At 33.2% G+C, this 72,089-nt stretch overlaps 4 protein-coding genes across 10 annotated transcripts in view; 2 read left to right on the forward strand and 2 right to left on the reverse strand.

Moving 5' to 3' along the window:
- Positions 1–8,479: 8,479 nt before the first annotated feature.
- tn (tripartite motif containing protein thin) lies at positions 8,480–41,369 on the forward strand. Of its 4 annotated transcripts, XM_013325136.1 has the most exons (13): positions 8,480–8,553; positions 10,983–11,055; positions 22,366–22,447; positions 35,368–35,528; positions 35,661–37,091; positions 37,310–37,517; positions 37,605–38,537; positions 38,639–38,811; positions 39,245–39,385; positions 39,494–39,634; positions 39,886–40,103; positions 40,601–40,815; positions 41,150–41,369. In XM_013325136.1, the coding sequence occupies exons 4-12, from the start codon at positions 35,394–35,396 to the stop codon at positions 40,812–40,814; spliced, it is 3,594 nt and encodes a 1,197-aa protein (XP_013180590.1). In that variant the 5' UTR covers positions 8,480–8,553; positions 10,983–11,055; positions 22,366–22,447; positions 35,368–35,393; the 3' UTR covers position 40,815; positions 41,150–41,369. The 4 variants fall into 4 exon arrangements, with proteins under 4 accessions (XP_013180590.1, XP_013180587.1, XP_013180589.1 ...); XM_013325133.1 differs by having other exon boundaries at positions 37,310–38,537; XM_013325135.1 differs by lacking the exons at positions 8,480–8,553; positions 10,983–11,055; positions 22,366–22,447 and adding an exon at positions 31,687–31,792 and having other exon boundaries at positions 37,310–38,537.
- A 20,900-nt stretch (positions 41,370–62,269) lies between these two features.
- LOC106127196 (probable RNA methyltransferase bin3) lies at positions 62,270–66,885 on the reverse strand. The gene is made up of 5 exons (XM_013325257.1): positions 65,533–66,885; positions 64,680–64,870; positions 64,018–64,376; positions 63,111–63,332; positions 62,270–62,934 (listed from the first exon to the last, which is right to left on the reverse strand). The coding sequence occupies exons 1-5, from the start codon at positions 66,564–66,566 to the stop codon at positions 62,344–62,346; spliced, it is 2,397 nt and encodes a 798-aa protein (XP_013180711.1). The 5' UTR covers positions 66,567–66,885; the 3' UTR covers positions 62,270–62,343.
- Positions 66,886–67,272: 387 nt separating this feature from the next.
- Positions 67,273–70,181, forward strand: Ncd (kinesin-like protein Ncd). The gene is made up of 2 exons (XM_013325297.1): positions 67,273–67,436; positions 68,083–70,181. Exon 2 carries the CDS (start codon positions 68,083–68,085, stop codon positions 69,853–69,855), a length of 1,773 nt encoding a protein of 590 aa, XP_013180751.1. The 5' UTR covers positions 67,273–67,436; the 3' UTR covers positions 69,856–70,181.
- Positions 70,182–71,775: 1,594 nt separating this feature from the next.
- IP3K1 (inositol-trisphosphate 3-kinase-like protein) overlaps positions 71,776–72,089 on the reverse strand; it is a 56,760-nt gene continuing 56,446 nt past the window's right edge. For 3 of the 4 annotated variants that reach the window (XM_013324931.1, XM_013324934.1, XM_013324932.1), the window contains one exon: positions 71,776–72,089. This exon is cut by the window's right edge and continues 811 nt beyond it. In XM_013324931.1, coding sequence (XP_013180385.1) covers positions 71,980–72,089 — 110 coding nt within the window. In that variant the 3' untranslated portion in view covers positions 71,776–71,979. 4 annotated transcript variants of the gene reach the window in all.

Raw genomic sequence — 72,089 nt, forward strand, 5'->3', positions numbered from 1 at the left:
TTCTGTATGTAACATCGAAAAGTAGTCTTCTTTATTTCTGCCATAACGAAATCGCGAGCGACCGCTAGTATTATATATATATATATATATATATATATATATATATATATATATATATATATATATGTATATATAAAATATGTATATATATATATGTATATATTAAATATTAGCAGAATTTTGTAAATTTACTAATATTTCTTGTACAATTCCAACTAAGCTCTAGGCTTGTGCTAGGATATGGTTTACGACAATAGTCGAATGGTAGGATTCGAACCCCCAACCTCGTGATCGGGAATCTAACCATTAGGCTATTGGCGCTTTTCAGTTTTTAATTCTTATTCTATACATTATTTAATGTAAAAACTGAAACATGACATCGTTTTGGCGGCTCAAGATGTTCTATGCTTCACCTGCATCTCTTCGTGTCGCTACATCTAATATTGTGTCCTGCGACTAGTACAATGTTCGCCAAGGTATTTGAAAACATCAATACTTTAATATACACACAGTATGGCAAAAATATAGTATTTATAACACGTCAATATCTAAAAATGTATCCGATCCACATATAGTATGAAGCCGTCATGTTCTCTTATAAATACTGGAACATATCTCACGTCTCAACTTTATACACGATTCCATCGACGTGATTCGATTGCGCGCTCCAACAAGCTACCAGGATTCAATTTCGCGACTGACAATGTAGATTTTATCGAAAGTTCGAGAGGAAAATATACTTTCCGTCGCCAACGTGAAGATGCATAATGCTGTCTTTGATGACACTCAAAAATATTTTAAAATTTATTAGTTTGAAATATAAACTACGGAAATTGAGTAACAAGAGCGTCGTAATATTTAATTTTATAAGGCCCTTCCTTTTTAGGCGATTTTAATTAAGTGACTTACGTAATGCACAACAGTGGTAGAGCCCGCTTTATATCTTCGCATGAATCGGCCCGGCTCGCCCGGTGAAATACCACGACCACACAGAAGACAGGCGTGACGTGGAAGCAATTCCGCATTTCGTCTGATAAGCGTGCGTCCCGGAGGCCTAACTTAGTCCTCTTTCCCTTCCCACCCTTTTTCTTCTAAGGAAAGGATGGGAAGTGGAAGTGGACTTTCCGGATGACAGGATATATGGAAGGGGAAAATATTTTCTTTCCGTGCATCCTCTCCTTCGTCGATTAAAGGAAGGCAACGCATATGCACTTGCGTATGTCTATGGGTAACGGTCAAGGTTTGGTCTCAGCGCGCGTCGCCGACACCTCTATATGTTATTGCCAGACATTCTAATGTCTTTTAAAAATCATGTCCAGTATTCTAAGCTTGCGAGGTTTTAAAAATTGTCAGCTGAAACGAAACAATTTCATATTTAATATTATACATTTTCATCATCAGCTCACTATACGTCCCCACTGACGGGCTCGGAGCTTACCCTAAGTTAGGGGTGACTAGGCCATAGTCAACCACGCTGACCCAGTGCGGGTTAATCGACTTCACACATATCTTTGAATTTCTCAGACATGTGCAGGTTACATGACGATGTTTACCTTCACCGTTAGAACTTCGGATAGTACATATGTAAATCGGAAATCGAAAAACACCAATGTGTACCAACGTACATGGCAGGATTCGACCCCAGGACCTGCAATTTGCAAGTCAAGTGCTTGATCCCAGAGCCATCGACACTCCAACATATATATTATATATAAAAATATTTGGTGTAAAAATTTTATATCAATAACGCTCAACAAGTATAACAAATTACTTTGATAATAAACGATATTATCACTTTTTCAAAGTAATCTATGAAAGCGTTATTAATAAGACGTCAAGAATCGACGTGATAGCGACCGCCGATTTATCATTTCTATAGCCCTGTCCCCTGATACTAGTTTCACACGAGGTAAGTAAGGTAAAGCTGTTTACAGAACAGTATTAAACTCAAAACGACACGACATATTAGCTTAGACAAAGTAACATTTGATTCACAATATCGTAAACTTTAATATCGCGTGATTCTGCTATTGTGTGGTATTTATACCGATACTATAGTTGTCAGAATTAAAAAATAGATAGTAGCCGATTCTCAGACCTATTAAATATGTGTATAAAAATTGATCAAGCCGTTTCGGAGTAGTATGGTAACTAACATTATTACAAGAGAGTTTTATATATTATATTATATATATACACTGGCAACATCGTAAATTGAATGTCAATTGTTTTACATGGGCACTTTTTAGCAGCAAATTTAACAAGCAGTACTGCTTTGTTTACTGCTCTGTGTCACTGTTCTACCCTCGTGGGACACTAGCATGACGAATTCAAAATACAAAGTCTCCGTAAAAGAATGAAACTTTGAACGCTTTTACTTCTTTTTTATGTAACGGTAACAAATGAACTAAGCTTTTGTCATCGGTTTGTTTCTTTTAGGACTGCTTTGTTTTACTTTTAAATATCCTTGCTTAATAATTTACGATTACTATAATTAGGTACAATTGATTCCTCAATCGGCTTAGTGGGAAAAAATCTAATTGGGCCGATTGATAGGTAGCCCAGCCCGATTAGCCTAATGGAAATCACACCTAAAGATTGATATTCCAGTTATGACCGATGTATTTGAAATGAAAAAAACATATTGTAAATTGTTTTTGGAAACCTTGCTTTTCCTCTAACCTCCTTACTCTCTTACCGACATATTTTCTTTAGAAATATAAAACACACATATCTTAAAATAGAAGAAAGTCAAAAAGTTTTTCTTCAACCCATATTACACTTATCTAACATAAAGCTATCACAATTTGAAATTAGGTAGAGACATCCATCATATGTGTGCCATCGAAAATTTCATCTAAGGGTAATGTAGCATCACTAACGCGCTTCACACACCAATGTTGTGCCGAGAAAAGTTAATTTACTGCATACATAATTAATGTTACTTATAAATATATTTAACTAAGTAAAAAGTACTATGAATTCTAAATCTGAATCTGAATCTGTTAGGAAGTATATCCTGTTGGGCCGTTCGGACTACCGATCAATCGGATAAATGGGAATATTTCTCCCATATGGGCCGATTGACCTTAAGGCCAATCGACCTATTGGTAAACAAAATTCTCATTGGCTCGCATGTTGGGGCCGATTGGCCCATCAGGAAACAACTAAGGAATCTAAATTTACGTCATAATATCCGCATCCTCAACTCATACTAATATCAAACACAAAGATATTCAACGCATTTATCAAGAAACAGGACAACTTGATAAAGAGTTATTACCACTAAATAACAAATCTATAATAGTTTCACAATTCTGTTATAAAGTGGTTTTTTGTTTGACATTTATGATTACAGTGTTTATTTTATTAAAATGTTGCGAACATACTAAAATTGAGTTAACTTTAATGTAAATAGCGAAAGGTTTAGTAAATAGAAAATAACTTGCAATAACTACATGTACATATCATTTAATATTGCGCAATTAACTGCGCTGATTTCCCTCGAGTTCACTCGGCAGGTCAAGTATATAGGCGAAATTAATTAAACGGTATTCAGTATAACTTTGTTAATTTGTCTATTATTTGTTTATTAAAACTTATTTTCTATACCAAGTTGTATTAAACGACTCACGAATTAGGAAAATCCCTACTAAAAGAATATCCAGGTTACGATTTTGCAAAGAAAATTATGTTTATTTTGATTATTATAATACTTACCTAACAATATATCGCTTATACACACTAAAACATAAGTACATAGTCCGCATTTAGTAGTTTATGTATATAGCAAACAAAGCGTATTTGCTATTGCAGACTTTGGCTCAGTCCACTCGTATATTTGTTATGTAATTCATTTAGCAGTTTCCGAGTCTAGTAACGTACAGAAACACTTGCATGCCAAATGTTTGTATATATTTGAGGTTGCTTGTGCATTGCATAAATAATGCATGATTATTCACAAGAGCTAACTAAGGCTAAGAGGTAATTAAGAGTCAGAGTAAGAGACTAAGGAGTTAATTTCACAAGCGATTTCTTTTCCTCATTTTTTCTTGTTCAGGTCAATTTACAAGCAATTAAAAAAGTCACCCCTTCATCTCGTTACTTCTTTCTTGTTATTTTATTTATTTACTAGATGTAACCCGCGACTTCGTTCGCGCGGAATTAATAAAAACTTAATAATCTATGTTTCCTTCAAAGCTATGTTCTACATCTATGTCAAATTTAATCGAGATTCATACAGCCGTTCTGCAGCCACCATCTAAAAACATCCATCCATCCATACAATATTAGTAAGATTCAACTCTAATTACTCTTATAAGAAGTATGTATGTGTAGTACCTGTAATATGTTCTTGTCGTTTTTGTCATAGTCCTTTTTTACAGATTTACTAATCCAATTTAATAGTTCACGTTCACAATAAACTTACGATCAGAAACATTTCAGTGGTTCCCAGTTTTTTTTTTAATTTCTGGTTAAAACCTAAAAGCATTTACTAGATAAATCGTATTGGATCATAGCTCTGAAATCTGAAAGATTTTCTCTTAGAAATGGTGACATATATAACCGCCATCTTTGGTTACGTCTAAAAGTAATGTAGGGTTAATGTAGCGCGACTAATTCACAAGGGTCGCTGCAGTATGTGTAATGTGACGTCGTAAAAAGTTAAATTGCTGTATACATAATTAATGCGAACCTCATACTACTTATATTTCAAAACTCTACCTCCCTTCGTTGTAATATTTTTCTATATTAAAAGTTATAATAGAAGTTGATGGAAGGGAAAAATACGCAACTCTCTGAAATAATAATAAACACTTTTCCCGTTGGACCTATCAGACTACCGAACTTTTTTTTAATTCTATTTTGAGTACATCGGCCTAATGGAAAATATATTCTGTTTGACTCAGCTGACTGACTTTAATTATCGCTAGGACCGCCCAATGGGAACATTTAATTGATAGTATGAGCCCAATCGGCCCAAAAATCTTACTTGGCCGATTGATCGGTTGGCCGATTGATCGGTAGGCCGATTGGCGATGGCGTACAAAAAATAAAACTATTAAGAATTATAAATTTAAAGGTCGTTTGGTGAAAACTCTTTATTTATCAATAAAATATTTGTAAACCAACCTACAAATTTTTATAGTGCATTAAACTACTTAGAAAAACTAATTCGCCGCTGAACTAATTTCTATTCCGAACAATTTGCTTGTACATATGTTAAGTTTTCACGCATAAAACATAAAAAACCCTCTTATAAAGTATGCAAGATACACAAATATATGGTACGAATTATTAAAATTCTGCGTCTCGTCTGTTATACGGAGTCAATTCTCTAGGTACTTCCATTGTTCCCTCAAACTGTAGGTAGTCCTTTTATTTCAAGTCTCCTAACGTAGAAGCAATTGTTCTTCAAATGTTTATTGTACCCGAGTGTATTGAGGACGGTTTCGGAGTTCCATTATCATGGAGTTCTCAAATTTCCATAGGAGCAAAGACGAAGACGTGTTAACAGTGTCAAGTGAGGTCATGTAGACACTACGCTCCAGCAAATTGGCCATCGAAAAGGTTTTAGTACTCAAACAGGACATCGTATTTATATTGCCAATGGTATGACAGTTTGACTTTTGCTGCACTTTATATAATGTGTGAGCAAACGATTTTAGCTTTTATTTTAAACAATTTTTACGATAAAATGTTGTTTCAGTACACATTGGTGTTAGTTGGCGCGTGGAAAAGAACCATGACAGTCGGAATATCATAAAAGATGAAGAAGATTTTTCACCCAAATACCTATGCAATAGTATCTTTATTTTTTTATACTTGTACTAGCTGTCGCCCGCGACTCCGTCCGTGCGGAAGTAAAAAGAAACCTAATAATGAGCCTATGTTTACTTCCAGACTATGTTCTACATCTATGCCAAATTTCAGTAAAATCTATGCAGCTGTTCTGGAGATACCTTCAAACAAACATCCATCCAACCAAATATTCGCATTTATAATATTATTAAGAAGTAAGATAACTTAAGATTTCTAAGAGTTTCTTATATTCGTAGGACAGTAAATAAATAAAAGTCAAATGCAAATTGATTCCGGCAAGTGCATAAACTCGAATTTATTAGTCTTCCCGTTTGCGTACATCCATAACCAATAATAGCCAATAAATTCATATTTCTGACAAACTCTATTGTCTATGGAACAATTCCAAATACCACAGATTATATCTGCGTGGACACGCAATGCACTTGTCGTTTCCTTACCCAAATATTTAGCATATAGTTAACTCTTTGGCAGAGCTATAAAAATGGTTAATTAACGTTTTAAAAGGCTATGTAGATCTTCTTTTGTTTTCAATATTAATAAAGTTGGTATAAACACAACAATTGCTATAATAATTTGATTTTTGATAAAAGTTTGTTGATTTTAGATTCGCTTTTCGTAAAGGAAATTTTAGCTTCGGTTATTGTCTGTCTTTATATTACTAACTGGCTGTTCTCCAAAATTCCAAATCGATGAAAACAAAGGTGAATTAAGGTGACTTTGTTGTGACTTAATGATTTGCATTTTATGCAGAAATTAATAATTTAAAGACTATTTTCACTTTCAATTACACAAAAGAGTTTTACACGTCGGGTATACAATTGTAAAGTTTAAATGTGTAGTACCTGTATGACCGTATTTTTTTTTAATTGCGTTTTTTGGAAATTATATTTAAGTACGAATTACTAATAAAATGATAAAATATGAATAATATTTTTCGATCTTACCAATAGAAAAAGTTAAATTTATGTTTAAGTTGATTATCGATAAAACACGAATAAAATGACATTTTCTAAAAATGATTCCTAGCTAGATCGATTTATCGCCCCCGAAACCCCCTATATACTAAATTTTATGAAAATCGTTGGAGCCGATTCCGAGATTCCAATTATATATATACATATATACAAGAATTGCTCATTTAAAGATATAAGATGTAAAATTTTACACATATATAGAACATAATCTGGAAGAAAACATTGGCTATTTATTGAGTTCTTTTTTAATTCCGCGCGGACGGAGTCACGGGCGAGAGCTAGTAATTAAATAACTTTGATAAGGTATAGGTTGTTTTAACCTATTAGATTTTGCAAAAATATTTTTTTGGCATACGTTTTATCTCTTGAATATATGAACATATGTGAGTAAATTTTCGTTTAACGACATTTTGTGTACAACATTGTAACACAATAAATATAATTCGTTTATTTTGAAGCAATAATCTGTTTTGAACGTCTGCCCTTAACCTGTCGTCGCCGAAAATAATATCTGGAATTAGCCGCGTGCCAAGAACTTGCGAAAGCGATGAATATTCTTTTATATTTCTCCTAATATAATTAAATTGACAAAGTTTCGAATATCACGAGGCTACCGTATTTTAGTATAAATTGAGTTTTTACATTAATAAGTCACAGAACATTTGTTAATTGGGTCGTTCTTTAAAAGTTACCAGGGTTGGCCACTTTCTAAACACACTAGCACGTATTTAATACAACAGAGGTAATATCAATATGTGATTTGACTGTTATATCCAACTAGCTGTCGCTTGAGGCTCTGTCCGCGGGATGTTAATTAGTAGACTATATATTATTCCAGATTATGTTCTATATGTATGCCAAAATTCATCGAGATCCGTTCAGCCGTTCCGGAGATCAAACATCCATCCATCCATCGAAACATTCTCATTTATGATATTAGTACGATTTTAATTTTATATTTATTTTTTACGAATAATTACAACATTCATGGAACTTCTATTTTTACCATGTATTAAATGTATTTACTAAAATACAAAAGTCTAGTTTCAATAAAATTTTGAATAGAAAATTTTTGTTAAAAGTAAAAAAATATTTAATCACGAACAATCTCGCTTTTCATTAAAATGTCACGCCTCTTGACCTTAGTACTGAAGAATTTATTCATTATTTTCTTAAAGAAAAACAAAATTATACTGTAACTTTTGTTAATTGTTGCTTACCGTAGGCTCTCACATACAAATATATTTTTATATAAAAGTGAAAATCCGCTTTTTTATAACTGAAAGGGGGCAAACGAGCAGCGGGAACACCGAGGTGTTCAACGACGCCCGTGAACATCAGCAATACCAGAGGACCCTAAGTCGTAGCGGTTTGGAAATACGAGGCAGGAAGTTTCGCGCACGCATTTAACGTATATGACAAAAAAGTGAACTTTAAGTATAAATACAACAATCTGTTCTGTTCTGATTTTGTGATTATTCGTCACCTAACATTATAATATTATAGTACAAGAGCTAAACAGCTCCTGTGCTATAATAGTTAAGTTAAATTGGCTTTTTGAATATGATATTTAAAAAGCTAGGTAAACAGATAAAAATGATACAACGGTAATAGATTTTAAATTAAATATAAAACGTCTTTAAGTACACCCACTCGCGCACCTCTAGTCTGAGTGTCTTCTTTTTTTAGACTTCAGCTAGCGAATAGTGTGAAGTGACAGAACAGTGTAGTTTTGTTTCTTGCGCGTACCACAGTAAGTTTTTTTTACCTAGTTTTTAATTCGTGTAATAATAAAATTAATCTAATTTATTAAAAATAATCTTATAGAGTTTGATGCAAATCAAATATTTTAATTTGTGAAAATAAACACGGTTTTTAAATTGTTTTTCGCTGCGATTTTTTAGGTGAAGGTCAAATTGTGTGTGTGGTTGTGGTTTGAGTAAATACGATAATTATAGTTTTTGCAAAGTGTTCGTGTTTTACATATTACGTTATAATTCATAGTAGAAAAAAATATAGTGTTAAACATCCAAACATTAGCATTTGTAACATTAGAAAGATGTAAGTGTGGGATTCGTATGGTAATCTCAAATTAAGATTTAAATTTGGAACACATAATATTATAAATGCGAATGTTTGGATGGATGGATGCATGAATCTTGCTGTAATTTGGTACAAATGTAGAACAAAGTCTAAAACAGTGGTTCCCAAACTTATTTTGTCTACTGCCCACTTTGAGAATAAATATTTTTTTGCGCCCCCATATCACATATTTAAAAACCACTATAACTTCAAATTAAATTAATTAATTATTGTGACCTATGTATGTATATTAACGGAGAATTCTAAACGAAGCTTTTACTATAACCCGCAACTTGAGACCTGCAGCGCCCACAAGGGGCGTTATCGCCCACTTTGGGAAACACTGGTCTAGAAGTAAACATAGACTACTAATTTTGTTTGGCTTTAATTCTGCGTGGACAGAGTCGGGAGTTCAGAGGTCAAGCACCTGACTTGCAATCTGTAGGTCCTGGATTCGAATCCCGCCATGTACCAATGTGTTTTTCGATTTCCGATTTACATATGTACATTTATCCGACGTTCTTACGGTGAAGGAAAACATCGTGATGCAACCTGCACATATCTGAGAAGAAATTCAAAGATATGTGTGAAGTCAACCAGGGCCAGCGTGGTTGACTATGGCCTAGTCACCCTTGACTTAGGGTTGGCTCCGAGACCCTCGGTGGGGACGTAGTGAGCTGATGAGTGAGAGTCGGGGGCAACCACAAGTAACGAATACTTGATAAGTCTTCTTCGTTGACTAAATTAACAAATTAAAGCTTACAATATAGCTATAAATAATAATCAAGAAATATCCTCAGAGACAACGAAGAGATAAGTAATTTGTTGATAGAATAACGAATTTAGTTAAGGATCAACAAGATTACAAAGAACCTTCTGAGGTAATTTGACCGGCGTTATTAAATTTATTAATTCTAGCCTTGATACAGGATGATACTTTGATGAAAAGATTCAATTACAACGGATAATAATAACTACAACCTTGAAGGAAATATCCCTATAAGTATAGAAAAACAAAGGAAACACTTATACAAAAACATACTTTTATATTAATTTTTAGGGTTCCGTACCTCATAGGAAAGATGCAGAACCCTTATAGGATCACTTTGTGGTCCGTCTATCTGTCTGTCAAGACCCTTTTTTTAAGAAAAACAAAGGGAACTGGTAATAAAAAGTGAACTTCGGGTTGGAACTTTCCACAACAAACAGTGTGAGCTCACTTAACTGATTAAGCATTTTCGGCGTTACAGAAAGGTGTCGTTAAATAGGAATAAATTTTACTTCTTACTAATATAAATGCGAAACTTTAGATGTATGGATATTAGAAATTATCTCCAGAACGGATGCATGAACGACATTTATCATATAGATGTTGGACGTAGTCTGGATGAACACATACACTACTTCTAACGGCGTCGCGTGCAAAATCTAGTAAGGGATATATTTATACTCTACTAATCAATTTCGACGTTTTAAGGAGTTTCGTGTTATATCGAGTGACGTTATATAGAGTTTCCACTGTATAGTAGTGCTACTAAATTCATTTATTATTATGTGTCTTTTGTTTATCGTCATAAAAGTACATAAAATCTTAAAACTTTAGCACAGCTATTGTTATAGCATGGTCGTTAACAGTTGAGTGAGAAAGTTTCATTACCTTGTATTCCCACAGGATGAGTCAACAACAATAGTTGTAGAATTTCTGAACATACTATATGTTGTGTAATTATAAAGTCATTTGGTTTAACTCAAAATCTAAAGCTTGAAATAAACGTTAGGTCATCTATTAAGCTATTAATCTATCGAATAAATAAAGAAATAAAAAATGTTTCGAAGACTGAAATTTCCGGGAATATTTATCGTATTTTAGCTACCTTATTTGAAACTCTCTAAGCTTACTTATATATATTTTTAATTAAAAAAAATCAAAATAGTGCCATGTTTTTAAAATTGTACATATCGAGTAATTTTGAAAATTTATTTTAAGTTTTTTTTCAATTTCGTAATATCTTCTAATATTCTAATCTTTATTAATATTAAAGTGTAAACAAATATAGTAGATCTTAAGTCATTTTAGCTATATTCTTTATTTATTTCCAGGTACGTCGCCATAGTTCACAACACTCGGCGCCCCGTGGGAACAGAAAGATGTTACGTTTTTTCATTTAGGCAGGTAAGATTATGGGTTTTACTGTTGTGTTTTCCTCTTACAAAAACAAACTTTAGTAACAAAAAATCCTTCAGCATTTGTTTATGTTTTGTTCACCCATTATAATTAATTATGTTCCTAATTACCTGTTCAAATGTTTTTTTTGTGCTTACAATGTTACCTGAAAGAAATTAATAGTTAATTTTTTTTATATTAAAATTGCTATAAAAATTGATATTTTCTTGGTACCACGATGCAATCAGTACATTAAAAATATATCTACTAAGTTAAATTTTTATCTATTAACAGATTTATCTTGTGAATACGAAGCGTATTAATTCAAATATACGTTGATTGTTTATATCGTTGGGCAAGTTTTTTAATACTTATAGATCATTTGGAGGTTAATTTGTTAGATTTTTATCAACCATAAATTATGTAAAAGATTGCGTCAAAACGTCCTTCTAAATTCAAGACCGAACAGACATCGTAAAGTGCATTGATCACGGATCGCAAATCTTTTCTATCGACGAAAATATCAATCTAATTATAAAAACTTACATCTCGTGACCTGATCGACTGACTCACGATGAATTTGGCACGACGTAGTTCCGCCTCTCACCTATGCATCTGTACAGTCAACTGCATAAATATGTAAACACGTATATAACTTTAACAACTTGTACAGTTCGTCGGTATCAATTAAACTTATTCACAAACCCATCAACAACATGTTAACATTGTCGGAAGAATACGGGCGGATGCGTGTAGACATATTTCTGAAATCGAAAGCGCTTTACTAGTTTTTGAAGCTTCATAAATGTTTACATATTTATGCAGCTGACTGTACATACGATGTATTACCTTGTTCGTATCAGCTGTTACTTGTCAGTGTACATATAGTGAAATAGATATTATCAAATCATGTTTTTATTGTGTGCAGTACAGCTGTATAAGTCAGATGTTAAATTGATTATTTAAGTTTTAAACTTTTAATACTTTGATGGCTCCTATGTAGCATCGTATGCCATAGTTTTGTGATATACACTTTGTTTTATGTTTCTTTTTAAATCAACTTCATAATTACTACATTCAAGAAGAACTTTACATTTTGATTGCCTATCATATGACCATGTTTGATGCATTGTAATTATTCGTACTGTTTTGTTTTTTTACATAACATAAGGGGGCAAACGGAATAATTCACGTTGGAGCAAGAGCTATCGATTTTACGTTTTTGCGTAATAACGAAATGTACTATGATGTCACACATAAAGACGTTGTCTGAACAAATGCCAAATGTTTACAAATTAGTTATCATGACTAATTTGTAAACATTTGGCATTTGTAAAAATATAAAAAGTTGACACAATGTTAAGGTATGTCTAGAATTTATATTAAAGTATATATTTATATATCTTATCTATTGGAATATCATACAACACTAGCTGTCACCCGCGACTCTGTCTGTGCTGGAATAAAAAATATATGGTAGTCGAATATCTGTCGTATTGAATATGCTTATAAAATTACATAAATCTCAGTCAAGTCGTTTCAGAAGAGAGTATGGTAACTAGCATTGTGACACCAATCTATATATATAAAAGAAAGTCGTGTTAGTTAAACTATTTATAACTTAAGAACGGCTTTACCGATATGCCTGAAAATTGGTGAGGAGGTAGCTTAGAGCCAGGAGACGGACATAGGATACTTTTTTTTCTAATTTATGCCTTGAAGAGCTGCTTTTTATTTAACTTATATAGATAAGTTTTTTATATATCCACGCGGACGGAGTCGGGGGCGACAGCTAGTATTTTATATATAAGATTTCCATTTTCTTTCTTTGTATGTAATATTAAATGTGGTGAAGAAATCTTTTATTGAAAGAAAAAATGCATTAAAGAGTTTGTTCTGCGGTTTTATAATTAAACAATTAATCTTTACTGGAATACTGGAATACCGGAATGAAATCGATTTGTTCTATTCTATTGCATTCAGTCGCCAATGTAACCAACATAACGTATTTATGAAACTAAGCCAACACGTATCGAGCTGGTACAAAATGAAACGGATGTTAGGAAACCTTAATTTGTTACCACTGAAGCACGTTCCTCGGACGTCAAACTTTCTCGCGTTGTGTTAATTCTGTTACTGTACATAGTACAATATTAATTTACAGATAAATTGTTTAATTTAACATTAATAAATAACGGTTTAATGTTTTATTTATTATATATAAATTTTAAATTTAAAAATCTTAACAAAACTGTGTTACGTTTTTTTCAATATTACTAATATTATAAATGCGAATGTTTAGATGGATGGATGTTTGTTTAAAGGTATCACCGGAACAGCGGATCAGATCTCGATGAAATTTTGCATGGATATAGAACATAGACTGAAAGAACACATAGGCTACTAATTAAGTTATTTTTATTTCGGCGAGGACGGAGTCGCGGGCAGCTAGTAGTTTTAACTATCGATTATAAAAGAAAACCACCATCAACTCACCATCGGTATGTGTCATTAGTAAATGCGTATAATTCATTTTAAAACAATTGTAACTCTTTTTCGTTGATTTAATATCTGAATAATTCAATTGCAATAGATATTTGAAATTAAAGTCCAAGTTTTATGAAATAAATTGTTAAAATTAACATTTTATAACAGTTACAATTCGTATTCAAAGTAAGAAACAATTCCAAGATTTATTTTGCACCAAATTGTTGATTTCTTTTTGTTCTATGTTAAACCAAACACTATCGAATGGCTCGCAAGGTTTCAATGAAGGAAATGAACTTATAAATTCATCGCACGCCGCATCCAATTGTCTTCCTTTTAGAGATCTTAGGCAACGACTTGTATTGTTGCAGCTGTAGTTGCACTGTCCTAAAATTGTACTAAACATGTTGTCTTTTGTTTCCCAAAGGGAGTGAAAGAGATGACAATATTTTCCACAAAAAAACACAGATAAGTAAAGCTAAAATAAAACTGGCCACGAATTAATTCATTCCTTTCAGACCTGAGAAATGTAAACACAAAATTAATTATAAAAAAGATTTTGTTGTAAAGAAAATTATTTAATTCATATGTTTGTCACATCTTTTGAAACTGGTAGAAAGCTTTCTTTTTTAATACGAAAAAATGATTTACGCATATCAAAAATATATATTTGATTAACTTTGACCTGCGACTCCGTTCGCGCAATAAAAAAAAGTAAGTAGTCTATGCAACTTTCAGACTATATTCTACATGTATCATCGAGATTGTCCTCGAGATATCTTTTAAGAAACATCCATCTAAACATTCCTGTTTAAAAGACAGACATAAAATACGATTCAAATTATATATTAGTACAGTGTAATCCGTGTATAAAGCTATTAAGTTGAATAATGTTAAGCTATAACAAGTCAAAGTAAGCTATAAAAGAAACTTAAGTTATAACTCTGGTCACTGCATTCGTACTGATAACTTCATTTTATTGCATTCGCTCTTTAAACTTCATAATTCAATAAAAATTGATACCTTCTTAAATGTCGCTTAATTTAACGATAGTCTGGAGTTTCGTATTTATATAATTTTGAATATTATCTCATTAAATATTTTGTACAAAACATAATAATATGCGAGAATTTGTATGTTTTTTTTATATCATAATGTGGCAAACGAGCGAGCGGCCACCTGAAATCGCTGAAATAGCGAAGTAACCGTTGCCTATACACATACGCAATTGCATATGCGTTACCTACTTTTAATCGACGGAGGAGAGGATGCACAGAAAGAAAACATTTTCCCTTTCCATGCATCCTCTCATCCAGAATGTCCACTTTCACTTCCCATCCTTTCCTTATTAGAGAAAAAGGGTAGGAAAGGAAAGAGGATGTTAATGGATGGTATGTTAGACCTAATTTGACATTTAAATTATTAGAAGACATATAATTTGATCAGTCTAGTATATCTTACTAATATTATAAATGCGAATGTTTAGATGAATGATGTATGGATGTTTGTTCGAAGGTATCTCCGAAACGGCTGCAACGATCTCGCTGTAATTTGGCATACATATAGAACATAGTCTGGCGAAACACATAGGTTACTACTATGTTTTTTTTATTTCGTACGGATGAAGTCGCGGGTGACAGCTAGTAATAAATGCGAATTTTGGCACAGATGTAGAATATTGTCTGGAAGAACACATAGGCTACTAATTATGTTAATTCCGCGTGAACGGAGTCGCAGTCGACCGCTATAGAGCATGTAATAAACAACGGTTTTGTATGAAAAGATTTCCCTACTTTTTGTCGGCAGGCGGTGAATTATACTCCTAAATATAATAAAATAATCCTTTTCTCGGCTCCAAGCGGTGGCTTTATCTCATTTATGAAGCGATATAACCGAAAATATCAAAGGCGACCCCCAAGTATTATTTGCAAGCGTTTACGTGTTGCGAACTCAACAATTTCGATCTACCATTTTTTTCTTTGAACATTACATATCCATTTTTATTTAAATCTGTGTTAAGGAAGAGTTTTTTCGTTAAATATTTTACACAATATCATCATCAGCTCACTATACGTCCCCACCGAGGGGCTCTGAGCCTACCGTAAGTTAAGGGTGATTAGGCCATAGTCAACCACGCTGGCCCAGTGCGGGTTGGTTGACTTCACACATATCTTTGAATTACTTCTCACATATGTGCAGGTTGCATCACGATGTTTTCCTTCACCGTAAGAACGTCGAATAAATGTACATATGTAAATCGGAAATGGAAAAACACATTGGTACATGGCGGGATTCGAACCCAGGACCTGCAGATTGCAAGTCAAGTGCTTGAACACTGAGCCACCGACGCTCAATATATTTAACGGTAATTTTATAGTATGATTAAAAAGTTATACGGTTGAAATATATCCGTATATACATCACTTATGTACTTATGTGTTGTTTTCTGTGAGTCTTTTTTACCTTTTATTGTAAATTAAGTAATTTGTAAGCAATTTGCAAAAGAAACGTTAACGGCTGGATGGAATTCGGCATAAATATTATGAAAATACCATTGCGTTAGGAGCTATGTTCGTGATTATAATCCATTTATTATTAACAAGCTGCGATAAGACTCTACAACAGTAAAAATATACTTTTAATAATATAACTGCTTTATGTTATAACTAGCTGTCGACCGTGACTCTGACCGCGCAGAAAAAAAAATTAGTAGTCTATCTGTTCTACTAGATTATTTTCTATATTTATGCCAAATTTCAGAGAGATCCGTTGAGCTGTTCTGGAGATAGTTTCTAACATACATCCATACATCCATCTAAACATTCGTATTTATAATATTAGAAAGATTGCAAAGATAGCTGTGATATGACTACACAAAGGTCAAAAATATGCATTTATCAACATCATTTTATTTTATTATTAGCGTCAGCTATGTCCCACCGAGGGACTGCGAGTTAAACTAGGATAGAATAGAAGATAGATATATAGGATAGAAGGATTCTATTTATTACTAGTGACTAGAAATACAAAAGTTATTACTAACAAAAATACAGTAAGACACTGTTTAGTTATATACGCGTTTTAACCCTTTGACCGCCTGTGATATTATCCATGAGTACAATGTCACCAGTACCAAAAATATATCTTTTTTTTTCAAAGTTAATAAGTAAACTGATATATAAACACGGCTAAACACTCACGTATATATACGTCCGGTGGCGGCACCGACTAGTTTCGAGCCCATCGTGGGCCCTTCATCAGGATGAGTGGCACTGGTATTATTTCGCGGACGCGGCCCGTCGCTCACACGTGAGTGTTTAGCCGTGTTTATATATCAGTTTAGTATAATGTCTCACGAAAGTTTGAATAAGTTAATAAGTAATGTAATAAGTTTTGCACAAGTGTTACGTCAGAGGAAACTTAGGTTACGAGTAACATATTTCATATTCCATTTTTAAATGTCCGTCTTCATTTAACAGTTACGAATATATTTTTGTTTTTAATTATTTATTCATTTTGGAAACATGAGAACTTGTATTCGGAGAGTCGTCTGAAAATAAATTTTAGTTTGTGTTCCTGAACTTGACAACTTTTGCTGTTAAGTTCATTGAAAAAATAATTAATTTCACATTTTCACAGGAAATAATTTAGAAATCGAATAAAAGTACAAAAACGTTTTAATTAAAGAAATGTAAAGATCTTTAAAAGTCAAAGGTTAATTAAAGTCAAGGGGAAAATTATTTTTTTTGTTCTAACGCAGCCCTACAGTGAAGTAAATTTATTTATAATTTTCCTTTTGAAATACTCGTAACTACTGTTTGGAAATATATTAGAAGACTTTCTTATTATATACACTTTATATGTATTATTTCGTAAAATTACGCTTCAGTAAAATCATTATCAAATTTTAGTATCTTTAAGCCACATTACAATTTCTTTTCTAACTAGCTGTCGCCCGAGACTCCGTATGCGCGGAATTAAAAAAAACTTATTATATTTTATATCTATGTGAAATTACAGTGAGATCTGTTGCATGCAGATGCAGCCTTTCTGGAAATACCTTTTCACAAACCTCCGTACAAACATTTTCATTTATATTATTAGTAGAGGAAAGGTACTAAGATGTTTATTTTTTTAATTAATCATTACAACTTAGCTCTAGTCTTATGCTTGGGTATGGTATATAATAAATAAAATAAAATAAAATAGCCTTTATTGCTTTACAATTTTTACAATTTATGATAGTTATACATGCCTATTAACTAAAAAAAACTAAATTAATTTAAACAATTCTACTAGTATTTAAATGATCGGCAACTTGTTTGTATTGAAAAGCTTGTCAATTGACAAAGGCCTCCTCTAAAGATTTCCAACTATTCCTATCTCTTGCTAAGCGGATCCATAACGGTCCAGCTATTTTCTTAAAATCATCTTCCCATCTTTTGTTGGTATAGTATATAACAATTCGTATATTGGGAATCGAATCCACGACTACTTTGGTCACTAGTTCTTAACTTTAACAACTAAGCTTGGAGTATTTGATCTTAAAAACATATTTGATACTGGAACATTCAGAACTAATTCAAATTAAGCAGATTTGTTTAACCTCAAAGATTTTTTTTTAAAATGTTTATTAAAAACGGCCAAACGCTCACGTATATTCCGGCGCCGCCACTGTGAGTGTTTAGCCGTTTTTATATCAGTTTATTATAATTTCTCACGAAAGTTTGAATAATTTAATTATTATTAAAATTTAGAATCCAAGTGTAATAATCGACTAGTCATAAAGTTTCTATATTTTTGTATATGAAGTTGTTAAAGCGGAATAAGTAGACCGGTTATCTTTTACTGCCTAGCTACAGTAACTTTCAAATTTTACGAGCACTCTTTAGTAAGGTCTGACAATAAAACAAAATCGGATACTGTCTTGCAATATTACATTGCGCTGGGAATCCTTATGAACTTTATATATCTTTTTACATATTTTCTTTTATCAAAAATCTTATATATATATATTTATTTAAAGCACACGTTTAGATGATATTTTTTTGTTTATTGCTTATTAATTAACATTCAACATTTGGTAAATTGACGAAGAAACATAATTAAATTTTGCCCAGTGTTTCTGAAACCAAAATATCTGCTTATAACATACTAGCTGTCGCCCGCGACTCCGCCCGCGCAGTATTAAAAAATCTATTGGTCGCAGCGTAATGTTATATAGCCTAAAGCCTTCCTCTACAAATGGATTATCCAACAAAAAATGATTTTTTCAAATCGTACCAGTAGTTCCTGAGATTAGCGCGTTTAAACAAACAAACTCTTCCGCTTTATAATATTAGTATATATTGTTATCTCTATTTTGTCAAAGATAATGACAGGGATGACAATATGTTTTATACAAATATTTTGGTCTCAGAAACCAACCGTAAAATTTTTAATTCTCTATGGAAGACACTGTCAGAAAGCAAAAGAAAATTCCATTTATCATAATTACAATAATAGCAAAACGATTTCACTAAAAATAATAAAACTATTTCTCAGATAACTCCGGGAGTTACAAGCTAAGAGACTGCAGGTTTCAAAGATCGTTGCTATTAAGCTTATCTGAGGATGGATAAAAATTTACTTGCAAAAAGGGACCTTACGTTCCCTAGGGAAATATGAAAGAAAGACAAATCGTTTCGGAGACTTACGGTCAGATTTATTTAAGAATGAAGAATCTTGGAAACATTTATTGAAATTATTATAATTTGCCTGTAGTTTTGAGCTTTGCATTTATTCTGCGAGTCTCTGATAAAATAGAGGAAAAGTTAAATTGACCAGAGTTAGCTCTAAAATTATTTTCAAGGTCATTCAGCACAAACTGTCGCCTGAAAGTTTACATTTAAGATAAATAATTTAGGGAGCTTCCTCGGACAAATTAGTTTAGCTATCCAAAGGGGGAACGCTGCTAGTATCTTCGGGACCTTGCCTAAAGGGACTCCTTTTAATAATATATTTTAGTAAATTATTCGTTTTTAACATTTTATTTAATATCATATATTTAAGACATTTCATGTAAAGTATTCTAATACTCTATATTTTATCTACGGCAATAAATGGCATTTAAATTTAGGGATCACGTAAGTACATGAACTTTTTTTTTAATAAATTATTAGCAGATTTTTTTGGAAATTTACTAATATTTCTTTTACCACGCCAACTAAGATCTAGGCCTGTGCTATATGGTTTACGACAATAATCGAATGGCGGGATTCGAACCCCCGACCTCATTTTCGGAAATCCGTACCCTTAACCATTAGGCTATTGACGCTTATATCATAAATCGTTTCTCTAGTTACGATTTCATATAGATTTAATAATATGACGTCACAATATGTCCTTCAGACACATTCTTATTTAAACGGTATTCACATTTTAAGTGCTATTTGGTAGGAATAATACAATTTTAATATGTAATTGAGTGCCGACAGACGCGGCGTATCCATCACTCGCGAGTGGCGACATCTGAGCGGCGGTGAGGGCACTCCTGCTCTGATTTTGTCAGTCTCGTAAATTTCTCGTTATTGCGACCGTTTCGTGTAGTCAAGCTAAAATTTGTTTTGAAATGCTTTTAAAAAAAGATATTAGAATCTACCATGGTAGTACGATTTAGGTTATGCTTATTTGTAAATTGTTATTAACATAATAATTGATTGATGAAAAAAAACTGGATTAGACTTTTATAGTTATTATTAAAAAAAAATCTGTAGTACTAGTTATTTCCATAATGAAGCAAAAGCTTATAATCTTACTAATATAAATGCGAATGTTTGTATGGATGGATGTTTGTTTGACGGTATCTCCAGAACGGCTGCATGAATCTCGCTGAAATTTAGAATAGATATAGAACATAGTCTGGAGGAACACAGACTTCGAATTAACGTTTTTTTTCTATTCTGCGCGGACGGAGTCGCAAGCGACAACTAGTATAGCTATAGTTTGTTATAATAAGTGACGATTAAGTACTAGTGTAACTAAGTTGCAAATTTAGAATCAATAGATGGCGCTGCTCTTAAATAAGTATTAGCAAAACGTGTTAATCGGCACTAATCGAATAAATGCTACCGGGAAGTTAGTGGATCCGCGGTTGGCGTAGTGCGGGCTGTGGGCGACTGCCAAACCGCAGGAACGTGTTTAGAATAGGATTAATCTGGTTTCTGGGCTATTTGATTTCGTAATCTCCTTTTCAGTTAACTTTCAAACTTCAATAGTATTTAACAATTGCAAACTTGTGTGGCAAAACTAAATACTAAGCTTTGTTACACAGCTTTGTATAATATACCTATAGAATAACATTTTGTGATTCCATTTAAATAATTAAAATGAACAATCCGCAGTGAAAATGTTTCACCAAGAAAATTATTCAAGATAAAGTGACATTTTAAATTTTGCAAGCGCCTTTTAAAATTTAATAGCTGATTCCAGTAAAAGACTTATCTTCGTCTGATCTCGCAACTGAACCCTTTGAAGTACAATATCTGTTGCCCGAGGCTCTACTTTATTATTTTTCACCTCGCCCCATTTAATGCCACGTCCTGTGTTAACAATATAACAGAAAAAGTAAAAAAAAAATAAGAATAAAAAAGGTCACCATCTTGAAAGCGTTTGTTGGTCGAACGGAGATTAAATGTAGCGAAAACTGAGAAAATATTAAATCGTCTAGCCTTTTTTTTATAAGTAAAATATTTCGTTATATTTATCACTTCATTATTTTTTATCACTACGTTGTGTATTATTATTTTCGAAACTATATTTTTAAGAACGTTGAACAAAATATATTTTACTATGCAATCTATACATATAAATAATATTGAAGTGTCTGTTTGTAATATTGAAATAACCGATTTAATATTATATAATACATGCATATATTAAATATATATGTTTTATATTATCTTTATATAAATAATTCTTCTGTGAGTGTGTATGTCACTGAACTTCTCTCAAACGACTGGACCGATTTTGATGAAATTTTTTGTGTGTGTTCAAGGGGATCTGGGAATGGTTTAGATTCACAATTTTCATCAAATATTAACTTCATATCAATTTATTCAAATTAAAGACGTGTAGACAGGACAACGTCTGTCGGGTCCGCTATTGTTTTATACTATTTTTGTCTGTCTGTATGTTTGTTCCGGCTAATCTCTGAAATGGCTGGACTGATTTGGACGGGACTTTTATTGGCAGATAGATGATGTTATAAGGAGTAACTTAGGCTACGTTTACTTAAGAAAAATTCTAGAACAACTTCAACTTAAGAAAAATATTCTAGAAAAATAAGATACAGTCGCAGGCACAGCTAGTCAAAATTAGTTTTCACTGGACAAGTTGAAAGAGATGTGTCAAGACCAGTAGATCAAGAGTGTAGTCTTTTGTTATGGTTCCTTTACTGCAGTTTCAGGCATTAGTTATTTAACAAAGGAAAAATCCATTAGTATTGAAAATATAAAAACACAAGTCACGACTAAAAATGCGACTTTTAACTCGTCTCTTGATTCCCTCATGAGCATACTTTAGAGAATGTTGGCGACTGGCCAACAGTCAAACGACACACTGCCCTGTTACGAACAAAGTCTTGTCTTTAAATAATCCCTTGTCTTTTATTTAGAATTATCATACACATGGTTACTTTGACTTACCTGAAGAGAAAACTGAATAGTACTATTACCAATTAGGTACATGAAATGACTCTGTATTTGACACAATTGATTTAAAATTGTGACCTCAACCGTTTTCATTGTTTCTTTTAGAATAAATATTTAAATAAACATTATTCGTACATTCCAGGTGCGGCCCTTCCGAAACAAAGGAGAAGGAAAGCAGATCAGGCGAGCGGGCCCGTCTGCCCGGCGGGCCCGCCTTTGTTGAGGTAAGAAAGCCTAAACTTAGAACAGATGCACCCGTGTGTTCCGAAACACAAATCGTTTGACATATTTTTTTGCTATTGTATTCAAATAAAATGAAAGAAATGAATTTGTTTTCGTAAAAGTGTTTCATCTGTTTAAAATTAGCATCGTAACATTGTCCCATTCTATTAGCGATATTCAAAACATTGAAGTGACTTTAGGGTAAATTTAGTAGAAAATTTACACTAAAGGGCTTACTTAGTGTACGTACCTTTGTGCAGCAGTAAGATAACTAAAGTATGAGTTTCACAGTCGCGAAGCACGAGTTTATCTAAGCTAGGTGTGACTAGGCCTTAGTCAACTACAATCCTAGTGTGTATTGGTTGACTTCATGGACATCTTTTTTTCACATAATATGTTCTTTATAACTGATATTTTGCACAATGGCTTTATGACGTTAAAATGTTTCTGAGTAAACAAAGATAGAACATAAGGTTAATAGAGTCATTTGTTGACTCCGCCGTCTCTCTGCTCGCTTCTCATATTGTTACAATTGATGAGATGAGCGCAAACTCGTGTACGAGATATTATCACAGAGTATTGTATGTACAGAGATTATTTTATTTCATTTTGCTATTTAATTTATTTAAATTTAACAAGTTATTAATTCGCTAGTACACTTTTTAGAAACTTGATTCAGAGATTGATTAAACTTTACAACGTAAAAAATATATTAGATTTACATATTGTTTTAATACAATTTTGATAATTTAAATGTAGTTTAAAAATACAGACATAACATCTCACCTAATTGTTATTAAAAAAAAAACTAAAAGCTCAAAACAGTTTGTGAATAAAATTTTATACTCTGTACAATAGTAGTGTCGTAAAGAAAATGGCGACCGTAAAAAAGCGCACATGATACTGCTAAGTAACTCGGTATCTCAGTGCTGCCTACAGGTGTGAGAACACTTGAATATCGTACAAGTCAGGTCGAGCTTTTACGACCAACTTATCTGGCAAAGATTTTAACAGATTTCATTCACAAATACAAACTTTAAGTTTAGAAAATTGTTTCAAACATTGACTTTTAGTTTTAAATTGTGAAACTAATATTGTTAAGTTTGTTTATATAAAAATGTTGAACTTTATTATTCTTAAGTATTTTTTCAAGTTTCTCTTTTCGTTGAACAATCACACAACACATTACAATTTAAACCAATAGTTGCCAGCGACTCCGTCCGCGTGGAACTAAAGAAAAACTAATTAGTGACCTGTGTGTTCTTCCAGACTATGTTCTTTATGTATGCCAAATTTCATCGAGATCCGTTGAGCCGTTCTGGAGATACCTTGAAATAAACAACCATCCATCCATCTAAACCTTCGCATTTATAATATTAGTAAGATGTATAAATAATGTAAGTTTGCAATTAAAGTCTATTAGATTAAAATCGGTATAGCTATTAAACTGACGAATAAGAAAATTAAAATTAATCTTAATTCTTACTTATATTATAAATGCGATAAGTTTGGACGGATTGACGGATGGATGTTTGAAGGTATATATCTGGATCGGTTAAACGAATCTTACTGAATTTTATCATAGAAGTAACCCATAGCCTGGAAAGGTATGTAGGCTACTTACAAAGTTGGTTTTTAATAACTCGCGGACGGAGTCGCGGCTGGTTGCGAGAAGTTATAAAAACAATTAACTTTAAATAAATCATGACGTCACAAGTTACTATTCATAATGTAATAGTGTTTAAAGGAAACGAGAAATGCGCGCGGTAACTCGTAAAGTTCTGAAAGCTGAAGCTTTTATATAAAGTGCTGCAAAACAACTATATTTATACACTTAAACAACAAAACTCCATTTTCATTAGTAATCTGTTTATTTTCTGCTACAAATAATTTCTAAAAATCGTAAAAAAAATCAACTGAAACCATGAACATGTATTACGAAAATGTGGAAATAAATGTGCGAGAGCCTGGCTTAATGTTATGCCAGTTCGTTTTTTAAACCAAGAGAAAAGCATTATAAAATTGCCAAATTACATACAGACAAGAATTTGAAAAAATGAGTGCCTGCCGCCAAATATAATTCGGTAGCATGTGTCTGCCCCTCTGGAAACAGGCGTGAGAGTTATTAGTAACATCATCATCTCCCTGGCCTTATCCCTCTGACGTAGGGTCCACGCGTGAGGTTTTATAAACACTTATGTTTTCACTCTATTCATACGGTATATCGCCGAACATACTTGGAAGAAAAAAAATAGGAATTTTATTTTTGACAAATTAATAAATTAAACAAATCGCTGCACTGCAGTTATCAAGTATGATTTTATACTACACGTTATTGATTCTATACGTAAATTTCTCATACTAAGTCTTAACTAAGGGTCTCCTTTAGTAACCAAATCCGAATGCGTCATGTACTAATGACTTACATTATCAACGCATAATATTTAATTAGATTACTAATTTTAGAGAAAGCTCATTACGAGTAAAGAGTCTTGACAATACTTCGTGTTACATAAACGTTGTAGAGTAGTACTTAACGTAAATTTATATCAACGATTACGGAACATCAACGTGGAATTCCATTGTCGTGACTCTCGTGTTAATGTATATTGCAGTCCCTAATTTCTCAATGAGAATGAAAGGAATGCATCTATGTATCAATAAAAGAGTTACAGCAGTGAAATTCTATCCTTACATTCTAGTGGCAATTTTCAACTGAATTAAATAATTTGATACTTTCTATTGTTTGTTATTTGGAATCGTGGAATTGAATACAGAGAATTTATTTTTCTTTGAATGAAGTTTATCAAGAAAAAAAACTTAATAATTGTGTAATTTAATTTTGGCTCGTGCAAAAAATCAGACATAAAAAAAAGAAAATACGAAATAAGGGCAACATTTTCAATTTGAAATTTAATCCAATTCGTTTACGGACCGTTGACGTTGTTGCCAAAATAGAAATTGCTTAGAACATTAGGATCTTCAGGACACATAATCGTGATCTTTTACTGTTATTAGTCGTATCCATTGTACTGTACACCTTGAGTAGAACATTGCGTTACTCCCTTACAAAATAGAATTACAAGAAAATTATGGGATTGTTTAAATGAGCATTCTATTAGAGACTTGGTAATGTTATAGACCTACTTAGTAAATTGCCTCAATACTACCTACACTTACAATGACTCAATTTATTATTAGAAAGAGATGTTTGAAATAAAACCTTTTTTATATTATATTAGCTGTCGCCCGCGACTCCGTCCGCGTTGATATATAAAACTTAATTAGTGTAGTCCACATCACATCCGTCTAAACATTCGCATTTATAATATTAGTAAGTTAAAAAGCAGCTCTTCAAGGCATAAATTGAAAAAAAATAATTAAAAAGTGAATAAATAGTATCCTATGTTCGTCTCCTGGCTCTAAGCTACTTCCTAACCAATTTTTAGCCATATCGGTAAAGCCGTTCTTGAGTTATAAATAGTGTAACTAACACGACTTGCTTTTATGTACACACACACACATATATATATATATAAGAATCTTGTATATAATGTTATGGTTTAACTCTTTACACAAAATATTTGTAATATGAGTTAGACAAATTTAATCCACGGTTCAGAAATCGGATCTCAAGTTAATATAACATGAAAAATAATTATGTTCTTGACAGTTAATTAGAACTCGGTTCAAGTTACGTTAACTTATTAGACGGTGCGAGTAAGGGCACTTTGGCGCACCGTGTTACATTAATATACTTGATTGAAATAATAAACAAGCATGGCTTTTTATTAAAGCTTATAAGCATTAAAATTTGAAAACTTGTAATTTTATTTTGGTCCGGTCTAACAATACTATATAAGTATAACGTCCATTTTCCTTGAAGGTTATCGTTATGCCAAATTAAGCTTTCACATAATATGTTCAATATAAAATGACTTTATACATTTCCGTTTTAAGTTTGAAAAAAAATTGCATATGTTTCAAAATCAAATAATGAACAATTAATGTATATAAAGATTTATAACATGTAAATGACATGAAAATAAAATAAAATTTATATGAAATTCTTGCTATCTCAAATATAAAATACAACTAAGTAAACTCACTTGCGGAATAGGCTACGCAAGTCTACGGATTTCCAGCGTAGCACTGTCGTAGCACTCGCATAACTTCAATATAGTTAAGTTTGAAACTTTAATATTTAAGTTTTTAAAAAGTAATACAAATTATAGACATTAACGATATACTTTGATTTAATTTCTTAATACAGTAATCTTACTAATATTATAAATGCGACAGTTTAAATGGATGGATGGATGTTTGTTTGAAGGTATCTCCGGAATGGCTAAATAGTTTATGCTGAAATTTGACATAGATGTAGAACATAGTCTGGAAGGTCACATAATTTACTTATTAAGTTTATTTTTGAATTCCACGTGGACGGAGTCGCGAGCGACAGCTAGTATTATGTAATGTGTAGAGTGTATATCTTTCAAACGATATAATTTCATGTCACACGTTTAATAATGATGAAATTATGTCACTAAAGCTATTAATTTATTCGAGAAGTGTGAACCAACCCTTAGCATCCTGAAAACGGAACATTCCTGCGGTATTTGCTATGTAATTAAGTGCGAAGTAGCGAGCGAGAAATGACGCAGCGACAAACAATTAATTACAGCCGAGTGGTTCCGCAAAGGGCGTTTTAATCCGCTTGGAACCTCTAATGTCTAGACGCACTCAAGTATTTCCAACACATAGAGGTGAATGTGTTAAGTAACTTTGCCACAATCGGAGCTTTATATCAATTGTTTAATTTTTTAATACGAAAAGTAAAGTAATTGAAAGATATGTGAAGTCAAGCAACAGGGACTGGGCCAGCGTGGTTGACTATGGCTTAATCCCCCGTGACCTACGGTAGGCTCCGAGATAATGTTGATGGAAACGTATAGTGAGTTGACGATGATGATGACGAAAAGTATAATTTTATATAAGTTATCTGAGATGATGAAAATCACTTCGTACGAATGAAGCTTATGTAACAAAAAATACATGTATAATGTGTTGTATGTTATATTATTTGATCGTGGTAGAACAGAGGACCTATAACGAATATTTGCGACCCGCAGCTCTATAACCTAATGTATGAAATATGTCATTTGTATTAAGTACGTTAGTGTATTTCGCGCCCGGTTGCGTCGCTGCACAAATTTTTAAAACAAAATTTGTTGAATACATTACGAAGTCGTGCTCACTAATACTCGTGTTTTTTTATTTCATATGGTGGTAAACGAGCGAGCGGCCACCTGAAATCGCTGTAATAGCGTAGTGACCATTGCCCATAGACATACGCAATTGCATATGCGTTGCCTATCTTTAATCGAGGGAGGAGAGGATGCACAGAAAGAAAACATTTCCATGCATCCTCTCATCTGAAAAGTCCACTTCCCATCCTTTCCTTATAAGAAGAAGGGTAGGAAGGGAAAGAGGAGTAAATTAGGCTCGCCCGCTAAGTTTCGTGTTAGGTCTTTAGACTTTTCCTTTATTAACTTAAAATCAAGTCAACTATCGTCAAATAAATTGAATACGGCAGTGTAACGTATACTATTCTACCCTTATTATACTTTTTATGGAATCTGTGTACGGTCTGGAAATAATAAAATGTACTTTATGATTGTACAAGTCGCAACGGAATCGTAAACTGCAGGAGCTCTGCAGTTTTATGTCTTGGCGAATGCGGTCCTAGGATTTACGTCTCGGATAGATTCAGCCTTCGAGAAAATAAATGTTATGTTTGTCGTTCATGACCAAATGCTAACTTTATTCTGCATACGGATTCAAACGAGACGTATTTTATATTTTTAATTTTATTATTCTGACATTTGAAATGTAATATAATCCTTCCCCATCTTACTAATATTATAATTGCGAATGTTAAGATGGATGAATGGATGTTTGTTTAAAGGAAGGTATCTCTGGAAAGACTCAAAGTAACCTGATGAAATTTGGCTCAGATGTGGAACATAGTCTAGAAAAACACATAGGCTACTCTTTATGTTGTTTTTTTAATTCCACGCGGTCTTGGTCGCGGCTAACAGCAACAGCTAGTCTTTGAATAATGTCAAATTATGGCTTAAGAACAGGGTTTCATGAGTCAGTTCTTTTTAAAGCTTACAGATAAAGTAAATCAAAAGAAAACATATTAATTGTGAAAAAACCGTTCAATAAGAGTGAGAATTTGAACAATGAAGTTTTAACGTAGGCTTTTACTGCTGAAACGCTTCTATAATAACATGATTAGCCTTCTCATTCATTTTAAAGAAAAGAAAAGCTGTTTAAAAACATTTGTACAAGTGATTTGGTGAATCTGCGGTTCCTCAGGTCTTGCAGCAGTCCTTGGGTCTTGATGAACACCTTGGTGTTCCCGCTGCTCGTTTGCCCCCTTCTTTTATAAAAAAAACGCTTAGTTCAAATCTGCCGCTTTGATAACAAAGACGTAATAAATCCAATTTATTATCTATATCTAGGTCTAAATAGTTAATTAAAACGTGGAATATTGTTGTTTATGTTTTTTCAATTTTTTATCAGAACATAAAACTGACCACATTTTCGTGTTCCGGTATAATAAAGGAAGTTAAATGCGAAACGAAAACGGATAAATACGGATAAAACGTTCGTAAGGTAAATGTGTTTTATTTTGGTCGTTAATCTTACGCCTGTTTACTTTACTCGAGGGCACATTCAATATATTCCTTTAATAAAATACACCCAAGGTACGTGAATTCAGGAGACTTCGCACAAAAAGGTGCCCTTTTTATTATTATTATATCAAGTAAATTATATATATATATATACCGTCGGTGGCTCAGTCAAGCACTTGACTTGTAATCTTCAAGTCCTGGGCTCGAATCCCGCCATGTACAAAGTGTTTTTCGATTTCTAATTTACATATGTACATTAGCCCGATGTTCTTATGGTGAAGGAAAACATCGTAATGCAACCTGCACTTATCTAAGGAATTCAAAGATATGTGTGAAGTCAACCAACCCGCACTTGGCCAGCGTTTGACTATGGCCTAATCACCCTTAACTTAAGGTAGGCTCCGAGCCCTTCGGTGGGGACGTATAGTGAGCTGATGATGATGTAAATCAAGTATATCGTAAATGGTCAAAAAAAAGTTAAAGAATTCGCTTCGCATTTACAATCAAACGTTGAAAAACAAATTATCACCATAATAGATATAAACTGTCAATCTACCGAAATGGGTAGGAAATAAACTTTCACTGCAGGTGGTGATGGGAAACTGAACATGTTATAAATGTATACTGCAGTACATATTAGAAATAAAACTTTTTAAAATTGATAACTACATTTATTTTTAATTTACTATGATAAAATCCTTTATCCGGTAGTGTGCCACTGCTATGAACTTTTTTTCACGTAATGTTGTTGTTGTCGATTGTTTGGATGTATGAATGGATGGATGGATATTTCTTAAAAGGTAACTCCAAAACGGCTGCATGGATCTTGCTGAAAGGCATCTGTAACATAGTCTGGAAGAACACATAAGCTACAAATTAAGTGTTTTATTATTTCCGTACGGACGGAGTCGCGGACGACAGCTAGTATGTGTCACGTAGTGGCACAAAGAGACGAGTCAGAGATTTCTTTGTTACGTTGAAATGAACAGTTGAGGGATCAAATGCAATCGTAACAAGGCCCAATGGCCTATCCGTGTTGACCTTGACAGCGAATCCCCTTTGTGTGATCTCGTGAATGTGAATACTTTGTTCCTTACTTATGCTAATATTTTGAATAATATTCGAGTCGCAAATTGAATAAATGACACTGTTTCAGTCTGTCCGTGTTCAGATGAGGCTAGGATAGTGTTCATCTTGGTCAATATTTGTCTATAGAAAGACAGCTTTTTATTTTATAAATGGAAAGTTCTGAACAAATGTACTATAGTTATTTTAAAACGTATATACATAGCTCTTGGAATAAAATCATCAGCCTTTATATGACCATTGATAGATATATATAGAGAGATTTTCTCTAATAGCGTCGACAATTTTACGTCTCATAATCCTCGGCCAGTGCGACTTTCTAGAAAAGTGTTGAAATTTAAAATAAAAAGATAATCATAAAGATGTAATTCCTAACGCTGTTACACTTCGGTTAGAGTTGATTTTTCATGGAAACGAGAATACGAAATTCTAATTTTAACAAATGCGTTTATTATAAAGAAATACATGTAATGTAAATTAGTATTAATCAAGTTTTCTGTTAATTCACACAATGTATATTGAATTGTACATAATATTTTCTTTGTGATTTGACATTTGGATTTCTTTGTATCAGATCAAAGAACTACAAAGAACAATTCGTTTATTTATACATTTGGCTTATGCCGAGATTTATATAGAGTCATTGGCATTTTGAATTGAAAGGGAGCGTACATTTGAGTTTTATTTTTAAGCGTTACAGTTTATCTTATAAATTAATTGTTCAAACTCAATAAATAAGATTAAAAAAACAATTGAAAAACTAAACATTTTCTGAACTATTCAGTATCAAAGTTATTTCAAATCTTGTGACCCACCTGATAAGATCACAAGACATGAAGATTAATTTATTTATTCGTAGTTAAATGATCTTCATGTCCTTGTACTGGATACACAATTGGAATCAGTGGCCCAGTATTCGCATCTCTGGCAATGAATATTTTTTAAGAAGACACCATTTCGTTTGAGATACTGACATACTCTTATATTGTGGGAGTTTTTCTTTTTACGATCAATCGTAAAGTTTCCAATAAACTGTGGTGTGTCTTGAATTATATAAACTTGTGTTTTATAGTTGTACATTTATTAATTTAATAAATAAATTTGCCTTCAAGGTACTTTGCTTATAAAGCCAAAAGATAAGAGAATAGCTGGCGCAAACTCCTGATGATATTAATAAGGATTGGGTCCACAATTATCTTGTTAGCTGCGTATTTTTATGGCATCCTAGTACTTCTTGATCCTAGAAGCTTGATCGTTTAATTTAGATTGAAAATCTGACACTAGAATAATAACAAAGCGTGTTGCATTGTAACATTCAACATCGATTTTAACGTGAAACAATGCGAAATGAAGAGAAACAATCGCATCTCGGATAGTGTCCAATGACCTTTCGGCATCCAAAAGTAAGTCTGACGGTAGGGAAATATCGAGCGAACGAGTGCGTCCAAAAATAAGCGCGCGCGCGGTGTCGTGTTGCTAGTATAGATCCGTGCGCGACAGAGAGCGCACACCAACCTGTGATATCCATCTAGTCGAAACCCGTCTGCAATATGTCAAGTAATGTTGTGAACCCATAACCCTTTTAAGGATACGCTTATATCTCGCTTGTGTGGATTGGATTTTTCCCCAGTGTTTTTTTCTCACATGACTCATACGTCGCTGTAAGTACCGCTTTTGTTCTGTATTTTATGCTATTTTTAACTTGATCGTTTGATTTTTTTATAATTTTTTTTAAATAATACATTAAATTTTTTTTTAGCTTCTGTGAATCTTATATTTTTGGATATTTTTTTTTGTGTGTGTACATTAAAAAAAAACCCTTTGATGTAACTATAAATAGAACTGTTAAACTTTAATTTTGACTATTATATGCATTGTGTTTATATTTTTAATTTCTTTTACTAACTATTGTGTGTATGAGAGAGTTATTTTTAATAATTTTATTTTCATAATAGAATTATAATTGATTTTACTCAACATAATAATCTATATATTTTCAAAATAATTATCAATCAAGTATAAAATGAGATGTTTTTTTCAAATAAATTCATTCTAAAGACGTGTGATTATGTGCAATTAAATGACATTCCTAAAAACGAAAACAAGTAATTGATGTAAACTAAAACTCTACAAAATGTTTTTTTTTACACTCTTAGTGCGCGCTTAAGTGTAGTTTCATCTTAATTTATATTTAATTAAACGATCTATTAAAAATCAAAGTGATGTTACATTTCGTTACACTTTACATCTGTGTAAAAGTTGCAAAGTTGACAATTGAATATCAACAGTCACTGTTGTTCAGTGGTTACTGAAATTCAGTGTAGTTCAGTATTCCCAGCTGATCAGTCACTTGAAAAACAAAGTAACATGTGAAAGATCTGACTGAACGATAGAATTACGTATGAAAAAGAATGTTGTGACTGGAGATGTTAAATACTTCGGTGGATCGGAAATATTTAAAGGAATGAATGAGGATTGAAAAGACGAATTATTGATGTGTCCATAGTCAATGAGTGGTGAACACAGGTCATGAGAGAGTATGTTCGACAAACATCGGCAGCCAATATTATATGTTTAAATCCTTTTGTAATTTATTAAATTAGTTGCTAACCGTAGTTCTCGAAACAATAACGCCGAATTTTCTCGAGTACTAAAAATACCGACAATACGTGTATTAATTGTACAAGCGATATTTATTGTTGAATTAAAATGAGCCTTAATAAAATCAATAGGATACATTAAATTGAATAATAATATCAAATATATATTTGATTTCGGACAATTATTTTAGCATAATCATTCCAACTCAAAAATGTTTACTTATATTTTAAAATCTCAATTAAAATTTACAATTGCAATATTCTCTCATTGTATTTTCAAGACTATTTTGAAAATTATTATGTTAATGCGTTATTCTACGGAAATCATTATGTTACGTTTATCTGTTAAATTCGTCTAAAATGTTTTCAATGAAATCCCACTACGCATTGTGTCTAAAGATATTTCCCGCCAAATACGTAGTAGGTATGGGATAAAATAAGTGTGCGGACATTGTTCAAAATAACCCTGACGTTTCCCGTACACGTTCGGGGAAAGATAAACAGTGTACGTCATCAAATTAAATTTACTCATGCAGACAGATATATTTCCTTGAAAATTCTTGTGAAATACACGACCACAAGTTTGGAGAAATATTTTTTACGTAGGAAATAGAAAAATTTATTTAAGTTAGAGATATTTGGAGCAGTACAACACTATATGTCGACTTTCCATTCATAAATTCGGTGTTCCCGCTGCTCATTTGCCCCCTTCTATTATAAAAAAAAATGTACTCAAAGTTTAAATTATGTATACTTTAGTTTGCTGGTTTATTAAAAATATTCTTTTAAGGAAAATGTAAAGTTTGAATCCTTTTATAAAATTGAGGTGAATTTAATCGACCTAAATTTAAGTTAAAGTTATCGACATAGGTTTGTTTCAGCATATTTAATCGCTTTTCCGTAAAATATGTTCTACTAAAGTCATCCAAAAGCGAATTGAAGTGTTGAAGTGCGAGTTGAAGTAATTCACAAATCTAATATTATATGTATTATCGCTTTTATCAACATGTCCTTACAAATCCTACAAAAGAAAGAGGGTATTAAATGCCATTAATCAACACATTTTCCGTGTATTACTGACAATTGTTTGAAAGTAAATATTTTCTCGATATATCAGAGACATCTGTCGCGATGTAAATAGAAATAAATAGTCGTCAATCATTTAGCCTGCGGATTGTGTTTTTGTTTACTATAGTAAATGAAATATTCGTATTTGTAGCTTTTGATAGCCAAAATAAACTGCAAAATTATGTACTAAATGTAGTCATGGTCCTTCGAGTCGGATTAAACGGTAAATTGGTAATTGATGGACTTGCGAGAGGCGATTCAATATATCATTTAATAGACGTAAAATAAACTTATAATGTCTAACTACGTTGAAACATAATTGAGGCTCATCATTAAAGATATGCAAAAAATACATGACCTAATGTTTTCATTGCGTAAATTATCAATATATTATAGCTTGAGTCAACAGTACACCAAGAATATAAAAAAATAAACAGATATGATAAATCATACGTCAATTACTCAAGTTACACCAGTATTTATAAAATAACGTATGCAGTCATAGGATATGACGCTAATGAATACATCTATTGGATAAATTTATTAAACGGATCTAGAGTTATTGGTTATTTAATATTCAATCTTAATTAAATAATGAACAAACATAAAACACATATAGAAGTGTAGGAACGCTGGCACTCAACAACCGCGCGGTATGCGCGAAACTTCTTGCCTCGCACAGCAGCGTTGTGGAATGTTCTGTCCTCGGCGGTATTTCCAAACAGCTAAGACTTAGGGTTCTTCAGGAAGCGAGCTTATCACTATCTCAAAGGCCGGCAACGCATCTGCGGTTCCTCGGTGTTCCCGTTGCTCGATTGCCTCCTTCTGTTATAAAAAAGGAGTTACAGGTGTTGAGAATAATTGGCATTGATCCCTATCTGGCAACCGACACACCAAACGTCATAAAAATTAGAAAAGAATCTGATCCCCATTCAAATTTCTGAAGACGTTATTAGCGAGAAGATTTGAGCAATTATCATATCCCCCCACTGTCTTAAATATTCCTAAAATATCACTGAGTAAGAAACAACGTAATTTGTTTGTTATTCTCAACTGATACGGTTGAATTTTCATCGCTACTCGTTCAACATTTGAAATGTTTCAGGAGTCGTGTGAAACAGCAGGCGTAGTTCTATTTTTAAAAATAGCCACATCTCTGCTAAAATACATCGCACGAATACCGAATTAAGCATCCCATAAACATGCAAAATCCGCTAGGGGGCGTAAGCGAGGTCACATTTATGAATTAGAACTTACTCGTGTAATGGTTCAAAACTTGAGCATAGTAATTACGATCGTTGTAAAGCAAAAGTTTAACATACAAAAATATTTTAAAAAAAGCAAGCTTCTAAAAATTTTAATAGTCAGACGTCACCCTTATTCTATATAGAAAACTAATGTAAGACGCAAGACAAAATATGTGATAGAATTACTTCATGCTTATTCCTATATTTTTTGTTACAGATACATAGGCGGAAAGCAAAGCTAAGATGGAGCAGTTTGAGTCGCTGCTGACATGCTGCGTCTGTCTGGACCGGTTCAGAAACCCAAAGCTGCTGCCATGTCAACACAGTTACTGTATGGAACCATGTATGGACGGTCTGGTTGATTATGTCAGGCGGCAGGTATGTAGATTACATTAAATATGTTACATAATTTTAAAAATATCATCATCGAATTTATGTGTGTATCTGGATTTAAATATTCAAAGATATAGCATCATGAAACATCACATTTGACTTCGCAACTTTTTGCAGGTAAAATGTCCGGAATGTCGCGCAGAGCATCGTATCCCCTATCAAGGGGTGCAGGGGTTCCCAACAAATGTTACCCTTCAGAGGTTTTTAGAACTCCATGCTCAAATCGCTGGAGAACTACCAGATCCTACTGCTGGGCAAGTTATGGAGAGATGTAATGTCTGTTCAGAAAAAGCATATTGTGCTTTATGTGCACATTGCGACAAAAAAGTTTGCGATGATTGTAAGTCGGCGCATATGGAAGTACTTCGCAGAGAAATTGCAAGAATCAATAATCAAATTCGTCGTGGGGTGAATAGACTTCAAGATATACTAAGTGTAGTTGAAAGAAACACCACGAATCTTCAAACGAATTGCGCGGCTGTAGCTGGAGAAGTAGATGAAATCCATAAACGACTATCTAAAGCTTTGAAAGATAGAACCGATTTCCTTAGAAACGAGATCGATCGTTATTTAGCTACGGAACTTAGGAATTTAACTAATCTCAAAGATAACCTTGAATTAGAATTAAGTAATATACAAAGTAACTGTGATCTTGCTGATAAATATATGAATGATGATGTGGACTGGGAAGACACAGAACTTGTAGACACTAAGGAAATATTCTTAAAAACTGTCGAATTTCTAAGAAACTTTGACTATGAAGCAGGTGATTACAATCGTAGAGTCAGATTTATAATGACTCATGATCCAAATCAACTTGTACTTCATGTTGCAAGTTACGGTGAATTAAATATAACTCAACCTCATACTTATGCTAATAGTCTTCAACCGTCTCAAGGCTTAACAAGATCTAAAAGTGACCATCGTCTAGCTACGCAATTCCGTCAACAAGAAGATGCAAAGGGCTATACTGAAAACGATGAGCCGATATTAGGCGGCCGTAAGTTCGGTGAAAAACGACCACCTCCTCCAGAAAGGCACACTAGAGACTATGGTGCTACAGACGATTATAGTGGTTATGAATCTGAACATCGACCATCACGAAGGTTCCGTTCAAGATTTGTCAGAAGCCACCAGCAAGATAATGATTCTGATACAGAACAGCCAAGCCGCGTGGTTAAATCGGAAAATAAAGAGAAAGAAAAGGAAAAGGTAGCCGACACAGAGGATGCAACGCGAGGCCCGCTTAGTGGCATATTTAGACTAAGCGACTGTCCTCGGGTTATGCAACGGATTCTAGATGTAGACAGTGGAAAAAAGAAAGAAAAAAAAGAAGTCCCACCACCACCGAAACCTGTACAACCAACACCTCAACCTGCACGTCGTCCTCCCACACAGAGGCAACAAAGTGAAGATGATGAAATTACTAGGCTTAAAAGGCAAAACAAAGGGGCTGCTTCGTCTCAGGAACCAGAACGAGCCACGCAACGAAACACCGAAGAAGAACGTAATGCAATTACTCGAAAACCACCGACACCAGCTCGGGAGGTGAGTTGGGAAGATGAGAGAGAGTAGAAGCAAAAAAAGAATAAGTACACAACGATGTAGAAATTAGTTATATCATCGATACTAACAAGAAACGCAAACATTAACGGCATTCCATAAATACACTCCACGTATAACTCATAACCACTTAAACACGACACAAAAATAAAAATAATGACTTGTATATTGGTGCCAATACCGATTTTAAATATATTTCCCAGGCATCCAGCGATGGTGAATCCGATGAATCTGTAGGAACTTTGCAACGTACTCAACGGAAAAATTCTACAACGATTCCCAAACCAACTGTCGCAACAAGAAGGCCGTCTGCTTCGGAAACACCAAGCACACATCGTCCTGCCCCTCGAGCTCCGAGTACTGAATCGAGTGCATCGACAGAAAGTTCTGGCTCGGCGGTAAAACACACAGGTGCGATTCTTACTATCGCAGAATTAAAAGCAAAATATAGTCCCACAGGACTTTCACCAAAACCAGCATCTCGTTTCTTTTCCACAGGCAACGAGAGAACGACACCATCGACAACAAATGGAACAGCGGGAGGTGCACAACGTGTCCAAAGCCGATTTATCGGCTCACAGCGGCCGACGCCAGCTCCCGCACCCGCCGAACAGGCTCACGAAGATTCTGATACAAGCTCCGAGGAGGAGACCGAATCATCAGAAGAGAGTGAAGAGGAGCCTGCAGCGCAAAGGAAGCCCGAGAGTCAGGCGATGGCTCGAAGTGACATTGGCCCACTTCTTGCTCGTAGTTCAAATGCACGTAATGACACGCAAGAGAACAAGTCAAAAGACCCACCAGCTCAGTCGCGTTATCGTACACGTCAACCAGCGCCACCTGAAGAAGAACCGGCTTCTAGATACGGAGCAAGCGGTTCTTCATATAGTCGTTACGGTAGCAGACCTAAAGATGATGAGATGACATCTTCCATTGACGACGACACTAAATATCCTACAGCTCGATCACGATACCTCGCTCTGAAGGAGCGTCGTAATCGATTAGCGAGAAGTAAAAGTAGCCACACTGGCTTCGGAGCGGGAGACGATGACGAAGCGGATGACCCAGTGTCACCAACAACAGCATCTCCGTCAGCGTATCTAGCAGCTCGATACGGCTCTGGTACAGGAGGATCAGAGTTATCTCGTAGCCGCTCCTCTCATGCTCTGAAGTCTAGAGAAAGTTCACCAGAACGGCCTGTAACAGGAGAAAAAGATGGCGCAGCCTTAAGTTCATGGGCTAGATACTTGAAAAATAAATATGGATCGAGGGGTAAAGATCGCGATTCGAGTGGAACGTCGTCAAGCACTGCTCGTCGTCTGTCTCTCGGGTTACCATTACGTTCAGCTAATGAGCTTGCCAGTTCTGATGACGATTCAAAAAACGCGGCAGGCTCCCCCATCTCCCCTACGGCGGCTACAGCAGCGGTAGCAGGTTAGACTACCTGAGAGTGGCGTGTATATAGGATTGAGGCTTACATCAATTTGGTTTCTTTTCTTTGTATGTTGTTTTTCTAACTTTGTTTTTGTTCTTAGGTTTCGCAGCAGCAGGTTCCTCCCCTAGGAGCCAATATCTGCAGAAACGCCGTTTACAATTCAGCGTGGGGAGTCGGGGGAGCGAACCCGGTTATTTCACATGGCCTCGTGGTATCGCTGTAGGTCCCGACAATACTATGGTCGTGGCTGATTCATCTAATCATCGAGTTCAGGTAGAGTGGTTTCTATAGATTACTTTTACCTAGTCATATTTACAGCAGGTGTCTTTTTTAACACACAAGTGACTATAAATCATTAATCTTGTAGATTTCATAACAAAACACTTTTAAATATTTACGTAAGAGATGAAAGAAAAAGTGTAGGGACGAAGTTACATTTTTCACATTCACGAACTGAAGTCATATCTATTTAGAATCGGTAACTGCATCCTGATAAAAGCAATTAAAATCGGTTTTAAGACACGATCATTAAATCCCCAAATAGTTACGCTCTTTGTGACCTTGTGGATTGAAACGACATGCGCAGGAACATAACTTCATTTTAAAATGATGTCAGCTCCAAATGCGAAGTTTTTTTTCCCAAGTAAAGAAAACATGGTATCGTTTTTGTAGAAGTTACGTTGTTATTTATAATTTGTTTTTGCAGGTGTTCGATATGAATGGTATATTCATAAAGGAGTTCGGTCAGTACGGCAGTGGCGAAGGAGAGTTTGACTGTCTCGCTGGTGTAGCTGTCAATCGCATTGGACAATATATTATTGCCGATAGATACAACCATCGTATACAAGTAAGTATTAAAGTTTAATTATTTCCGTACACAGACAAATCAATAAACAGTCATTACATCCATAGAATGTTGAGATAATTATTTTAAAATAATTGTTATTTTTTTAAGGTGTTCGATCCAGCCGGTCGGTTTCTGCGATCATTCGGCAGTCAAGGAACTGGAGACGGCAAGTTCAACTACCCTTGGGGTATAACCACCGATGCCCTCGGATTTATTTACGTTTGTGACAAGGAAAACCATAGAGTTCAGGTAAGCTATTAAAAGACAGATAATTTTCTATTCGTTGAAAAACATAAGTCAAATTTTTTTTAAATATAATTCGGTTCCAAAAGCTTTTTAGCTATAAGGATAACAAAATTACAATATCATGTTAGGAATTTATTAACATTTAACTGAGTTAATATACCTAAAAGGAAGTTCAATTTTGATATTTAAAATTGCTAAACAAGAATTTAGTAAAACTTTTAGTTGACATAATTTAAAATTGATTTTAATTCCAGGTCTTCCAATCCGATGGTACATTCGTTGGTAAATTCGGTTCGTTCGGCTCTAAGCTCGGTCAGCTTGAACATCCTCATTACATCGCCGTCTCCAGCACCAACAGAGTGCTGGTTTCCGACTCTAACAATCACAGGATACAAGTCTTCGATGTTAACGGAAGAGTGTTATCATCATTCGGCGAAGAGGGCTCCGAAGATGGACAGTTTAAATTCCCCAGGTAAGAAAACGAACATGTCTATTTGTTATTTACTATTAAATGCTGGCCAAAGTGTTGCATGATAATACTTACGATTCGCTGATGCGTAATACAAACAGACCATTTGTTAAGACAATTATGTTTTAATACTAAATAACTTTACTTCGTAAATAGGCCGCGTAATGTTCAGTATTTCAGTCATGTTTATAATAAATTGATAATTTAAGCCTTGGCCTAAATCCATACCATCCTAAAACACTTTCAGAATTTGACGTGTTTACGCGTCGTCTGTTGTATGTCACATTTCATGAACAACTTATAGCATGTACGATACGTCTGAATGTAGTTTCGTATTATTTTTCTTTTATCAAGAGTTTTTTTTTTAAATAACACAACGTGCATGTGTGCCATGAAAATATTTTACATTTTTTGTCGTATTATAAAGAAGGCAATTTTCAAGGAAGTTCTTTCTTTTGTTATTCGTATCTGATTTTAATTATACCTTTTTTATTTTACAGAGGTGTAGCAGTTGACGATCAAGGTTACATCGTGGTTGCTGATTCTGGAAACAATCGTATACAGATTTTCCATCCCGACGGCACGTTCTTACGCGCGTTCGGCTCCTGGGGCTCCGGAGATGGAGAGTTCAAAGGCCTTGAGGGCATCGCCGTTATGTCCGGAGGGAATATTATCGTATGCGATCGAGAGAATCACAGAGTACAAGTGTTTTAAGGTAAAAAAATATATGGTTTTATTGCAAAAAGATTTACACTTGTACTAGGATATGTTTAACGATAATAGAAGAATGGCGCGATTAGCACTCTCGATCACATGATCGTTTGTCTATAAACTTAGGTTTTTTTTAAATCTGCTACACAGTTTTTAATTGAAGTAGGCAAATTGTGTTTACATTTTAAATTGAAATTGACAATGGGATATTTTACCTTTGTAAAATTCGTATTGATGCAAAATTTATGGTTAAAATTGTTTTCTTTTCTATTAACTCAGCCTTTTTGTTAAACTGAAATCTTTGTTTTAAATAACATAGAATACTGTTCAATTTTCAGATATTCGGAGCTTATGCCAAAGAAGAAGTAACAACGTTAACAATGATATATGTATTTAATTTTTGTTTATATTTATTTATCGCAAATATAATATTTATATATAAATGTATTATGTTAATTGGAGACTGTAAACGTTATGCCGAAGGCTTCTTGTGTTAACATGTCATAAAATCATTTACGAACAAGCTTTCTTACATTTAAATGTTTTTTTTTTGTTATTTTTAATGACATTTGTTCGCTTTTCATTTAAAAACTTTTTGTACGATTGTAAACTTATTATTTATGAACAGAAAATTTCTTAATTAGTTTTTATGATGTTCTATGCTTTTAGTCTTATATCTGTTATTGTATCTCATATCTATATAATTGGAATTTTTTTTGAAATTTATTTCTATGTAATTAGATTTGAAGTTTTTTTTATTTGACATTGAACTTTGTTTGAACCGCAACTTTCTACTTTACATTTTTGCTTTTTTAAAAATAATTTAAGTATATTAATAAATAGTAAAATATTGATTAATTTCAATAAATATTAATATATTCTTTGTCTTTTTAAACAGAAAAGCAATACTCAGATTTAATACGTTGTACTTTAAAAAAAAACAATAAAAAAAAATATTTTATAATATGATTATTTATTATATAAATTTTATAACATCTAAATGGTGCTGTTAAATTGCATTTCAACTTTAATATTTATAAAAAATAAATACTCAATTATTTGGTTAACCTTCACGATATTAAAAATTCTCTTTGTGCCTATTAACATTATCTTCTAATTGAAAATATTTAAAATTTCTTTTATATATTCAAGTTATTTTATTACTAGTAATAAGTTAAATAAGCACTTCTATATACGATTACTTTATGCAGGTTTTTATGGTTTTTCGATATAATTAAAACATTTTGTTACCAAAAATTTAGTTTTATTTTATATGTAAAATTTTTCCACCGTTCATTTTTACGTAAAAGAAAGAGTAATTTCTACATATATGCCAAATTTCAGCACGTCCCGTGCCTTTCTATCACTCAGACCTTGTAACAAAGATTCATTCATCCATCCAAACCTTTGTATTCATAATATTAAGAAGTAAAAAGTAAGTTCGGTATTAAAAAGATAACAAAGTTATCTTAGCACTTCAATAAACGTATCGAAACTTTTCTAACATAATGCGTGAATTTGTACCCGATTCTAGTTTGGCTTGGACAGGTATTATCCGGTTTAGAGCGGACTTAAAAGTTGGCGTGATAGAGTTGTCTGCAGGATTCAATTCGGGGCCAGTTTTCAGACGGATTACTCGCTCAGTTCACGTGGCGAAATAGAATTTACTTTCTATATAAAGGACCCTGTACACTAATGTATTAGGAAATGTACGAAGACGTTTCAGTGTATTAAAATAATCTAGTGTGTAATCAACTTTAAATTATCCCATCACTAATACTATCCGCTTATATGAATGTACCAGGTCCAATTAGACTACGAGAGAAATTATTTTTTTATTAGATGATAGAATTTATTAACTAGCTGTCGCCCGCGACTCCATCTGCGCGGATCTAAAAGCCCATGTGCTCTTCCAAACTATGTTATAAAACTATGCCAAATTTCACCGAGGTCCGTATAGCTTTTCTGGAGATACTGTCTCACAAACATCCATCCATATCAATATAATATACCGATAATCTGATTTTCGTGACAGAAAACTGTAACTTCATGAACCGATGCTGTCTCTATTTTGCAAATCTAGTTGTATTTTTTACAAGTGTAGGAGAGGGATAACAACTTTTGTACAAGTGTTTCGAAGTGGAATCCGACAGTCAAATGAAGCAGACACTTTTATCAACATATTTGACTAAGCTTATTTTCTAACATTCTCTACTTTAATATTAATTATACGAAATCCACTGAAACCAATTACTGGCGAGCAAACAGAAATTTCTTAACACCAAGTAACTAAATATTCCTCCAACCCTTAATTTTCTTGCCTAAAATAAACCGTAACTTCCTGACTCTGCGTTATTTATGAAAGATAACAAACAAACTTTGGTATTTCAAAACCAGTTTTAGCCAGTAATTTCTGCCAAGAAATTTATTTAGAATCATAATAAGTAAAATCCTAAAGTTGTTTCGAAATCTCTGCAAGCTATATAATATTTATTCACGATCTTTGTTTTTTATATATCGTAAGGTGGTAAACGAGCGAGCGACCACTTGAAATCGCTGAAATAACTAAGTGACCATTGCCCATAGATATACGCAATTGCATATGCGTTGCCTACCTTTAATCGACGGAGGATAGGATGCACAGAAAGAAAATATCTTCCCTTTCCATGAACCCTCTCATCCGGAAAGTTCACTTCCACTTCCCATCCTTTCCTTATAAGAAAAAGGGTGGGAAGGGAAAGATGACTCCATTAGGCATCCCGTACGCAAAACTTGGTAGTACTATCAATATCAAACCACTTAAAAAATTCTTTAAATTTGATAAATTATCTTGTGGTTTCAAAAATTATCTTAAACCATAATCCTGTGTTAAGTCAAGGCGATTCTTGTCCGTACAAGATTTTATTTATTTTAAATTATTTAATTTAAAATCTTCATTTGATCCAAAAAGTACTTAATTTTTGTAATATTAATAAGAAAGTGTGTTAAGTACCTGGTACTTGGCCTTTCTTACTCAATAAAAGCTGATCGGATCTGATTGAAATTTGAAACAGTGATAACTATTTGTACCCCACGAGGACGAAGACGCGGGCGACATCTAGCGACGCATTAAATGTAAATAGAATACTATGCTTCAAAAGATTCTAATATCCAAAGCATTTGTATTCTGAGCACGTTTCTATTAAGTTCTTTGTCGACGTAATTTGTAAAGTCAGAGTAGACAAACATTTCGCGTATTGTAAAATTAACAGCGTCGTGATGTAATTAATATTGCACGGATTTATTTTATAGAAAAAGCATTCCTGTTTTCTTTTGTTTGTAGTGGTTTTTTTTATCGACTTATTGGTCGCGACGGTCAAGCTTGGAATTGAATAGTAGCCTGTGCTACTCATAAGTCCCGCATTACCTAAGCAATATTAATTTTGCCTCCTTATTTAAAATAATAATATTTTTAATGAAAATTGTTGTGGGTCTTGGCCTCCGACACAAGAGATTCTCATCTCTTTTGTCGGTTTCGTAACAATTGTTGTAAAGCAGTCTCAAAAAGTCTCCCTCTCAATGGAGATGTATCGAGTAGTCACAATGAAACACTGGTTATATCTTGGTGCGAGTCAACTTTATTGAAATGCGATCGGCAAGTCGATAAATATACAAAATAAATTGATACCGCAATCTAACAATATGTTCCGCCATCTATTGATATAATATTAAAAACTAAATTGACATAGCATTTGACAATTGTTTTTACCAATTTATTATTTTACCTCTATCAAAATATTCCCGGCACAAACTTTAATTTTTAAAGTAGGTTATTTTGAAATACAAATTCAAAATTAAACAGGCAATTTTTATACGTATGCCACGTAAAAAAATTACCGTTTATAATTCTTTGGAGGTGACTTACTTATTAAACGCTTCTAAAAGTTTTGAGCACATACTTTTGAGGGACGGTGATTATTAGTTTGAAAAACTTGGAAATATTATATAGGATAAATAGACAAATAGCACCGATCTTGTGGTTAATCGGTAGCTCAATTAAAAAAATAACTTGATTTATCTATCAATGTATTATTAGGCTAGGTCTAAAAGAGATTGATCAATTAAAACCTTAGTACTAAGTAGTTAAAATTGCTTAGGAATTTGTTCTATTCGGAACTAAGTTAAAGCAAAAGTAAGCAACTATTAATGACAGCTTAAGTTCAATTCAAGCTACCAAGAACGGCAGTAAATTGTAGTCAAAGCGAACAGTAAACTTGTTAAACTTAGGCTAGCTTACTAATCAACTTGCAGCCGATGCTTAACTCAACGTTTGGCTTAGCTTACAACTTACATTAACTGCAAGTATATTTCACTATCAAATGAATGAATAACCAATGTTGCACTTGACTATTAAATTCGACCCACTGTTACCAGTGTGATGATGCGATAATTTATTCGATAGTTGCAAGGTGATGAAGATAGAATTGTGAAAATAAAACATATGAGTGAGTGTCAACTGTCAGGCGAAGATGTCGAAGACAGAGCGAAGTGGAAGAGTTCTCCGAGGGGGCGCCGTTCCCAATCAATGGGGTTGGCCCCCTTCTTTTATAAAAAAGCTGACCCCACCACCTTATAGGATGCAAGCTAGGCAGAGTAAGAGAGAAACTTAGTGTAAATATAAGATCTGTTTCTGCTGATGACATGAATAAAAATGAACAATGACAAAAAAGTTTACTCACGTTACTGGTCTCTTAACCGGGCCGGTGTTGCCGCAACACAGTGCTGAAATACCTATAAAATATATTGTTTACTATTATAATTTTCTCAATATGCACAATATTTACGATCGTTAGTGTAGATTTGATAATTCCTGGTACTGATTTATAAGGAATATCCGAATGAAAGATAAACAGCCGCTGTCTGAAACGGGATGATGGCGGTACATCAATCAATGTCGTTACTAAAGTCGTGCATTGTATTGCCAATCCTTTTTAACACTTATCTTTAACTGAAGGCTATTTAGTTTTATATGAATGCTGTTAGTTATAATAGATTTTATTAATAAAAGTGACCTTGAAGTGAACATGAAATCAACTTGGTTAAATTTATTTAGTTGCCTAAGTAAGCTAAAGTTATTCTTCTGACATCCTTAGAAGTTAAAAAAATGTTAATACATACTTCCTACAACTTGGCTAAGCGTCACTCTCTCCGTAACAGAGTAATAATGAATAAGAAAAAAGGTGGACTCATTCCAATGTCATCCTTTGCTTTTAAAATAAGTAATTGTAAAAGCACTTAATAAAATAATAAAACAGGCAGACACATAAAAATTTAGAATTGCCTGAGCTATTTCTTTTTTCACATTAAGATAAACTGATGGATACATTTTACGTGACTCAAAAACAACGATAAGTAACTTTGTATTGCTTACAGAACAGATTGCTCGCGTTACAATAAAACTATTAAGTTTTGATGTCGCTACGTGAAAGAAAGTTTTCCAATAAAATCCAACAATTGTGTTCTGTATCTTTTTATTTAAAAAAATAAATTTGATTAGTTGGTTGTACGTCCATGTCTACGTATCGCCTACATCTACGATTAATATAATAATAATATAATAATAATAATTTATTTAAAACAAAGTACACATAAAAATATACATCAGTTGTTGGAGCATCCTTTAAGTATATAATACCTGTGACAGAATGCTCCGTTCTTCCGTACCATACATTTATATTTTTATTTTTTTACAATATCATACACCTTACAAATAAACAAAAAGAAATGATAAGCAATTTGGGTAGTTACAAAGAGAACACCATTCATTAAAACATTGCGGGTGTTTAAAATTATGTTTCGAGCGTAAGGACCCGTTCACACTATGTTCAATATGTATTAGTAAATTAAATTTTTAATTATAGTTGATTTATATATCTTTTATGTGGTGTGTGGATTGCATGTGTATGTCTGTGTGTGTGGTTATGTATTGTATTAGTGTGGATGTGTTTGTGTGTATATTTTAAGAGGGTGAGAAATACGTATGTTTTTTTATTTATTTATTATTGAAGTACGGTTAGTAATTTTTCTACTTCTTCATATTCAATATTATTAAGCCAATTTGTAACTTTATTTTTTAGGTCATAGGAATTTAATTTATGTATGTTTAATGTTTTATTAATTTTATTATATATGAGTTCTGATTGTCTATTATATTGACGAAAAGCAAAATAAGTTTTTACAACACTTTCACATATTGCTTTTTGCCTTCTTTTACTTTTTATGCTAGAATCATTAGTAACTGCTTTATGCCGTTCAATTAATAAATGTAAAATGTATAATTTTCTTACACTCAGTATCATACTCTCTGAATAAAGCATACTTGTGGGATATCTATACGGCTTATTGTACATAACTTTAAGTAGGGACCGTTGACTACGTTCAAGTTCAAGAAATTTAGTTTTATTACTGCCACCCCAAATAGGAATGCAGTAAGTTAATATCGATTGCGCTAAAGATAAATATATCCGATTTAAAAGTTTATATGTGGCTACATTTCTCAAAGTTTTAAAAATCCAAATAAGCTTACGCACTCTGCTAGTAGCTACTTCAATATGACTATGCCAAGATAATTTTTGATCAATCATAACCCCAAGATATTTGGTGCAACTTACTTTTTCTATATTCGGGCAACTACAATCATCTTGTTGGTTACTACAATTATGGATTTTTATATTTGAGTTTGAAGGTTGTGTACTATTATTGATAGAAAAGCACATGTAGTTCGTTTTTAATGTATTTAGTGTTAAGAGATTTGTTTTTAGCCACGCTGAGACATTCCTCATTCCAGCTTCCGCAGTTTTATGTAGCTCATCCCAAGTATTTCCCTTGAAGATTACAGCAGTGTCATCAGCATACGAAATAACGTGTCCATTTTCTAATTTTAAGTTACATAAGTCGTTAATGTAAGTTAAGAACAACGTCGGGCCCAGTACGCTTCCTTGCGGAACTCCAAAGGTGACTTTATGATCATCACTGGTGTAATTTTCTACTTTTACCCTCTGTGTGCGGTCAGTTAGATAATCTTCAAAAAGTTTTAATTGGGTACCCCTAACTCCAATACTTTCTAGCTTTCTTACCAGGGTGGGAACAGAGACGGTGTCAAAGGCCTTTTTCAGGTCTAGGAAAACAGTTAAACATTTTTTCCTACCGTCCAACATGTGAGTTATCTTTTTTGTTAGCTCTAAAATTGCATCCTGTGTACATTTTCCTTGTCGAAATCCATATTGAGAATTGGATAAGATATTGTATTTATTAAGATAGCTTATAAGACGCTTATTTATTAATTTTTCTAGAATTTTGGAAACTACAGGCAGAATAGATATCGGTCTATAGTTGCTAATTTCGTCTCTATTACCACCCTTGTATACTGGTGTTATAATAGATCTTTTCAGTAGGTTGGGGAAAATTCCCTTAGCGAAGCAAAGATTTGCCAAGTGGGAGATGATAGGGGAAACTTCTTTTTTTGCCAACTTTATAAATTTTGTAGGTATATTATCCCATCCCGGGGCACTGGACGATTTTAACGACATTAGTATACAGCCGACCTCCTCAGGATCAGTGTCGGTCAATACTAAAGAAGTAGGATGTCCTGTGACCTCATTGAGCGTATTAATGTACTGAGATGTTGATATTTGATTGCTGTTTAAAATGTTGTTGGCTAACTCCTGACCGACGTTAGCAAAATATTTATTGACACGATTAACAGAAACAACGGGGTTTTGGTGAAGCTGTAGTAAATCAATATTTGAGGACCTTTCGGATTTCACATTGGTAATGTTCTTTATATTACAATTATATTACAATACTACTACAGTTATATTACAATACTAGCCGTCGCCCGTAATTCCGTTCGAGCGGAATTAAAAATAGCCTAATAAGTAGTCTATATGTTCTTCCAGTCTATGTTCTACATCTATGCCAAATTTTAGCGAAATCTATGCAGCCGTTCTGGAGATACCATTGAACAAACATTCATCCATTTATCTAAACATTCGTATTTATGATATTAGTAAGATCAAGTCGCTTTTCGTTGTTATAAGTAAATATTCTATTATAATAATGAAATATGATTAGTAATTTCGCATTTTGATTGATACTAATTTCTTAAATATAATTACATCTTTCATCAAAATTTAATATCAGTTTAATATTGTACTTTATATCGCTCTTTCCTTAAATAACCAAAATTACTATAAATGTAATAGCAAAATGTAGACAGTTTACACGTGTATCTAATTAATAGATTGTATGTTTATCTTAAAACAACTTATACAATTTAAGCTAGTAGATTAGGCCACCGCTCACTTGAAGGATCAACCAGGATTCACTCAAATAACAAAATATCTCTGGCAAACAGGGTTCGACCCATATTCATCACGTGTACCAAAATAGATTTTTTTCTTGATATTACATACAGACTCTCCAATTATATTAATATATGGAACCATAAATAACAATCTATTGCATCGTGCCAGTGTTGTAAGTAAATACAATTAGTTTTCTTCATAAGTGTGGTTAGACAACTACAGTACAATAATGCGAGATATCATATATAAAAAAAATATCGTTCTCACGTCCTCGAAACGTTTGTCACATTTCACCGACATAATTAGATTCTTAATGTGACAGGAACAGGAATATGACTTGTATCTTTGTAACATTTTTGATAATAGATTATTTTTTGTTGTTATACTCATATGTAAGTAGAGACAATGTGAAAAACTTATGTTCCGATTTAATTAAGATTCTAGTTATTTGCATTGAACGAGGAGTCGCCATTGAGTCTCAATATTTTTATTAAATTTCCTTGCAACTCCTAACAAAGCAATTATTTTCACGAATAAAATCTGAGAATTCAATTTTATAAATTTATTCCATCCCTTTATAAGAGGTTTCGGTTTATTTTTTCTTTTTGAATTTTCACTTTTTTATTTGATGTTTTTCGATTTTTAAACTTAAGTAAAATATTTCTGTAATTCCTGCCAGACACAACCTCATAGATATCTCACATCTAGTATAAAGTAATAAAATATTCGTATAAATAAACATTTGAAAGAATTTTTGATTAATTTTCTATTAATCACTTGAACAGAAAAGTAATAAAGCACATTTAATTATGTCTGTCGACGTCATTATCTGCACATAATTTCGATAGGGTTCTACCTCGTAAATTTACACATAAATGGTCGTATCTATGACATCTTTTAGTACCCTTATCAAGAAGACATTGTTCATAATGAGATTTTTTTGTGATTCGGCAATTAAGTGCTGTAACTACTACACTTATTACTGTTTATATTTTGCAGAGTTGAAATTGATAGTTGTAAATTATAAAAGTATTCATGTTATTGTCCATGTATATATGCAAGAGCGTCGGTGGCTCAGGGGTCAAGCACTTGACTTGCAATCTGCAGGTCCTGGGTTCGAATCCCGCCAAGTACCAAAGTGTTTTTCGGTTTCCGATTTACATATGTACATTTATCTGACGTTCTTACGGTAAAGGAAAACATTGTTTTACAAACTGCACATATCTGAGAAGATATTCAAAGATATGTGTGGAGTCAACCAAACCCGCACTTGGCCAGCGTGGTTGACTATGGCCTAATCACCCTTAACTTAGGGTAGGCTCCGAGCCCCTCGGTGAGCTGATGATGATGATATATGTAGAGCTTAAAAAGATTATAACAAATGGAGACTCGTAACCTTTCTTTTCCTATTTATTATTATAAAAAGAGAACACAATGTTTTAAAGGATAATGTCCTATATAACCTCAAATAGGTTTACAAGACTGCGAGCACATGCTCCAGATGATTTTACGAGCACGTAGTAGCGGACACGTGATAGTAATGCGAGACTATTCGAGAAAGCTCGCCGGATGACACGTGACATGTCATGTTTGGGGGCTCTATATGGGTGTCTTCCGTTGGGCTGATGGGCCTATCCATCTAACGGCCCAATTAAAATTATTTTGCCGTTGGGATTTATAATAAGTATATTTTTTGTTTAACTGTAAACATTTTTAAACAGAGCTCGAATATGGTTTGGAATAGATTACTAAATAGATTTTTTTATTCTATGTGGACAATAGATCAGCCATCTATTAGTATTTATACATAATATTTACAACATAATTGATCTGAGTTTAATAAAAGGTATAGATAAAAATTAAAATAAATACTTATTTACTTAGGATAACTTTTATCTCTAGTGGGCAAGTGAAGTGTAGAATATACTATAATAACGCTCCAATTCACTTTTATAACGAGGGTAGGCTTTTGCTCTTCAGCAAAATACAACTTTTTTCAAAGTAATCGGCTATTTGTAAACTAGAGTACAAACTGAACATAATATGGACTTGGTTGTCTACCTTTTAACTTTTCGTCGTAAATGTTATTAGAAGGGCAAACGACAAGAAAAGAGGACACTATAAGATAGTAATGTAGAGCACAATACTTCATTTATTTTGTTTTTGATTTACAGATAATAATCAAATTATTATACATAGTGTCATTTTCTAAACAGTAAAACTGTGTTATATACAGCATCATTATTAATAAATTAATTTCATTAATGTATGTACTTATCAATTTTTAACAGTGTTTAACTTTCATAAATTTGTTAGAGTTTGTGTAAAACTCGTAGCACTGCTACGAAGGCTACGCGATGTACAAAGTATACGAAGCCGAAAATCCCTTATTGTAAAATTTCGATCACGATTATGGACCAATGTTAAAGGAAAATCTACTCAAAGAGTAAATTTCACCTCACTCAAACCTGTGAAGGCGTTGATCTTTTGAGACGAACTTCTTTGAGACTGAAAATATTGCAATACATTTTAACAAGAAGTTTTACTCTTTACTTACTATTTCGATGGGTAGTAAAAATATTAACAACTGAAAAGCACGTTATTTTTTTTCCGAATTGGTTTCCTTGATATAAAATAATAAATATATTGCAATGCAAATTATTTTCTATTCAAAAAGAAGTAAATGCAGTATTAATAAGAGTTGGTAATAAAGTAGCAAGGAAATAACTTTTTTCATTGAACCGTTAAATCAAGGGCGTTGTCACTAAGCTTGTTTTAGTAGGGTCAACTTTAATACCCGCTATCTCTTGTAAGCTAGAGGCCTGTTTCCCGAGCCCAGTTACATTATCTCGGGTACAAATCTTCATATTTTGTTTTACAGACTAAAACAATTTAGAGGCTAAAGAAAAATTTATTGTATTACTTCTATATTTTATTTTTATTTCATTTTTATCATCCAAAATTACTAAAAAAACTGCTTTATATATTTTTTCCAATGATACAAAAACAGTAGATTTAAAAACTTATGACACAATTTTTAAACACTTAAAAGTAGTAACAATGTTTCTAGTATAATTATTGCATTGCTCCTTCATAATTCTCTCAGGATTTTAATATTAAGAATCACATCTATCTTTGCATTTTCTTAAGCAAATTCCTTGTAAAGATGGAAACTTTGTAATATATTAGATAACAATGCACTAATATTAATTTATCCTTGTAGAAATATAATTAACTTGTCGAACCCGCCAGATGTCGCGACACAACCAATTTTCAAGGCATTTACTATCACGGTATTTGTATTTCGTAGAGTCTTACCTTAGCGCCATCTGGCGGTTCATATCGAAGAGAAAATATTAAAAAAGTTTATAAATTGTTCTAATTACAGTGATCGTCGGTGGCTCAGTGGTCAAGCACTTGACTTGCAATCTGCAGGTCTTGGGTTCGAATCCCGCCATGTACCAATGTGTTTTCCGATTTCCGATTTACATTTGTACATTTATCCGACGTTATTACGGTGAAGGAAAATATCGTGATGCAACCTGTACATATCTGAGAAGAAATTCAAAGATATGTGTAAGTCAACCAACCCGCACATGGTTGACAATGGCCTAATCACCCTTAACTTAGGGTAAGCTCCGAGCCCCTCGGTGGGGACGTATAGTGAGTTGATGATGATGATGACAGTGATCGATCAAACTGTGTAAGAGGTCGATGATAACGAAAACAACACGCTTTTTTGCCATATCATCAGTCTGTTAATGGTGTTCTTTTAGTAGTTATAATATTTTACGATACAATAAAACAATATAGCATTTGATTCTTTGCGTGTACTAAATATGAATTTTTAATGATGAAATTAAACGAAAATAATATAAAATGGTTAAGTTAGTTTAGTAAAAAATTAAATTTCTATCTTTTTCCTAGTTAGATAATTGTCTTTCTCAGTGTCATTTAGTTATCTATTTATTAAAAAGGTAGGCTAATTGCATGTTCAACTAACACTAAATTAAACAAAGACAATACAAACAGGGGAACATAGATGTTAAGAGTATCATAAAACCTACTATATTGTTACGTATTAATTTATGTTAAAGGATATTTGAAACTATAGTAAATGACAAGAGAAATTCAATCATTTCTAGTAAATTGTAAGTTTAATTTGATGTGTTAGACCCTTTGTACCCACATCTATGATCCTGTCAGACCCTGTCAGATATTAAACAAACCACTATAATACTCTTATAAGGAACTTACTAACTAATGTGTATCTAGAAGCTTGTCAATTCTACTAAAATTCTTCATTAAACCCTTAACAAATTTTGAATTAGGTTTAAATTTTAAATTTAATATTTCTTATTCTTATATATAAAAATCTCTTGTCACAATGTTAGTTACCATACTCCTATACAACGGCTTAACTTGATTTTTATGATTTTTATATGAATATACAGTAGGTCTTAGAATCGGCTACTAACAATGTTTATTACGGCACGGACGAAGTAGCGGGCGACAGCTAGTATTCCACAAAAGTGATTTAAAAGTCAAGTGTTGTAAGGATTGGGGTTAAAAGTACTCTAGGGATTTTAATTGTGAAAAACCGTCTGACTTGATGTCATTTTAATTAGGAAAGGCTTAGTTAATTCGTTACTTATTTAAATTTATTATAAGGGTCGGATCTTTTAATTTATATTGAAATATCCAGTAAGCTTAATTACTTATATTCAATATTCAAAAGCAGTACAAAGTTTAATAATATTTATTTAAACGGAGGATTACGTAGCTATTTGTCCCAAATTCAGGAATAATGAGGGACAAGAAAATTAATTTGGTTTATCTTACCTTAATTGAAAACATTTACGTCTTTTAATGAACTCAGTTTTAATTATTAATTAATATTAGAATAAATAATAAAATAAAATCAGGTCAATATTAATAACTACCGGTCCATACCTGCTTTACACGAATGTATAACGTTTCGTCGAATGAGTGTGTTTGGCGGAGTGTATGTGTGTGAGCGTGTATGACTTATGTTGTAGTAACCGTTGGCTTCTGAGATCAGAATTGCTATATATCGCCATCCTTGTCATTATCTTTGACAAAACAGAGATAACAATATGTTTTAAACGGAGATTTAACGGAGGTTGACTCAGAAACCCACGGTTATACTATTAAAATTACTGCAATGTCGATTCTACTAAAAACAAGACGTAAAGTTCAAAGCGACTATTTGAAAACAAAAATCTATAGAAAGTTGCTAGAGCAGAAAGTTTCATTTGAAAGGATCAGTGTTTTTCTCAAATAATGAGACTTTTGCTGCACTCATTTTAACTCTCAAAATATTTAAGTATAATAAATAAATTCAATTATTATATATAAATATTATCTACATATGTATGACACTTATTTAGCACAGTTCATATAGCGTTAAAATGACTATTATAACACTATATAGGACATACTCAATTTTTTTTACTTGTTGTACCCACGTATCTACTCTAGTTATAACATCTTATCAAACCCTAGACCTACTTATGGAATATATCATATTAGAACATAATACAACACATTGCTTTGCCAAATTAAATAACTGTTAGTTCACAATGGTTAGTTAAATATAAAAGCGAAATAAAATAAATTAACCCTGATGTTTAACAGTTGCGTAGGGGTCGTAAAACTTACTCTTTGTTTTCTGCAAAGGTACACGAAAGCCTATACAATCTGTGAACGATACAACGAGAAATAATTAGTAAAAGGTCCGCATAATCAATAAGGTTTGAACGTGTAAAGCTTGTGAAAGTAAGCTTTCATTTGCAAGTTAAAATTAGTCGCCCTTGAAACAAATGAGCGAAAACTTTAGTCTAACAAATGTCTGTGACTTGTAATTACAAAAGTTTTGTTTTTGTACAAACATTACATTTTATTATAAAAGGTTTTAATTAAGTTTTTTAATATTAACTCTACACATACATATATAAGAATTCGTGCTAAATACAACTTTAATTTGAAAGTATTAATGTATTACACGTTAAGTGGAATTGAATTGCGAATGTGTTTTTTGCTAAGCAATGCATAAGACAGATTATGGAGTAGATTTTTTTTAACATTAATTAAAAAAAAATTATGAATGTGCTTTTAAAATTATGTAACATTATTTACTTCCAAAAATATAATGCGGCAAAGAATGAAATTATCGATAAGAACTTTTTTAATTAAGGTTGCCTCGAATTGCTTGAGGCAGTGTTTAATCTCAAAAGAACAAGATCAATTTCGTAATAAATGTAATGAGGAGCTAAATTTAAACTGAAATTAATAATGTTAACATAATATGAGCATACATACATACGAGCATAAGTATGAAATTTTCGAAATAATTAATTTTATGTCAAATTTTATGTAGTATATGGTAAAAACTTTATTTTTCTAAGTGATTGAACATAAATAAATCACAGACACTGTGAAGAAATTTTAATAAAAGATAAATTCCATTCAATTTATGACTTGAGACTTACTCTAACTGAAAAGTCGTAAATTTTTGATAAGCATATTGACACGTAGAACTTTAAAATATTATTTTAGCAAAGTCTTGACGCTTATTTCTTATTCAATTAGGTTAAAACTTTTGATTTATCTTTACAATGTAAAATTCAGTGAAGTTTTGCTGTATACAATTTGACATTGTTATAGACGAAAAACATCAGTCTTACTAATATAATATTATAAATGCGAATGTTTGGATGGATGGATGAATGTTTGTTTGAAGATATTTTCAGAATGGCTCAACCGATTTTGATGAAATTTGGCACAGGTGTATAGCGTGATCTGGAAGAATAAATAGGCTACTTATTAAGTTATTTTTATTTCCGCGCGGCAGGGTTCCGGGCGATAACTAGTATATAAATAAATTTAGTTTCGCGGCCATAACTTAGAAAGCTGTGTCACACGCGAAGATCAGCACTTTACTTTTGGATCAATATTACGCACGTGGAAAATGGCTATCTCCTTCAACCATTTTTTTTTCTGAACGGTCGCCGAACAGAAGATTTAAGACAATCCATTAGAGAGATCTTGGACGCTTTCCGAATGCCACGATCAATCATGGGGTTAGCGATAAATGGATATCCGCCTCGCAATTTCTTATTATTTTTTGGACTTTTTTTTAATTTCTTTGTCCTGTATATTGTTACAGTTTTTAAACAGATGTCACAACTAAAAATTGGTATCATTATCAATCTGCCTTTCTACCTCAATAGTCCTCCATACATCACTGTCAGCCTTCATATCCAATTTCAACTCCTCCTTATGCTTTCGCACAATCCATCCATACTTTCTTTGATCTTTATTAACCTTTGTAGCCATCCATATTCAATCTCATTAAAATATAGTATCGTGATATCGAATACCTTTATATCTTAAGATACATGTCATTTGAGAAAATTATATCTTGTGTTAGCAAAAACATGTTATTTTAGAAACCTAAACACGGTAATTGGTAGTATAATAAAATAAATTTATATATAAATCTTACAGCTTTGTCGCCTTTTCGATAAAACTAAATAATGTTCTACAATACTCTGTAATTACCAAATTCTAAACAATCCAACATGCAACATAAAATGAACGTCGAAGTATTTATCTTTGTTGTTTAATTTAAACTGTTAGGAAGAAAATCCGGAAATGAGCCAGTGTATTGACACAACACTAGCCTTGCTAAAATGTCGACGTTTGTGTCCCCTTACTATTCATTCCGACACTAGACTTTGTAACGCAACTACGTCAGTCGCGACAAAGGATTGTAATTAATAATGTCTAAACAAACTAATCACATTTTGACAACTTTTGGTGAGCGAAATGTTAAACGGAAACATTTGCTAAAATTAAAAGTTATTTTGCAAGAAAAATTGACATAACGTATGTTGTTATTTACTCACGTACGCTCTTATTATATATCTTAAATTTAACAATTGTAAATAGAAACTGATAAAACTTTGTGGAACTTTGGTATACTGGTTTAGAATTTCAACATATTTTTACGATGGCACGTTGAAGTATAAAATACAAACAGAATCGTAAAAATACGTATATGAAATAAAAAGCATGTGCTAGTTTTCATCGTCCATAAAACTTTATTTCACAAAAGAACCATAATTCATCAAGTCTGCAGTCATATGCAATCGTCATTCTTTTATGTGAACACTTGTTTGAATACTTTCAGTTTTATACTTCAAGTGAAAATAAAGTAAATTAATATTCTCGATTGTTGCGTTAATAAATTACCTGGTCTTAGATTTTGATCAAAAAAGAACGCAGATAATATGACATAGTTATTTCAAGGCAGGATGGTAGTAAAACATGAAAAATAACAAATCGTTTATTTATTATAGAAAATAAAAAGACTTCCTACATGATAAAATTAATAGGAACAGGATTTTAAAAATATGAACTTATAACTTTACTTGTATCCAGAGTCGACATTTGTCAAGCGCAATAATTAACTAAGAATGTGAGTAAAAGTTCAGCTTCTTGTACATACTCGCACGTACGATGCGAAAAACTGATCCATTTAATCCTCTTTTATAGAGAAATCTATTGAAAAAAGCACACGGCCAGTAAAATTCGCCATAATAGCGAAATGACTGATGTCCATAGGCACTTGCATTTGCAGATACGTTGCCTACCTATAATCTATAAAGAAGAGGGCGAACAAAAAGAGGATATTCATGTCACATATTCAGCAATTTTCTATGTGGCCGTGGTATTACACCGGTCGAGTCGGCTTCGTGCAGAATTTATCGAGGGCTCTAACACTCTTTCTACTTTGCTGAGTGACTGTCTATACGTACCGTTAGCCTGAACACTGCCAATGGACTGCGTAATAATCGTAATATGAAAAGGTTATCAGTTGAACACATGCCATTTTCATTGCGCGGTTTATAATACAAAAGTAGAATAATGAAAACAAATGGCATTAAACACAGCTTACATTCGAAAAGCTTAGTTAACACCCTCCCTACGGATTTATGTTGCTGAGTTAACACATTATAATTTAAACAGCTTAACGTCCTGCTTTAGAACACGCAATATACATAAAATTTAAAGAGTTATATGTATTATGTTTGTCGAGTAAAAATAATACAGTATACGAATATATTATAGTTTAATATGATAATGAATATCTTACTAATATTATAAATGCGAATGTTTAGATGGATGGATAATGTTTGAAGGTATCTCTGGAACGGGTTAACGGATCTCGCAGAAATTTGACATAGAAGTTGAGCAAAGTCTGGCAGAACACATAGGCTACTTATTAACATTTTTTTTTAATTTCGCACGGAAGGAGTCGCGGGCGACGGCTCGTTATGTATATTATACCGTTGTAAGTTTGAATTAATAATCGTGACTTTTCCGACACTATCCTTTTATATTTTTGTAGCAGTAAGAAAATCCATATGTAGAAAATTGGCGAACTATTTCCGTATCAATTTTGTTAAATTCAAAACAGAGATAACATTCCGACTGAATGGTCACAGGCGAACTTGTACACGCGATGAAATTGTTCCTCGATTTCAATGAACCGTAGATTCAAACGATCGCAATTACTATTCGAACAATAAAAGTATATCGATTTAAGATCATTTAAACATTTTAAGAGTTTACAAAACTGAGTGTGAACGTTGTTAAGTATTTACGATAGATGTGCAATTATTAAGTTAGTTATATAAAAGTATACATTGTAAGTTAAGTAACATATTTATGTTTGAAGTTTAATAAGGTTTCTTGCTAAGCTTTTATTAGAAGTATGATATTTTGGTATACGAATCCCCACAATAAATTTTTCGGCGAGCGTGGATTTTTTAAACGTTCCTAAAACCCACTTCCTGATGCCTTGCCTACATACCTACGTATATTTATTGCGGACGTTCATTGAAGTTGCGAAAATTGTTATGTAAATTCAGACCCGATATTAGCATAACCTGGCTACATTACGTTGATTAAATATTTAAAAAATCATGCATTTTAATCACACATAAATCGTCATAAAAGGGGGAGTGAAGAATGTTGTACAAAAATTTTAAAAAAATAAGATAAACGAATTATTATAAAGTGTAACGTAGCCCATTTTTTTCATATTTATGTATTATAGTTTTTTTTACTCACAATCTCACACATAGACAGATGTTAACTTCCACACTATTTTTGCGCCGGCTTTAGATACGAAATAAAATAAAATCAAATTATATCCATTATTAATTTTATTCAAAGTCATCTTTCCACTGTTTTTATTATTTAAGCCTATCTTCCCTGAAATTCAAATTCAAATTTGCTGATTTTGAGACATCGCTAATATAAATATTTGGGATTGTTTTAAATTCTAATAAGGTTTAACATTGAAGTAAAAGTGATTGTTGCGTGAAATGTAATTTAATAAATTAAGCAAATAATTCTTCATTTAGTAATAATTTGTACAATTAAGCCGGTTACACGAAGCGCTTATAGCAACGTTATTTAAAAGAGTAAAGATGTATAAAAATGTATGGAATAAATATTTGCTTTTTAAAATGAAGGTGGATGGTGCTTAAGGTAAGATGGCCACTAAGAGCAAGTCCATTAGCAAGTTGCGTGTAACTTAATACTGCTTGTAAACAGTGTTCACACTTTAGCAAGTTTGTATAAAAACCTTCCTATATAAACTGCTACGGAAATATCTTTAGCAAAGTAAAAATTATGATCATGATTAAATCACGTCTTTGCTATAATAATTACGATATACGTTTTGATTAACTTGTTTTATTCACAATGTCGTATCATACACAGTTGTCTAAGCAAAAAAGTTGTAGACAAAACGTCGAATAAATGGTCCCACGAAGTGATTAAAAACTAGTCCTGATATAGGTTACTTTTCGCGGGTTTTCAAAACCAAAGTCCATGTTTAAAACATATTATTATCTCTGTTTGTCAAAGATGACAGGGATGTTTGATCCGGAGATTTTGGTCTCACCAACCATGGTTAGTGATTAGTTTGTTACATCGAATTAAAAACGATAAAACACCTTATAGAAAAGTTTAATCAAACACTACTGCATTGTATAACTTTATGTATTTTACGTGATTTAACTTTGAAATACGGAATGAGATCACGTTCACGTAATACCATCTTATGTACGTGCCTCTAAGTTTCAAATTATAACGTCCAAAGTAAATTTACTACCGTCATGACTATTAGCACGAATTGATAGTAAAAAAAAATGATTTTTCGTTTGCGCCTCCTATTATTATTTTTTGTTGGTAGTCAGGTATTATCAAATGCCATTCAACTTTTTTACAAAAATCATTTTACTCAGCGGCGAACTTTGTTATCGGATTTAATTAATATTTGTACGTTTGTAAATAATCACAACATATAACGACGACTTAAAATCCTAAGTTAAATTTTCAATGTGTATACCACTTTTGAATTAAAACTTTGACATAGAATATTACTTGAAATTTTATATTACGTAGACTTGCTCAGTTCGACTCGATAGCAATACTTAAGTGCACTTAACGAGCAACGTCGTGAAACGTCGGTAACTTTATTATTGAATATGAAAGCTACTTGTTCACTTACATTGAATGCTTTATAGCTTCCGTCTTGAAAAGTTAAGTTAACATTACATACTTACGGAAACTCATCGTTTATTTGTTGTAGATTTACCTCGCTTTTGGACAAAGCGAATTGTTTATTTATTATAGGTACAGCGATGCATTGGAACAAACTGGTATTTTCATACGTATCGTATGTTCAGCGCACGGTTCACATGTGTGAAGCAATTTCGTGAACCTGCTCGCAGCTCAGCTCAATTTTCGTTTCGAGTTGCGAGCTGCGAGTCATCAGCTAGCTCGCGGCTCTTATACATAGTTATACTATATCGCGATAAGCTGAAACAGGCAATTTAGGTGTCGAGCAGTTTAACGTTCAAGTCTAAGTGACCTGTACTTTTGAACCGGTTCAGAGCTGATGTACACACGCACGTCTAGTATTCAGTAGCCGCCCACTCCTTTACCACCTTGTACAATAAAAAAGTTAATTCTTAATATAATGCACATACTAGTACTAACTTGACGTGTAGTGGAGACTTTCGCTCGTTTCAATCTCTTATATAGGTACCGTTCACAAGCATCATCTCGATGAAATTAATTTCGCGCATGGCTGCCTTATTCAAATCGCCACTTACTTGCTGTCAGTCAACGTGCTTTCGGCGTTAGAAAACAATTAATCGATGTAAATCAGAACCTCTAAGTAACAAATTGTTTAATGGCTATGAAATAAATTCGATTAATGATCAATGCCCAATTAAAAAAAAAATTAAAATATGTTTTGGACAAAGATAGTCGCACACAAGCTTCTAACACACTTCTCCAATAATACATAGACCGTCACCATCCCATACAGTAATTTTTTAATCTGCTTATGTTGATATGAAGCTTATTTCTTAAACGAAAGATATCATGTATGCATCTTACTAGATTAAATTCTGCGCTGCGATTAGACTACTTGCTAAATGATTCGCTGCAACAAACATAATCCATCCTAGGGTCATAAAAATTTTAAGTTCGCTTCGCTACAATTTCGCGACAGTGTGTTAGAGGCTTTGCTATTTTTGTTTAAATCGATGATTATTTTACAATTTTATTGCATTATTTTGTTGCGGATCTCTTCATCTTTTATATAAATCCGATGCCAAACGCCTTTGAGTGGTCTCACAGGACTCATCATGGTACATTAATTGTTGGTCACTGGCAATAAATCATTGCACAAAAACACTATCATTATTTTGTCAAAAATCAACATGTGAACAAACAACTTTAACGCTGTTAATGCAGTTGCTTTATATTATTTTTGACCAAGCAAATAACACAAGTCAAAAAACATAACTTTTGTAGCATAAATTTCCAAAAAAAACCTGAAAATTTCATAACTGTTTGCACTTAACAATATTATAAACAATAGAATAATCACATGTATTTGACAACGGTTTGAAAGAATACACGAAAAACACTTAATGCCTGGCCCGGGGAGGGGCTAAATGAAACACATAACAAATATATTACCGAGTATAATATTATAAAATATGTTCAGCCTATGGAAACATAATCCTACGGGATCTAAAATGATATTTACACATATAAGTGAGAGGCGGCGTTCAGTCGTCGTGCAGGCGGTCGGGTGCGGGGGCGGGCGCAGGGGCGGGGAAGCCCCGCGCGGACAGCTGGTCTGCGTGGGGCGCTGGCGGTGCGTGGGGTGCGTGGGGCGCGGGTGATGCGGCCGGTGATGGTGCGGGTGAAGCGCTGCCCAGCGGCGACGGGATCGTGGCATACACGGTGGGCCGCGGCGGCTGGTAGGAGGGCGCGTACGAGTCGCTGCGCGGGTTGTAGAAGGGCGAGTCGTCGGCGCTGCAGTCGAGGTTGGGCGAGTAGGGCGTGGCGGCGCCGCAGGAGGGCGCGTCGTCGCTGGGCCGGTAGGCGGGAGCGACGGGCGCGTACACGGTGCGGCGCGGCGGCTCCGCCTCCGGCTGGTGATGCGAGGAGGGCGCGTGGGCGTCCGACCAGCGCGCCTTACTCGGAGTGAAGTCGCCCTTCACGAACAGCTGTATGGGCCGGCGAAAGCCTTTGCTCGCGTGCTGCGGCACCCCCAGCACGCAGCACTTGCTGAACCCCACCTCGGGCGACAGCAGGTATTCGCGGAACTTGTGGGGGAACATTTCGATCGAATTGAAGTTTTCGTATATTGTTGGCTGAAATAAAAACAAACACACATTGAATAATCTAACACCATTATATTGGCCTCAATAACACTAGCTGAGTGCACAGTTGCACTTATAGAAAGGGTTACTTCTGTACAATTTTGCAGATCAGGCAGGCTTAAATCGTTAATTAAGTATATCTATATTTATTTAAAAACAATTATTACCGTTAGACGCTTTTTCTTCTTATAACTAGCCCAGTTTTGTGCTTCGAGCACCAGTTTTCCTCCAGGGCGGAGGTCAGCGAACATGCGCCGGAAGGCCCGCTTTAAACCGGCGTCGCCCCAGTTCAGATGCATCCACTTCGTCGTCGACAGGCAGAGGATCAAATCGAACTGTGGACTCTCCATTCCTGAAGCTATTATGTCCTCTCGGGGAACATAGTTTCCCTGTGAAAGAAAAAAGTAGGTAATTGAAAGAAGCATCCAAGAATAATAATTCAAATAAGAACAAATTGTTATAGTGTTTAAAGTAAATTATTCAGTTTCATTAATGTTTTAGCATTGCCAAATAATGTATATTTTGCATTGTCAAATCACAACTTGGTAATTTTTTTATGCAAATTCAGCCTCATCTCAATTTGCTTTTATTCTGTCTGTATCTTTTATATAAGCATTTCGTAATAAAACTGGTTAATGTATTGCACAATTGAACATACTTTTCAACAAACTCATATCTACTTCATCAGTAATCATAAGTGAAATCTATCACATCTAGCTTTTCATTACGCTGAAAACTATTGTTTAATGCTATTCTTGATTTTCTACACAATCTTGAAAATTTTTCAAAGTTACCAAACAAATATTCAATCTTACTAATATTCTTAATGCAAATGTTTGGATGGGGTTGGATAGATTTTTGTTAGAAGGTATCTCCAGAACAGCAGCATAGATCTCGATTTGGCATAGATGTAGAACATAGCCTGGAAGGAGACATAAGCTACTTATTGAGGTTTTGTCTAGTTCTGCATGGATGGTGTCGCTTGCAAGTGCTAGTAGTAAATGACACTAAGCTTCCTCTCCTTACTTATCCCAAATAACATGAAATATAAAACATAATTAAAAGTATATTTACCTGCTTAAATGTTATATTGTATGGAAATACTGGGGGAGCTACTTCTGTTGTATTATCAAGTGGTCCAAACAATACTGACATTGACATCGGGAAGAAACATTGACCATGATCCTGCTTATTTACTGCCTTTCTATTTTTCCTTGGCTTCCTGATTTTCCTGCCAGATAATGATTTTTTTTCTTCACTCTTATCCTGTTTTTGTTCAGTAGAGGCACAACCATCACATTTTAGTTCCTTGCATTGGTCACAATCAATCTTTTTCTCTTCTTCCACCTCCCCTTCCAATTTCTTCTCTTCTTCAATCTTTGGCAATTCCGTTGGAACTGGTATAAATGCTTTCAAATTCTTTCTTGCCCTGCCTAAAACAGATGAAACATTATTAATAACAGTTCATTTTAATATGTGAAAACTTAAATAAGTAATAATTCTACAACTAGCACAGGTGATGTTAGAACAAAATGAAAAGTGATTTAGAAATACTGTAATTTTAAGTTCTCATTCTATTTTAATTTAAACTGGATTTCTATTATTGGGATCTTTTTTAACATTTTTTGAAAACTCATTTAGAGTTGTGTGGAGTGCATTGTGGCTGATTTAATTTAATTATTCTTGAAAATTAAATAAAACAATAATTAAATGATAAAAGTAAATGGGTTATATACCAATGAGAAGTGGGTCTATATCAATGCCAACAACAGATCTAGCGCCAAGGGTGCGGCCAACGGCTATAGATATGTGACCAACATTACATCCAATATCCAACACATCCTTGTTCTGGAATAAATGCCTGTGCATCTCAAAGACCTGCAGCCTTATATCCATCATTGCATTCAAGTGACGGTATCCATAATACCTGAAAAATAAACAAGCAATAATTAATTTACTCACCCTTAACTTAGGGAAGGCTCTGAGCCAGCTCACTAAGGGAGTGGGAATATATAGTGAGCTGGTAATGATAAATATTAATTTAAAAAATAACTAATAACCCTGATTGTATTCCTTACTTAATTAATTAAATATTATTAGTTTATTGAAAGTAATATACAAATATTTCCTGTAACCATTTCAAATAAACTTGTCATTGTATTAGGTTTGTGAATTGAAATTCACAGAAAAAAAAAGATAAACATTGTAGAAGGACATAGAAAATCTTTTAAAAGTTAAAAAATATTGTCACCACAAATATAAACAGGTTTTGTTAAATTAAAAGAAAATTCCCAGATTTTAAATAAATATCAACTTTTTAAAATATGATTAGACTACTAATCTATACAAGATTCACACACTTCTTGCCTTTGACTTCGAAAGTATGAATGTGTCTGATTGCAAAATGTATTTCAACACAATAATAAGTGTAAAATCCATACAAGTAAACAGTACAGATGTTAATGTTAAATCACAATTTACCTTATGGTGACCATTAGGTGTTAATTCACAACTAAATGGTCAATTAAAAGTGTTCTTTTTGTATATAAATTAAACTAATTTGATTCCAATAGAAATAGTCAACATTACCTGTCATAATTCCCATACTGAAATCTCATATTTTTTGAATGAAAGACTGGTAATGTCTGAGCCACTTTATCATCACTTTTGGGTTTAGTGCGGTGAGGCGAAGTTCGGCGCTCCGGCTGTGCAGGGTGCTGGTTTGGTCGAGCACGCATCCAAGCCCCAGGTTGAGGCACTACTGGGCTCACTATTTTATCCAATGAATCCATACGCCTCAATTTTTTTCCTTCCTTCCCCTTCTGTGAAGCATTATCACTATCACTGCATGATCTTTTCCTGGATTTTGATGTAGATGGCTCAGGAGGAGGTGGTTCTTTTATATTCTCCACTTTTTCCTCAGTCACCTCTATAGACGGTACTGTATTATCAGTGGTTCGGCGTCTAATTCTAGCCCTCTTCCTTGGTCTTCTCTGCTGCATCTCCAACCTTTTCTCATACTCATCATTGTCCAAAGGATCCATTAAATTTAATGGATCTCGAATGTTTGGAGGAATAATCACATCTATTTTGGCTTTGTGCCTGGGTGGTGTTGGTAATGGTGATGATTCTGGAGTAACTGCATTCATTGCTCTGTTTATGTCTTCATCTTGCAGACTATTTAAGTTTAACGGATCGGAAATGTTTCCGCCAAGTAAGAATTTCGTTGGTGGAATGAAAGCTTCTTTACGCGGTCTTTTATTTGGAAGAAAAAACTTTGATATAGAGGGAAAACTTTGTGCTCTTTTTCTGAATTGTTTAAATTTAGTTCCCGGATAATGTACTCTTCTTATAGCACCCTTGTCGACATTATCCTTTGCTGCCACATGACTCTTCTTGCCACGAGATTTTTTCTTTGGTTTCTTCGCTCCTCCTGGGCCGATTGCTTCATTTTCTCTTGCGCAGCTCATGTCATCAACCACTGGGGCCTGCGATACGCAAGCAGATGGTTCACTTGTATCCGGCGCATCGGTATCAGAAATGTCTCCCGCCTCGTTTTCCATATTAACAATCTTATTTTTATTTTCACTTTTAACGACACTTTCCTCAAGATTCTCCATCATTACTGTTAAGAGTACCTAGATTTTACATATTAAGTTCGTAACATTTAAAAAAATTAAATTTACCGCCACTTCAGATCTCATAAAATCTACAAGGACATCCGCCAATGGTGATAAACAGGGTATAACAATGGTGTTTGTAAAGTAGCAAAAAACATAGTACACAATTAGATTTCACAAAAATTGTCTTATTAATACGATTTATATCTATAAGTTCACTTAATCCTCATTTATTCACTTAACAAAACAATATGCTCCATATTGCACGTATCGCACCACAAACACAGAATGGTGAGAAACTGATTAGGAAAATGGCAATGGCAATTTGACAGCACAAAAAGTTGCCAATGAAAATAAAATGTATTCTGCGGACGTTTCTGGCAAAGAGCAAAGAAAACTACCAACGCACTAGGGTTGATTGTTAAACTTAGAGAAATACATTCGTCTCATCATTTTGCTGTATATTTTAGATAGTATTTCAGAAATATTGAATTTAGGCTTTTTCCTCTATAATTAACGGAAACCTGAGCAAAACACTAATGTAAAGTTCAACATACGATTACAATCTAAAAACAAATTATTTTGTTCATATAATCATGAATCCTTATAAAGGGAATAAATATTTAAATCTTCGGAACATAACATTTTCATTTTGTGATGGAAAATTATATAAAAACGATTTTAACCTATTTTTATCTTTACAGATGAATTGTTCAGTTTTTGCAATATCATTATTTCATAATGGTAACACAAACGAAGCGTAAACTTTTTGAATTTGAATTGAATTGAAAAGTGACCGTTTGACTTGACAAACAGCAAAGCAAAGCTTTATGAATTAAAAAACGCTCTATTTGTGTCTTTTGAAATAAAAAGGTATGGTATATTTTCTTATCTTTTTAAGTTAGATCTTACTGGAATTAAACTTATCATTATACTGCACAAATACAAATATACTAATAGATGCCATTAAACGAAGCACATATAATTTGTTCAATATTTAAAATGTAATATTATGTAATATTTTTGAATGTTGTTATTTATTAAAACGGCATTATTGTTTTGTATATTTGTAAACTGCAATGATAAGTATTTGCATGATCGTCCTATATGCTTACCAAAAGTGAAGCTATTTCTTCTAAAAATTTCATTTCTTCAGAAAATATAAATTTAATTCAGTGTTAGTTCCTACCTAATTTGTTCACTCATTCATTAACATGGACTTATCCATGAAGTCGATGTTACGAGCTGAATATATATGCATATAAACAATGTTAAAAAAATATCTTATCGTAAGTTGTATTTTCTGCCTGGCCCCACTGGTAAGCAGGGATAGCTGTATGTATGTATTTCCGTTCTATCCTAAGCTCCCAGTCTTTTCGACTAGATTGTCTGAGGAGAACTATCATTTCATTAAAATTCTTCCCAAGTGTCAAAGGGTTACTGTTAATTAAGTTTTTGTCATCATTTGCTGTGCACTCATAATTTCAGTGTGTCATTCATATTTTAAATGCTATTACAGATGTCAAAAATTCCAAAATTGCCTATATCTACAAAAGAAAACAGACCCACCATTTTGAATGGCAGACCAACATCCAGAATTTTAGCAAAGACTCTAAGTGATACAGATAAAAAACTTTTGATTTTAAATCACACTAAACCTATTGGGAGAAATGGGGTGACTACAACACTGCCAGCTCCCCGAGTGAAGAGAGCTGCTTCAGTGCCAGTGGCAGCTGCTGGACCTTCTGCTAAAACTAGTAGTAAAACAAATCTAAATCCAAAGATTCCACCCTATGATTACAAAGCCAGATTTCAAGATTTACTAGAGAAACATAAGGTTCTTAAGTCAGAATATAGTGATTTAAAAGAAAAGCATGTAGAGACAGCTGAAGACTATGAAAAAGTAAAAGAAGCTTTGCAAAGTACAAATACAGAAAAAGACATAATAAGAGAAAAATTGCTAAACACCATTAAAGATTTGAAAGATAGGACTTCAGAACTACAGAATCTAAAAATTGATTATGATATTACAAAACATGCTTATGAAGAACTTCAAAATAAAATTAAAATTTTAAATGAGGTTGCGAATAATTTGAAACAAAAGTCATTGGAATATGACCACTTGGACAAGGAATATAATGATTTATCTCAACGTCATAAAAGCTTGCAAGAAGAGACGGATGCATTACAGAATATACTAGCACTTATGTATAAGGACCAAAGAATCTTGAGAAATACTGTTCAAGATCTGAAAGGAAATATTCGAGTTTACTGCAGGATACGGCCTCCTCTTGAAACAGAGAAATCAAAACCTCTGTTCAGTCTAAATGTATTAGATGCTTGTTCTATTGAAGTTGAGAAGACTGAGTTGTTAAGTTCAGCTAAAAAAGGCAAATCCCAGCACTCATTCACATTTGATGGTATTTTTACACCTCATGCTACTCAAGAAGATGTGTTTACTCAAGTGTCATCAATGATACAGTCGGCATTGGATGGTTACAATGTATGTATATTTGCCTATGGCCAAACTGGTTCTGGTAAAACATACACAATGGAAGGAAGTTGCGGTAAGGAAAACTATGGAATCATACCTCGGTCCATTGATATGATATTCAGTTGTATGGAAGATTTGAAGAGAATGGGCTGGGAATTAACTGTCAAAGCAAACTTTTTAGAAATATACAATGAAGTCATCTATGACTTACTGGATTCCAATAAAGAACAAGATAGTCATGACATTAAAATGGTTAATTCTAAGGGTACCGATGTCTATGTATCCAATTTAAAAGAAGAAGAAGTTGCGAGCGCTCACGATTTCATCAGGCTATTGATGTTTGCCCAACGTAACAGACAAACAGCTGCCACATTAAACAACGAACGAAGCTCCAGGTCCCACTCTGTTGCACAAATTAAGATAGCAGCAATCAATGAAACGCGCAAAGAGAAATTTACAAGTAATTTAAATTTGGTTGATCTTGCAGGATCAGAGAGTGGTAAAACGACTCAGAGAATGGATGAAACAAAACATATAAATAGATCGTTATCTGAACTCTCTAAAGTGATCCTTTCATTACAAACACATCAATCTCACATTCCATACAGAAACTCAAAATTAACCCACCTGTTGATGCCTAGTCTGGGCGGCAATTCTAAAACACTTATGTTGGTCAATATCAACCAATTTGATGAATGTTTCGGTGAGACTTTGAACTCCTTACGATTTGCTACTAAAGTGAACAGCTGTCGCACAACTAAAGCGAAGAAGAATCTGACAATGGTTGACAATTTTTAATATTACATACTGACTGTTATTTTTGATTTCATGATAGTACTAATGACATTTCCTTAAAGCTTAAATGATGTTGCTTATTATAATTATAAACAACTTATAATGTGACCTGCATTAACTTAGATTAATCCTCAAATATTATAGTTACAATGAAAGTTTATTTGTATTTTTAATTAATTATAAATATCTTTTATTGGACATTTAGTTAATAAATTTGAATATAAAATATGTTAAGGTTTTCCCAAAAACATTTTATTCTCATTATTATACCACCAATTAAATGTATTTTAACTTGTAGTAAAGTAATGCTTCTCTTGGAAATTTACTAAGAAAAATCAATGAAAGGTAATTGAATGAATGTGGAGTAAATTTGGGAGAAGAAATCATTTTTGTGGTTTAAAAAAAACCATTTTCTTCTCCAATCGAATCTCTAAACAATTTCTTCTCTCCTTGAAACTAAACAATTTTTCCTCCCATCAATCTGTTTATAATCGCTTACATTAACCGTGCGATTTTGAGGTAAAGTAGGCAAACAACTTTGTGTTATGTTGAGGCTTTCTAAGGTCATTAGTATAAAATTACACAATAGCCCACCTGCTGGACAGAACAAACGATTTCACCCAATATTTTTTAAACTATTATTTTTTTTTGACATTGCGTTAGGATTATTAGATTTAATATTAAAATAATGTACACAAAATGTGTTTATGTTAAAAATATTTGTACTATACTCAGTTGTGGTTAACTAACTCCATGTTTTTTTTTTAAATATCGACATTTTTGTATTATGTTTATAGTTGTAACATATATTACAGTATTTTTGTCATATAAACCATACTAAAATAAAATATATTGGACATTTGACCCCAAAAAATGGGCGATCTTGAGCACATTATTTCCCAATTTTAATTACGGCATAACGCTTACTTTTATTTACTTGACGCGTAGTTTTATTTTTATAACTATCGAGTGTTATTATAATTTTTATTATAAAAATAGTATCTTAGATGAACAATTTTTATTCTTACATAATAAATTAGTTATAAATATCTTTCTTGTTTTCATAGCTAATTTTTATATTTTAGAGCTTGGGCGATAAATAATTTTTTAATTCATGCATTTGTAACCGTAGCCGAATACATCTCCCTAAAGTCTATCTTTGATGCAATACATAAATTATTTTACAGAACAAATTAAGTTCTTTGCTTCTACTTGATACTGGTTCTAAAACAGGCATTTAAATTCACAAAATTGATGATCTATACGGATTTTATGGTTCGTAATAATTGAATATTTTAATTATATATTTGTTAGCCTTATTTTCTACCCACCACAAATCTTTCCTGTATGTGTAGTATTGTGATATCCCATTATGTCTCTGACCTCGAAGAGTTACATAGAATTTCTTTATGCGCAGAAGAGCATGATCTGTATAAGATTTCCTAACTCCAGTAACCTGTCTGATCCTTCCTATGACATTTTAGACATAAGGTAGGTAGAGAAAGTAAGAAAAAAACATAGCTTCGTCTATCCTTAGTCAGTGCAAGGAGAGAAATAAGCATTCGTTAATATTATTTTTCACAGACTTGTTTCCAATTAACGATAGTATTTATATTAGATTAAGTGTCTAGCTTGAAGTCAGTACGCTGAGTTAAAGTGTAAATTGTTATTGGTAGGGATTACTCGGTATTTGGTACGTTCACATTTGAATTATTAACGTATCTACCCTTTTTAAAGTTTATTAGTGATCGGATTTTAACGGGTTAATGTTAATTTATTTTATATCTTTTATTATTTACTACATAACGAGCTGGTAACATTCAGCTTTGACTGGTTGTTCTGTCATTGCAGACTTCATGACCTTTTTAATTTTAAGAGTAAATCGTAAAAAAAATTATGTCGGTTTTAAATAAAAAATACGAATTACGAAAATGATACTTTATTTAAATTATTAAGGACTAGATCAGTTTTATAAAGCGAAACAATCGCATTATCTTTCATATGCACAAACACAAACAGTATATTCTGTACATCTCCGAGCGTTACTCTGACGCAGGAAGAGCGGTGGGCGCAGGGGCCGAGCGGTCAGCGACCGCGGAGCGAGTCCAAGGTTCCCTCGCACCACGTTCAACGTGTCACCTCGGGCTCGCTGTCTTTTTCAGATAGCCCGGCGGTTTCTATTATGTTAATCAGCCTGTCGAGTCCAAACAAGAAACCTTCTTCGTGATTTCCTTGTT

This window comes from Papilio xuthus, unplaced genomic scaffold (genome assembly GCF_000836235.2).
Source record: "Papilio xuthus unplaced genomic scaffold, Pxut_1.1 DF824888.1, whole genome shotgun sequence".
Lineage (NCBI taxonomy): Eukaryota > Metazoa > Arthropoda > Insecta > Lepidoptera > Papilionidae > Papilio > Papilio xuthus.

What these genes read in the sequence shown, in the direction of transcription:
- tn (XM_013325133.1), top strand. Translation starts at nt 35,394, where the DNA reads ATGGAGCAGTTTGAGTCGCTGCTGACATGCTGCGTCTGTCTGGACCGG. An exon ending in TTGATTATGTCAGGCGGCAG is followed by an intron (nt 35,529 to 35,660) that starts GTATGTAGATTA and finishes AACTTTTTGCAG; the next exon opens with GTAAAATGTCCGGAATGTCG. An exon ending in CATCTAATCATCGAGTTCAG is followed by an intron (nt 38,812 to 39,244) that starts GTAGAGTGGTTT and finishes TTGTTTTTGCAG; the next exon opens with GTGTTCGATATGAATGGTAT.
- Ncd (XM_013325297.1), top strand. Translation starts at nt 68,083, where the DNA reads ATGTCAAAAATTCCAAAATTGCCTATATCTACAAAAGAAAACAGACCC.
- LOC106127196 (XM_013325257.1), bottom strand. Translation starts at nt 66,566, where the DNA reads ATGATGGAGAATCTTGAGGAAAGTGTCGTTAAAAGTGAAAATAAAAAT. An exon ending in TATAGACCCACTTCTCATTG is followed by an intron (nt 64,377 to 64,679) that starts GTATATAACCCA and finishes CATCTGTTTTAG; the next exon opens with GCAGGGCAAGAAAGAATTTG. An exon ending in ACAATATAACATTTAAGCAG is followed by an intron (nt 63,333 to 64,017) that starts GTAAATATACTT and finishes TTTCTTTCACAG; the next exon opens with GGAAACTATGTTCCCCGAGA.